This window comes from Sprattus sprattus, assembly GCF_963457725.1.
Source record: "Sprattus sprattus genome assembly, chromosome: 13".
Classification (NCBI taxonomy): domain Eukaryota; kingdom Metazoa; phylum Chordata; class Actinopteri; order Clupeiformes; family Clupeidae; genus Sprattus; species Sprattus sprattus.
Genome location: NC_137911.1, coordinates 22,555,233 through 22,627,321, shown reverse-complemented (window position 1 = coordinate 22,627,321; position 72,089 = coordinate 22,555,233). Strand labels below are relative to the sequence as shown.

General features: G+C 43.6%; 3 protein-coding genes across 3 annotated transcripts; 1 reads left to right on the top strand and 2 right to left on the bottom strand.

The window, feature by feature from the left end:
- Positions 1-27,463: 27,463 nt before the first annotated feature.
- rnf144aa (ring finger protein 144aa) lies at positions 27,464-58,817 on the bottom strand. Its single transcript, XM_080850347.1, has 10 exons — positions 58,747-58,817; positions 58,102-58,382; positions 40,730-40,884; positions 36,810-36,914; positions 35,535-35,595; positions 34,040-34,250; positions 32,102-32,249; positions 31,678-31,767; positions 29,344-29,911; positions 27,464-27,480 (listed from the first exon to the last, which is right to left on the bottom strand). Exons 3-9 carry the CDS (start codon positions 40,865-40,867, stop codon positions 29,780-29,782), a joined length of 885 nt encoding a protein of 294 aa, XP_080706473.1. The 5' UTR covers positions 40,868-40,884; positions 58,102-58,382; positions 58,747-58,817; the 3' UTR covers positions 27,464-27,480; positions 29,344-29,779.
- Positions 58,818-59,225: 408 nt separating this feature from the next.
- Positions 59,226-61,380, bottom strand: rsad2 (radical S-adenosyl methionine domain containing 2; the record flags this gene model as incomplete). The annotated part of the gene is made up of 6 exons (XM_080850527.1): positions 59,226-59,390; positions 59,514-59,546; positions 59,825-59,974; positions 60,224-60,453; positions 60,735-60,896; positions 61,038-61,380. 6 exons carry the CDS (start codon positions 61,378-61,380, stop codon positions 59,226-59,228), a joined length of 1,083 nt encoding a protein of 360 aa, XP_080706653.1.
- A 2,766-nt stretch (positions 61,381-64,146) lies between these two features.
- cmpk2 (cytidine monophosphate (UMP-CMP) kinase 2, mitochondrial) lies at positions 64,147-66,815 on the top strand (the record flags this gene model as incomplete). The annotated part of the gene is made up of 5 exons (XM_080849807.1): positions 64,147-64,734; positions 64,978-65,092; positions 65,293-65,494; positions 65,806-66,039; positions 66,695-66,815. The coding sequence occupies 5 exons, from the start codon at positions 64,147-64,149 to the stop codon at positions 66,813-66,815; spliced, it is 1,260 nt and encodes a 419-aa protein (XP_080705933.1).
- Positions 66,816-72,089: the final 5,274 nt, after the last annotated feature.

The window sequence follows — 72,089 nt, the reverse complement described above, 5'->3', positions numbered from 1 at the left end:
ACTCCAGGAAGCCCAGGAGATACTATCTACAACCTGTTTTGGACCTTGTTGCAAGACTCAGTGAGAGGCACATATTAATAAAATGAATATGCCTTTCTGTCTTCATTTATTCTTGCTATAAAACTGTGAACATACAAATTTGACACTGGAACTGACGTATCGTTGACAATTGGAGTCTTTGTACAGCTTAATCTGCTTGAGCTCTCACACTTACAAGACACTTTCACGTACACACAAACACAGACAAACAAATAACAAGGCAACTGCTGCCGTCTTGTTCTCAGCTAAGGTAGATTATCCATGAATTCTTTGCCGAGTATCTCCAGGGATAATTTGGACTACAGTAATAAAACTCATAGTGTGCCTTTGCCAAGCTGGGACATCTGGTCACCTTATCATAGATAAGTGGGGGTTAGTCCTGGCATCTGTTAGAATTAATCCATTTTGCAAACACAGTTATCCTAATCTACTAAATATGTCGTCGCACCCCTTTAATGTCAAAGTATTCTGCACTTTCAACTTTCACCACTCCAACAAAACAGTCATTCTCAATGCACCCAATAGGATGCACAGTTTGTTTGTTTTTAGTTTTTTTTGGTACCCTTTTTCACAAACCGAAATCCCAAAGACTGAAAAGCGGCGTGTCAAAACCTGACCGACTGTGTAGTGGATACTCAGTCGCACCTAACATCCGCCAGATGAATATTCATGAGAGAAATTTCTCTTTTGTTGCCTGCCTAGTCAGCAGTCACGAAACACATGGTGAGTGTTGGCAGCGCCGCGCCTAGGTAGAAGGGGCCGTGGACGGAGGCAATGGCAGGAAGCGGGACCTGTGAGGCTGACTGACATTTCCATCTGTAGTGAAGGCTGGTAATTATCGGGAAGAGGAGCGCCCGCAGCAGAGAGCCATCTGCTAGGGAAATGGCTCAATGAGGTATGAGCGGGACCGCGGCGCCACGGTGCCACTGCCTGGTTCTGACATGAGGGCTCGCATCTGCTGCCGACGAGCCGGGCCTCGGAACACAGCCTGGGCAAGAGGCGTGTGACAGGAGGGCTGAGAGGAGCCAGGCGCCCCCCGTGACCCACCCACACACACACACCACACACACACACACACACACACACAGAAACACACATGTGTACTTGTGCACACACAGACTGAAGTACTGCGACACCCAGTGTGAGGCTTGCCGAAGTTTCCATAAAGAGCTGCAGTAGAAGTTAGTTGGTTTGTGTGCCTCCTTAGTACCATCTGAACAAATGCAGAGGCATCACATGGGTGATGCCCGTGTTTGTCCATAAACATGACACTGGCACCGACCAATGGCGCATTTCAGGCCACTGTGGTAAAACAACTGTAATAAACCCCACTGGCGCAACTGAGAATTGAAATGCAACAGAAAACGAGGATGTGTATCTGTTTACAGGGGCAAGTGTTTGCATATATATGTGTGTGTGTGTTTGTGTGTGTGTGTGTGTGTGTGTGTGTGTGTGTGAGAGAGAGAGAGAGTGTGTAAGCTTGTCACAGATGTACCGTCAGGTCCATGTGTGCTGGTGATTCTGGGTTTTCTGACTCATCTGCGGCGTGCAGCTTTTGTGGGGCCAGTTGGTGGTGGGGAGTCCAGGCGCCATTATGAGCGAGCCAGCCACACCTGACAGGTGTGCAGCTCCTCTCCGGTCCCCTCTCCTCGCCTCTAATCCAAGCCTGAGAGTGCTCCCCATACCCCACACTGCCTGCAGACGGAGAGAGCGAAACATCCCATTAACAATGAACACGCAGCACAGCCTTCCAGGGGAGCTGCAAACTCATGATGAGGAGCCACAGTGCCCCACTGCTTTGAAGACAGCTGTGTGGTGTGTGAGGTGTGTGTCTGTGTGTCTTTTGAGGGTATTATTCCAGAGGCTAAAGCCACCAACAGTAAGAGGCAGGGAAGGACAGCTCATTGGGCATTCACACATGCACAGAATAATGGAACATGTGCTTCCTTTCTTCTGCAATGGAGCACCTGGAGTCATTGTTCTTGAGGTGCAAAGATTCTAGCTTTGCTTGTATGGAACCACTTGGGAGGCAAAGCAATTGCTACAAGGCAATATTGTAGTGCTATCAGTCAATTTTCTATCTGATAGTGTGGTCTAGCTTTTACATTATAAGCTGTACAAAAGTAGGCTAGACTATTTTATTTCAAGAAACTAACAGTGGATTTCTTTGTACGCCATCTTCACAAATCCCAACAGTTGTTTTTAGTAGTCATTCCTTAACATCCTTTGAATTTCCGATTAGTTGTTGTGGAAGTGTTTTTTAACCTTTGTGGATGTGTGTTTTCATTCACTACGGCTGTTAAATCACTTAGTCCCAACCGATGCTCCGTGAAAAAGCTAGCAAGAAAAACACCTCCCCATCACAGGATTTTGTCAGACTGTTTCGACAGATTGGTAGAATACAAAATGCAGTGGGGGGCTCTGATGTGGCGATAAAGCACTTGCCTTTGATCGTTCTTCACCATTTTTTCTCCCCCTGCACATGTGCACGTCAAATCCAATTACATCACCTCGAGAGATGTTCCGCAGCATCCAGGAAGCTAGTCTGCACCGCGACAGTTTATCTAAAAATGACTGCCTCTGCAGCTCAAGTCGTAATTCTTCTGAAAATTAAAAACCCAAAGTGCGCTGCGTGCTTTTATAAATGTCAGGAAATGAAAAGCAAGAATGCTTTTATTTAATCTCGAACAGCAAGGAAGACTTGCGTAGATGAGGCACCATAGAAACGTGACTTTTGCTGCTTCTTGGAGTGGCTTTCTACATGTTGTCAACACTTATAGAGAATTTCGTGACGGCGACCATGCTGACGGCTCCCCATTCAGAGGCATTAACTCCGTGCCATGTGTCGAACAAACGGAGGCCATTCTGCAGACCTTAATGACAAGGCTGCCGCGCTCCTCTTGTCTCCCTCTCGCTCTTTTCAAATTGCTCTCTAAATGAAGTACAGCTGTGTGGACCAGGTGCTGCCATCCTTTTTCAGACCCAACCAGGAAATTATGAAAATTCCTAAATTCTTCAAACGTGGCGAACATCGCCTCCTCTGGTCTAACTGAAAGAGAATTCAGACCCTGGTTGTTTTGTCAAGATATAGCCTACAGTAGGCTAAATATATTTGAACAAAGGCTTGTTAACTATTGATGTAATTGAATTAGGGTAGCCTACAGCAAGAATCTACAAATAATTGAAGCGTTAAAAAAATGCTTTAGATACATTTTTCAATTAATTAATTAATGAAAAGCAATTTTGAAAACTACACAATGTTCTTTGATATAAAATGCTGTAGCTAAGTTAAATCCCATATTTTTTTTTAAGGCCTACTATTTTTACCACCACAGTTATCATCAATGTGTCAATAACAACAATAGCATAACTCTTGTTTGTCTAAGTGACTTGTGATTTGCATTTGCACATTTTAAGAATTGACCCTCATATAGTGATGATCACATGCTGTTGCCTAAGGATTGCCCATAATGTTCAGTGAGCAGCTGGACGGGCTTGCATACGGTAATGATTGCAGCACAGCACCCTGGTGGCTATGGCATTAGCCTGCCTTATCCCATGACTCCACTTTCACCAGAGCTTCAAACTGCTTATCAGGTACAAAATGAAAAAAGTGCTTTGGTCTCCCTCGACTCATCCCCTTGTTTGTGTGCTCAGCTGTTTTGACAGAGGAAAGGAGCAAGGCCTTTCTAACATACGAGATGTGCAGCTGTCAACGTCTCCATTAACTTCGGTATCCGCAAAGCACAAAGCACTCCTCACCTCAGTTTCATCTGCAGTCCCAGCTGCACCATCACCACAGGCAAATCCCAGCCAGGACCAAGCTCCAACCAGATGCCGACAGGCCACGATGGCTTGTGGGTCTGCAGTCCTCACGTGTAAAAGGTGTGCACAACAGAATTTTATAATGAAGCTGAGTTATCATGAATATCATGAGGGAAAGCTTTTACATTTTCTTGAATTCAGCATGAATTTCATAATTTTATGCTGTCTCTCATTGTCCAAAATGAAGACATTATAATGTGTCATCATTAAAGACACAATGCTTTGCATTCACACAGAGACTCTTTTAAATCATTAATAAATAAATTGATGATCCCAAAGACTGTGTAATTTACCTATAGCAGTCTGGCTTAATGGCTGGACTAAAGGCTCATCAAAACTACATGCAAACATCATGTGCAAGTATTTTACATTGCCTATGAGAAAAGAAGTTTTGTTACTTCCTGACATCATGCAGTTGTATACTATCTGTGCACTGAAAACACATGAACCGAGAGGGTGCCGAAAATATGCAGGGTTATGCAGGGCTCTCTTGTGTTGCATGAACAAGTGTTTCACCAATTTCAAATTTTCTGGAAAAGATGAGCAATACCTACTTGGCAAAAGAAAAACGTCCCAAAAAAAAGCTTGGCAGCAAAGAACGAAGCATTTTTGCACCCTGTGGCACAACTTCTGTCATTTTGTGAACAACATTAGGTATCCGAAGTATAAAAAAAAAAGTTGTTGTGCCATTCCTCTCAAATAGCATGTCAAACAGACTGTTCTCACCAGGCCCCCTACGGCTTCCATCAAGAGGACAACATCTTGCTTCTGGTTTCTTTCTTATGAGTTCATGTGAAGCTTTGGCGTTTGGCTCTCCCTTTAAACATGCCATGCCAACTTCAGAGGACCCAGGTGCATGGGAGAGTTATCAACTCCACTAACAGCCATGCTTATTGGGATCACAGAGTACGTTGTTGGTAGCTTTAAAGTCCTGTGTGCAGCCGAGGCTGACCTGAATTGGAGGCAAGCAACCCCCTGCTGGTATCAACTAACCTCTGATGGGCAGTCTCACTCGTCTTCTTGGCCGTCGCTCTGCCTTCAACACATACAAAAAAAATCTCTTTGAAATGCAGAGTTCCATGAAGAATTGAGAAGCAGGACAAAAATCAAAGGATTCTGATATGAAATAAGGCGAGAGAAAAAAAACTTCAGTGCTCCTAACACGAATGAGAAAAAGAAATATATGTGAGATATCTGCCAGTGTGAGACAAGAAAAGCATCTTCTTTTCAACCCTCTCTCTCCAATAATGAAAATCACAACAGCTTCAGAGAAACACAGAAAGTCTTTGTTTACTGCCTATTGATTCCCCGCCCCACAACATAGTGTGTTGCTCTGTGAGCTACATACAAAGCTTTCATCTCATACATCCAGCGGTCAGCAGAATATGATTAGAATATACATTCATCCCTCAGCACACACACACACACACACACTAGGCCCATGACCAGATCAAAGTGATATGATGGACTGAGACCCAGACAGTCTCTTGCCCTGTATGCTTCTCTTCCATGTCAGAAACTGATACCCTCTCCTCCACGCCAGAGAGGGACGGACAATGGCAACAGTCCTTGCGAGATGAATAAGAGAGGGGGGAATATTTTAATGCGGGCCTGACAAAGCGTGGTGGTGGCAGCTGATGACTATTATGTCCAGGTGGCCAGGGTGATGGTGGGGCGCGATGAGAGCCACACAGCTGCTGGGATTCTTCGCATGTCAATTAGAGAGGGGGGTGTGGGGGTGGGGGGGAGAGAGTATGTGTATTTACAGCAGACAAGGACGTAAAGAGCACTGTGGTGGCGATGAGTAATGAGAACGAAAAGTAAAATGATTTCTAAAATATACGAATGCCACATCGCAGACATGCCACACATTTTGCAGACACAAGGAATGCACGCTCTTCCTTTTGAATACCTCATTGTGGATTCAATAGGAGCACAGACACATGGTTCTGTGTGAGGTATTGTGCCAGGTTGAGGGAAAGACACAAATGACTCTGACAACCATAGTCCTCCCATGCTGTTCTTCTCTACACCAAAGCGATTTCCATGGTTTAATAATATGTCTGAAATGAGGGCTGGGGATAATGGGGCTTTAGACGGAGAGCAAAGGAGGTGCAAACTAACCTGCTTGTAATTCATGACAGCGAATGTTAATTAGATAGCCATTCTCATCACTGACCATTATTGAAAAGGCTAACTTTTCCGCCGATGAATATTCAGCAGCAGAGGTCATAGTTGAAGTGTGTTGAGGGGCCAGCAGGTGCCTTGGTATGTTGACTATTTTTTATTTTATTATTTTTTATGAGCCATGCATTGGGGGTGAGGGGTCAAAGGAGACTACCTTGGTTTTCATGTACCATGTCTCACAACCCAAGCTGTGGATGTCCACACGTGAGCTGCTTTTTGCAGTCGGCCATGACAGGCCGGTATGTAATTGGCTCACCTAGGTGATTCGGTATTTCTGTGACTGGCATGTTCCTCTGTAAAGTTTGACACCAGAAGCAGAGGAGCTGGAGGGTAACCTTGTAACAGGACTGGATGAAGCGCAATAAACCTCACTGCTCCAGACCCAGTTTTCCTTGCAACAGCTGAGGCCATTTTTTTTTCATTTTTCCTTTCCTGTTTTCCTTCAACAGAATTATTTATGCCCTCCACCTGAATTGTTTGATGACCTTGTGCATTAATTATGCTCGCCCGCTGAAAGAACCGCCAGAATGCTCGGAGTCAGACCTGGTGAGTAGCTGAGCTTAGATGTATATGTCCTGAGCCAGGCCCCTGCTGAGGGCTTAAAGTTCCATATGGCAGAGTTGGACTTGTCTTCCTCCTGGCTTGAGTCTTTGAGAGGAACCACGTTGTGTTCCTCAGAACCATCCTCGTTCAGCACACAGATGGTTATAATGGAGCTGCACATAAATTGATTATGTTGGAAATTAACTGTTGCTGTCAAAGGCAGCCGCCAACCTGTCCCTGTGTGTCCCTCTGCCTGCTGATGCATAGGATCCAGCTGATGAGCCAGATGTTGCGCCGAGCATCTCGTTTTAAGGTCAGCACAACCGTGGGACGAGGCCCTCTCTGACTATCACTTTGTTTTTCCTCTGACCTTTGTGTTTTAGTATATCGCTCAAAGAGAATGTGTGCTACTTTGCAAACAGTAGTTAGAATGAGTTAGGAAACTGTAGCGTGGTATTCAAAATTGAGTATTAGAAAGATCTCTCTTTTTCAGTGTAGGACTGTGATTATACAGTTTTTTTGTTTCATTACCAGCTATACCACAGCCTTTAATTCTATCCTCAGATGCGGTATTTATTTTAGTCTTGCGGTAATTGAAATGTGTCTTTCTAATATGCATGGCAACAATCAACACTGGAAAACCTTGGTGCCAAAAGTCTTTGGGAACACGTCCCCGGGTGATTATCCATTCCAACAGCACATTTCAGGCGCACATTCAAGAGTGTGGATATTCCATGTTCCTCCACCGGGACCCATTTACCTACCTGCAGAGTCAGCAGAAACTAGTTTGTGTGGATGTTTGTACATTTCATATCCGAGAGCTGACCTTAATTACTGTCCCATTCCTGAGTGTTTCTTTATGCATGGCATGGCACTGAGTGATGCCAGTATGTTAGCCAAGCAGGGCAGACAGACCCCAGTGGTTCCTAGGCTAAATTCCCATTTGGAGTCTTGGCATCAGTGTTGAAGCCCTGAAATGTTTGGAAGACCATCAACAGAATTGGGAAATTTGACATTCCAATACTAAAAGTTTGTACATTCCATTACTACATGTATGCGGTGTACATGTATATTACCTTAGCTGTGATCCGTTCAGTTTAGTTTTTTTATGTGTTTTATATGCTTTGCATACTGATGCCAAATATTTTAAATTTTGAAGATAGGATGTTGTAGATGCATTGGTGCGTTACTTTATACATTATGACTGATAAGCAAAACTCATATTTGGCCTTAGGTCTGTAATTTTAATAATTACTGACAGAACAGTATTCGATTAGTATTAGTATTAGATTTGTACTTAGTCAAACCTCAAAAGAATCTGTCATGCAATGAAGTTCTGTCTCTGGTTCAGAAAAAGACCACAGTGCTGCACTGCACAGCCAGGACTGATGAACAAACACCCAGAGGAGGAAACTAGGAAAAGAGTTATGTGCCTGACCAAGACTAAAGATTGCTTTGTTCTTTGGGGGTACAATGTGTATGTACAATGAGTACACACTATTAGTTTTTTTATCAGACATTACTTATTGTCCCTCACAGAGGATGTAATGGCTTCGTTCTGGAACAGCGATCCGTGATGTCCTTCCCGTTCTCTCCTCAGCCTGCCTCAACAGCATGTGGCCCCCGTCTCCAAGTGGCGTGTTGGCCTGGAGCTGGTGGAGAGCGTCGCATTAATATGAATGATTTCAGGTGCTAAAGAGTGGGCCTCCGTGTGCCGACGATGCTGTCCATGACACATCCTCTGCTCATCTCCCAGGCCCTCTCACACCCCAGATGTATGCGCTGCTGGTGCGGCTGCCACTCAATCTGCACACTCCCGAGTGAGCGGCAGGCAGCCAGGCAAGCAGGCTCCTCCACAGACACCCGGGAGCACTAATGAAGCTGGAGTACGGGGACGTGTCAGGGGAGGAGGAGGAGGGGGGGTGTCCACTCACTGTGGTGTGTCCACTCACTGTGCACAGGTGGTCCATTCTAACTTACATTCAGTTATATTGGGTAAATTGCAGAATGGCTGGACAGCTTATCAGGCTAGTGTGTGTGTGTGTGTGTGTATGTGTGTGTGCTCTTGCTAATGTGAGTGTGTGTGTGTGTGTGTGTGTGAGTGTGTGTGTACTAGGGTTAGTGTGTGTGTGTGTGTGTGTGTGTGTGTGTGTGTGTGTGTGTGTGTGTGTGTGTGTTTGAATGGCTGGACAGCTTATCAGGCTACTAAGATAACACTGATTAGTGGCCATTGCTAGCAAACCAGCAGAAGTGCCATTTTGCAGTTGAGGCAATTAGGGGAAGTTTAGGGGAATGCACAAGTGCCATGAAAACATGAGCAATAGGCATGCAATGTTATCTACTGACAGGTTTCCATAGGTGGCGAGGGATTTGGTTTGATGTCAGCTACAGCTCAGAAAGGTGATATAGTGTGGGTGGGAATAACTCCTCCATAAAAAACATGATCAGAAAGAAGCGTTTGTTTTTCGCATTCTTTAACCCACATCCTTTCCCCATTGCTTCCGGAGAGGTGTTATATAAAGTAACATTATGGTGAACTATCGGTTTCCACTGTGTGGGGAAAGAGGTCACTTTGTATGATTAGCAAGTATATTTCCAATGTGAGAGTAGAGGAGGGCAAAACAATTCATTACATTTGGCTCCGAAGATTTGTTTCGGTTGCTTTAAATGTCAGAACTACAACAATAAATGAAGTGTCAGTTCACTTGTGTCCGACTTTCAAAAAGTTTCTAGGTATTCTAGGCTTAACTTTCTTTTTGCTGGTGTTTGAAATAGTCTACAAAGTTTTGTAAAATGTACGTAATTACAGTCATTTACACCATGTTACCTCTTAAGCCTCCCCTGACAACACAGGATTGTATTCTTACATTAAAGGGCTGCCTTCTTTCTAAAATAACTTATGCAAATGGCTGAAGCTTTCTCTGAGCATAAGTACAGGATACTTTTCCTACCCTGCGCTCACATGGGACTATTCAGCCTCATAAAATTGCTTTTGAAATTAAACATATTAGAGAAAAATGTGCTTATCTTTTTTTTACAATGCGCTCCTGTGGAATATCTCAGGCTATCCAGACGAATAAAAACACGAGGGGGAAAAATTATGTTGAGATTTTGGAGCAATGTGCTCCTATTGTTTCCCCAGTCAGATTAGAAGTGAGAGGGGGGGGCTTCTCATGATTTATACTCCCAAGTAAAAAGGCACAAGTCTCACTCCCAGTCTATCAGGACGGAACACCTTGGCTGATAGGAGCTCAGAGGTAGAAAAACAGCAAAATGAAATTTTCCGTGCTTAAATGGTTGAGGGGGATGGAAAAAAAGAGGGATATTCTCCAATCACCGCTCTGCTGGTTTTCTCTTTGTTCTGGGGGACTGTTCGCCATTCTGCACGATTAACAATATTATCTGTACCTGCCCGAGTGAGCCGGCAGGCTTTGGCCCATTGTGTTCCCTTCAGGGGTGACTGCTCAGGGCCCGGCGTGACACTGATGTTCGCCCGTCAGGTGCCACAGGGGTGGTTCATTCCAGGTGGGGCGCCGTGGCATTTTGGCCACCTTCTCAGCGGGGGGGGGGGGGGGGGGCGGGGTGAGGTGGAAGGGGGGGGACACCCGCGGCAGGCAGGAGCCAGAGACCGGGTCCTCCACCGGCATCTGCCCAAATGAAGGGTGTGGGGGGATGGGGAGTGGGTAGGGGGGAAGAGGGGGGGGTGGGCAGCCCTGAGGGAACACCTCGCGTGCCCCCGCGCACACGGCTCCATCTGGCTCCGACGAGCTGCCCCAGTGCAAGAGAAACTCGTTAGCTCCGCACAGGCGCCGCCATATTTCTGCCCTCCCCGCTCCTCCTCGGCCTGTTTCATTTTTTTCGTTCTCTTTTGTGTCTGCTTTGTGACAGCACGACATCATGACGTCGCCTTTTATTTGTTGTTTGCATGTGAGCTTTGTCTGGGACCTTTGAGGGGCTTTCCCCTTGAAATGTCAAAGTGGGGAGCGAGTAAGAGCTACGGCTACAGAACTCTTGCCTCCTCTCACTATTCTGTTGACCTGTGAGATCTCTGGACTCCTTGCGCTGTTTGATTTCATCGGGAAGGCATTGTCCAGGTGCTGGGGCCTCTTTCTCTCTCCTCTCCCCCACCCCACACTCCCTGGACCCCAAGCCCTCCCACTAGTTTGAATAATTGACTCAGCTGCAGTCTTTGTGATATAATAACCAGTTTACTCTGCCGAATGACATTTCACAAGCTCCACTCTGGCATAAAGCTAATTGTTCTAGAGAGAAAGAGAGAGAAAGAGAGTTGTGTGTGTGTGTGTGTGTGCATTTCAATGTGTGAGTGTGTGTGTGTGTGGCTAATGATAAGGGACGCAGGCTCACTGCAGGGCTGTGTATGCGCTGGAAAGTGACATTTATCTTCTCGCCACGGCGTGCTCGCTCCCACCTCTCTCTGCACAAAGGGAATGGGGCTCTCAGCCACACTGTATTTTTATTACTTTTCAATAACGACAGTGTTCCCTCTTGCTGCTTCCTCCGAGCACCGGCATCCACCCTGCAGAGCAAAGATAGGCGGTGTAATTTATGGCAAGGGCTTTCATTCGCCTCTGTTTTGAGTGTGTATGTGTGTATGTGTGTGTGTGTGTGTGTGTGTGTGTGGGGGGGGGTGTCTTTTTTTCTTTGCAAACTTTTCTTTTTTTCCTCATTTTGTTTTGTTTGTCTGTTTGTGTGTTTTCCTGGCACCAGCACAGTGGCTCTCTGTGTCTGGCAAATGTGGGCATCGTCACGTTTTTTTCAATCACTGTTGACTACTCAGCCTGAGCCAGAGGCAGAGCGCATATCAAAGAGCAGTACATACATGAGAGTTCCACATCAGGCCAGCGGAGTAAACAGAATTCGAAAAGGAGACGATGACAAACACACTATTGAATTGTGCCCACTGAATGTGCACACACACACACACACACAAAATGAAGAGCTAGATTGGAATTTGCTCACCCTCCTAAGCAACTGTCACACATATTTTGCAGGGCATTCTTTCACTAACTAAGCATATGAATAGCACCGATAGCCTTACAAGTAACCATTTGATTTTCAGAAGCCTACTGCCGTGCATAGCACAGATCATAACAAAGCATGACATTTGCATTGATATTACTGATTTATATTACCGTGCTGGGATAGATATCAACATAACATCAAAGTATAAACATTGGTAATTGCAATAGTAAAAGTAATCTTAGTATGTTTTATGAACATGAACAAGTATTTATTTATTTCTTTTAAGAAGCTAGTGGCGTACGTCTTCCGAGAAACCACTTAAGGGTTTAAAGAATTAAAGAATGACTGCTTTCACACACTGCTTGAGGGTGCTCCATACAATGAACATTATTCTTACTGCAAGTCATATGACACTGATGTATATGATGTATGTACCAAAACAACATTAATCAGACTGTTTGACACTGTAATTGCAGTGTACAGGCAGGCAGCCTGACAGGCAGAGGTATATTGAGAATATATCACGGTTACAGACACTGTTGGTAAAATATGAGTTGATGTTGCCTTAGGTGTTGTAGTAGGGTGCCTTTAGAGTTTGCCTTAATAACAAGTTTTCCAGCATTAAAAAAAATCGTGCACAAAAATAGTTCAATATTAAACAGCTGAGCAGATCCTTGAGACATTTGATCCATTTAAACCTTAAACTTTTAAACTAAACATAGACAACTAATGCAATGATAAAAATGGTATGCATTGTATTAAATAATGTACCATAGAAGAGTGGGTGACGACCATTTAACCACCATCTGATGCAATTCAATGGACCAGGTTAGAAATCAGAGAGTTAGATGCAGCCGAATATGGAAAGATCTAATCCACAAAGGAAGCAAATTAGCAACTGGCCCTTTGTTATGATGTGACCACACCCCGGAATGACTTATTAGTGCTTTAAAAAAAGGAAATTAGATACAACCTACTCAACAGACAATCAGAAACAGAAAGAGGCCACTATGCAAAGAGAACACAGAACCATCATGCTTAATTACGCCAATCAAATCCACACAAATGTCAAATGCAGCGCAAACAATGCATGATGGTCATTAGTTATCCTTCCTTTCCCTTGACTCATCTCTCTCTTTCCATCTCTCTCTCTCTCTATCTCTCTATTTCACTCTCAGTTTTTATCCATCCATCCATCTCGAAAGACCGAGCCAGGATTGTTTTGTTTTTTTTATCTGAAGGGGGGAGTGCAACACCTGCACATGTGCAGGCCGACAGCTGTGTGCGGGGAGGTGGCACCCCTGAGCTGGCTCACGGAACCGTCCGAGTGGGAGGTGTGAGCAGGAAGGCTCGCACACACACACACACACACAAACATACACACACACACGCACACACACACACACACACACACACACACACACAAGCCCGAGCCATAGCAGCACCACAAATAGACAGTGGTTGTCCAGTGACTCCCCCCCACTCCCTAAACACAAAGGCAGTGGCCACCTGTCATGATGCTTCTGCTGTTCATAACCAGCTGAATTATGATTTGTCTTTCATGGGCCACCGAGACCAGCTGGTTTGAACCTGGACCTGTACCAAGCTGCAGTTTTTGCTTCCCACAACTTTCACCATTCCACTATTCAAGTCGGAAAAACTCGTAACTACTGATTGTCATCGCAGGTGACCAGATAAGCAGAAGTTTTGTGAACTAGCACTAAGCATAAAGGATAGAAACCAGCCATAGTTTCTGGTACTGCCGATGTAGAAAAACAATATTCTATTCCTCCCAATTCTGCAATTGTATAGGGACAGAGTATCACAATTTAGGGGCTATACACTCAATAAATGTGCGTGCCCAAAGCTGTATACCTTACTTAGAGAAATTAACTAAAAACCTATTTTAGCATCCCAACAAACACAGATGTAATTTACAGCAAGGTCACTTTATCAACTGTGTTCAACTGAAGTGATATGTCCAGTTCTTCAGAGGGCTGTTGCACATCCACCGCATAACTGTCACTCAAATGCCCCCTTACAGCAAGGTCCAGGATGTTAACGACCAGATCATTACATCCAGAATCTATAGCTCCCTTATGAAGCCTCTCTGCTGGCTGTGCGATGCATGTCGTGTGACAGCCAGAGTTGAGGTCTGTCCTCCTCCATGCCTGGCTGCCAAAGCTTTCAGGGGCTGCGGAAATCTGCTCGGCAGATGGGTGCCTCGCTTTTACATCTCACTTGAGGGACGGGGAGGCAACGCAATCTGCGATCCACAATGCACCATCAGCGAGCGAGCGAGCGAGCGAGCGAGCGCGCGGGAGCGGAGCGGAGCAGAGCAGAGAATCGATGCAAGGGCACGGCCCAGATTCTTAACAATCCCGCCGTACTCCTGGTTCCCTCCCCACCCAGCCCTTCAAGAGCTTCAGCATGTTTTATTTATCCAGAGGGAGGGTGTGTGTGTGTGTGGTGTGGGGGGGATAGAATGGGGGGAGAACACAGGACCCCAACACACAGAGTAGTCCTTCTGTTTCCTGAAAAAAACAAAAAAAGTCTGCAGTTATCAAGAGCGAGGGGAGGGACAGTTGGGACTTTGCACATGTCGTTTGAAAAGAACTACAAATCCCAGCAGGCCGGGTGGTGGAAATGAACCAGCTGTCCGTGGTTTGTAGATCGTCTCCCATCGTCTTGATTACGAAATCACAGTATAATGAGGACCAAAGAGCAGGCGTGACGCTTTTCTCTTTCTCTTTATTCTTTCTTTCTTTCTTTTTTTAGATAGAGGTTCTTTTTCTCCCATTGCCTCTGAGCTGTGCTCCACGTCTGCCAATGTTTGGGCACTATACTGTCCCTGTTCTCTCAGACAGAAAATAAGGACTCGGCGTGCCCTGCCCTGTGAACGCCAGGCTCTAACTCCCGCCTTTTGTTTTATTTAATTTATCACATAGCCAGCTCGCCTCCCACACCAACTGTCTCTATCAAAAATGCAAAGATCAAGGCAATTACCGCATTGTATGGAAGCTTGTTCACTTCCTATAAGTTTGTCTTCAAAACTCTTTGACCCAACTTTCACAATAGCTAAAGCTCATGCTGCCAAACACAATTCTCTACTGTCAGAAATTTGAAGGGGGCCAACAACACTGACCAAAATTTCATAACAAAATGATCTGTGGTATTCTTATGAAATCATTATGATAGATTCTGTGTGCTTCCATTGTAATTGACATGAACACCAATCTGGAAAATTCATCATCTTGTCAAATTAGCCTTTGGTGCCTAGCCTTTGCCCACCTGAAACTACTTGAAAGATGAAATAATATCTCACTAAACTAAATTATATTTCTGACAATGATAAAATGAGGCTGGTTTGATTGTTGTTAATAAATATCTATGAATAACTCCAACCGATCAACTCACTTAGTTTTTCACACTTTAATTTACAATGAGTGCATTAAAGGGAAAAAAAAGCCATTTCACAAAGAAGGCGTTAAGTCTTAACAAAATGTGAGTACGATTGTGGACACAATAATAGAGTGAGTGGGCGGCGTGGTGTAATACTACACGCATGGGTACAGTTTGCCAACACAGCTCTTGGGTTTGGCTTCTTCTTCATAAAGAAGACTCCCATTCCAAATAATATTATCTGGCAGAGAACATCAAAAGCTCCAGAGTCACTGGAGGGTACAGGTGGGGATTTGACTCCTAGTCAAAGAGGAGAGAGATAGTGTGTTTTTCTGAGCCTAGATACAGTACGAGACACTGCTCAGTGAACAGTTGACATCTATTCATGACTGAAAATCTATATCTTGCACAAGGCAAAAACCTTTTGCTAGATTTACCTTGAATACGCCTTTGACAGAGATAAGACTTGACCACTGGTAGAACAATAGGGACATAGTCAAGGGCTACCTGGAGGTTTACAAGTCATTTTCCAGAAGATATTTCTCAAGAAAACAAAATGTAAAATTCCAATAACTGAGACTGCCAGTGCTTTTTCAGTGGCGTGAATTTGCTTGGGAAGTTCAACTTGACTTAATAAGGAATCTATTATTCATAATGTCATAGCTCCCCCTTCAGATAGCACATAGAGCTCCCCTTGTCTCGGAACAGAATCGCTAACTGAGTGAATGCTAGGCGCAAGACCATCAAAATGAGCTTAAAGCTCGAAACACATTGAGCACTCACTGCCTGGAACAGACAAGAAAGGTAAAGAGCTGACACTGTTAATGTGGGACCAGAAGAGAGGTTTGCATGTAACCTGGCATTCGCTCAAATCCTGCACCTGCACCTTCACAAAATGAGACCTCCAGTGTGCCTTTCCCCTGGCTTCCCTCTGACTTCTCTCTCTCTTTCTCTCACTCCCTCCCTTTCTCTCATTCTCTCCATTCTCTCACTCTCATCTATTCAGCCGAATCGTTTCTCCGCACTCTGGCCCTGGGCAACTTTTTCAAGGTGTGTGTGTGTGTGTGTGTGTGTGTGTGTGTGTGTGTTTTCTTTCCCTGAGATGAGCCGAGCATGTGTGTTAATTGTACCCACCCCTGGGGAAGGAGAACAATGTGGTGGACCTGTTAGGGAACGCCTTGCCAAGTTCAGCGGATGACACAGCAAGGAGCTGCAGACACCTGGCCTGCCTGAAGGGCAAGCGGAAGACGTCCTCCTCTGCTCTCTCCCTCTCTCTCTCGCGCTCGCTTGGAGAAAACAGCTGCTGCTCAAGCTTCGCACAGCCTTTCTACCATAACGGCTCAACCTAGGCCATCAATCACTCCGGAGAAAGAGGGAGGGAGAGAAAAAGTGAGAGAGAAAAGTGAGGAAAAAGAAAGACAAGGTGTTTTTTTTCATCGATAAAAAGTTAAAACGACTAGCCCTACGCTATCTGGAAAGTGTACAAAGTACCTACAAATGCAGAAAAAAATAGGTCCTGATGATAACACAGAGGTATACTGATAAATAACTGAATTCACAATTGTAACATGGCCAGAATGTTGTGAAGGGTAGATCTGAGAGCTGAACAGAGCTGGAAAGGAAACAGGTGTTGTGGTTGCTCTTTTATGGACTTTTAGCTGTGTATTGATCGAGCTTCGCTGGTTGTCATGCGCCCTGGTATTGGTTGTCATGACACCCCACACACCTGATCTGTAGCAGGTGTGATACTGGCAGTGAGTCACTGTGAGGAGCAGAACATTCGAGCTGAGGCCGCTTTTCCATCCAGCCAGTTGGTAAGCTCCTGACCCTTCATGGTACAATCATCAGCCCTATGTTGAAGCCCTGAAAATCATCTATAATAGCTCGATTTAGCAGGGACGATCCGAAGACAGAGATTGTTTTTCAGGAACATGATGTTTGAGTGCTACTGTATAAAAGAGGGTAGATGTACTGGTCTTCTGTTAGGACTACCATTCCACCATGCTATTACTAAAACACTATTGTGTGTCCTTGGGTTTCGAGAATAGCCTATACATTCAGGTTAGCAACTGAAAAAAAAAAACAGGTGAAAGTTCTCTCAAGCTGGAAAACTCTCAAGCTCGAGCCTGGAACGTGAACTCGGCCCCCGTGCAGAGTGTGTGAGAGAGGAAGGGCAGGTGGTAAAAGTTTGGGGGCTTTCATATTCATGTGTGGCACGTTGAATAATGGAGAGGAGCTTGTGGAGTGCTTGTGGGCAGAACCGGTGACATACGGGCACAGGCACGTACGTGTACACACACACACACACACACACACACACACACACACACACACACACACACACACACACACACACACACACACACACACGCACACACACACACACACACACAGAACTTGGTCAGCACAGATGAGTTGTGGGAAAACAAGCAGCTGCAGGAGGAAGAATGGACCATAAGGCCCGACCGCTTGCCAAATTTCATCATCTATTATGGATTGCACGAGAAGCGCACTCTGCAGCGACCGGGGGCATGTTTCTGAATCACATGCAATCACAAATCTGCGCACCGCCACTGCTGCTAAGACATTAGCACACAGCCCCTTTCGAAGGAAAGTGGATGAGAGCAAATTATATTTTTAGCCTGCACATCTAATGTTAAAATAAGCACAGAGGATGTTTACATATAGTTGATTAAAGCTGAGCCTGAACTTGGGTGGGTCTATCTATTCCCTCAATTAAATTGGAATGTTTGGAATAAATACATTATTATGAGGCAGGGTATGGCTTAATTAACTCCAGTTCTAATAAAATGTGTGTTAGCAATAAGCTTCCCAATAGTGGCAATGAATATGCAAATATAAAGCTTTAAATCCTTTATGTACTCATCATAGCCTCATTGAGTGCTGAATAAAACCAATAATTACAACTATTTACAATTTATAATATATATAGGGACTCCATGCTTGGATAATCTTGAACTGGAGGATGGGATTCATGGCGTTGGTACTAAAGTGTTGATCAGTCAGTGCACCATGATGCTCTGAATAGCTGGAGAGAAAAAAACTCCATATTTCTGCCTCACACACACTCACTCACGTTTTGGTACAAGAGGTTTTTCCAAGGTACATGTAAACATCCCAGTCTAGAGGTGTTGTTAGGCCCTCTTGGCTCGCTGCAGGTGAAGGGAGGAAGGTTCCTCCATCTTTTCCGAGGGAGCTATTTGGCTGGCACCATTACCACACAGCAGTCAATTGCCTTGTAAATTACAGGGCCGGCGTAATAAAAACTGATTTGTATATCACCAGGAGTGGAGAGTGTGTCTGTCTTGTAAATTTAATTAAACAGCAGGTGCAAAATCAGGTCATATGGCTTTGATGTGCCCCATGTGAGAATGACAACCAGACAAAGATTCTAATACAGGGAGCATTTACATATTTTTGCATTCAGGGCTTGTACGAAGGAACAGCTATCACCTTGTAGTGTATTAAATTCCCTCAAAATCAAACAGGATTCAAATGAGCTGTCACCTTCAATTTTAATAGATCTGTGCTAAAATAAACATTTAAGCTCTTCAAAGGGGAGAAAACTGTCTCTGCTAGTCTAATGTTGCATAAACACACCTTTTACTAAACAGCTCATACAGACTCAGAGCTAATTACAACCCCGCAACACGCCTTGTCTGTGGCTCAACACAGAAAAATCCATTCTTAGAGTGCATTCTCTCGCACAGTTGTAATTACACAGACCCTGTTAGGCTTAGTTCAGTAACAGCCATTTGCAATTTTTTTCTTCTCCGTCTCCTATTTGTACCGGCACTTAATGAAAAATTCCTCAGAGGCATGAAGCTCAGTCAAGCTAGAAATCATCCTCTTATGGGACAATATGACCTGTGACTTCTCCCACAGGCTGAGCGCCATAGGGCCGTCGATTTGATATGACTTGCGAATGTGTCAGCGGCTGACCTGATGGCAACACCCCTCCCTTGTTTTTTCTCTTTTTTTTCTCCTCCGTCTTCTCGAGGAGGTGGTTGATAATTACCACCTAGGATGTGCCATCTGTGCCGCCCTTTCACGGCCTGTTAACTTGCCTCTCAAAAAGTTTGCCTGTGACAGGGGCCACACATGTGAGGAAGAACACACCCGTTTTTTTATTTATTTATTAATTTTTTTAGAGAGCACCTCTAAAAATTATTACGGACGTCCGTCCTGCTTGTACCCTCCCTCTCTCTCCCTCTTAATCTCATTCACACACACACACACACACACACACACACACACACACACACACACACACACCGAACACACACACAATAGTAAGAAATTATGCACACATAATTCTATGAACGAACAACAAAGCCGCAGAAACAAATGATACCTGCCAAATAACGGTTGCAGGCTAAAGGTAGGTGAATGTTGACCCTGAACAAGTAAGATAAACAATTATTATGCCCTTCGCCAGGAGCGCTGAATGATTCAAAGAGAGCCAGGCACACTGCAGAAGGGGCTCTGCAACAGTGTCAGGCACAGATGGAGGGGATCAAGTCAGACCTGGCCTTCAGCACAGCGAGTGCCTGCAACGCATTGTCTGGGGCCTCCCAAGGCACCTGTGTTTTTCCCCCCTACCCACCAAAAGGCCTTATCAACAAGCTGCCGGATATCTCCTGGCCTGACAGTTTCATTGTGAAAGCTTCACTGTCAGAACTCGCGTGTCTTGCGGGTGTGTGTTTTTAATGAGAAATGCCAACCAAACCAGAGAGACCATGTACAGTTGGAGCCAGCTTTGTTGTACTTGTCTTGTTGCCAAAAATCAGCATAAGTGACACCTTTCATTTTCACGTATATGCAACATGCATCTTTCGTCTCTATATTTACTTCATTCATCAAAATGCAGTAAGTAACTTGAGGACCGTTGTAACAGTAGCTGAGGACAACCGTTACATGCCAGTTTGAAGAGGTAAAGTCAAATTTAAAGCCATGCATTATTGTTTTTTTCTGTAAACTAGTCTTTGTAGCATTTGTTTTCAAATGCCAGTGAGACAGTTTATAAACCCAAGGTATCACATTTTCTCTCAGTGGCTAGGCTATGTCCCTTGCTAACCACGCTTGCTGGTTGCAACCGATCAGAATGCATGTTACAATTGTCCCAAGCCGACCTCTCCTTATCAGAAATCACAACCACCTGTTACTTGTGTTTCAAATGGCTTTTGTTTGTAACTTTTGACAGAGATTGAGTTACAAGTGAATTTTAAAAGTAAAATGCTGATGCCACCACACATCAGCGAGTTTCATCGCATTACATTAGACACAAGCTGCAAAGTGAAAGAGGACCAGTTATGCTTTTCAGGTTTCCCCCTTTTCCTACGTTTTGGTGCATGTAAACAGTCTGTGAAGTTACAAAGTATAAGGTACACGACAAAAGGAGTAACTCTCTCCCACATAAACCACTTTTCAAAGCTGCCTGAAACATCTAACAGAACATTTCAGACAGAGGGTGAATAGGGATGTACATTATGAGAGAAATAATTGCTTTTGAATCATTGAAGCATGTTAATCTATTCTAGCACACCCCAAAAATAAAATGATGAACATTGAAAATGAGGATAATAGGTCCTCTTTAATCAAGTTAAAACTGTACCTGGTCTCCCCTACACAGGCAACAACAACACGGCTGAGAAGGAAGGTGGGGGGAACAGGTGCATAGCTGGGAGCAGTGGATGAGTGACTATCCGGGGGGAGAACATATCTGTGTTAAAGATCTCCTCTGATTGCTGCCACCTCCAATCACAGAAATAAAACAACACCAAATGGGAGAGAAAGAAGTGAAGAGATGAGTGACAGCAGTAGCACACCGGCTGTTGCGGTGGTGGAAGGCGATGTGGGAGTTATATAAAATAAATCCCATGTGCTTGTCTGAACCGCAAGAAAAAGGATTATCTCGAATGCATTTTCTGATACCTTACAGCTGTTCGGAAGCAGTTATCCGTTTGCAAATCCACATTGCTTGGTAACAGCATGAGGATATTAAGTTGGGATGTTCCACAGCGCTAAAAGACCATGTGTGTGGCAAAAGGTTCATCTCGATGCACGGCAAAGCAGATCATTTCCTGAACAATAATAGGAGCTTTAACACTAAGTGACACATGATAAAATGTGCATCTTGATGAGAGAATGCTGTTAAATGATGTTGTTATGCTTTAGAAACGTATATAGACTACTGATGTGTACTGTCGTATCCATACAATTCATTCCTCACTGTATTTTGTATGGAATGTATATTTTTTATAGATGTTGATGTGTTTAATGTACTGTCTCAATGATACCTCTGCTTCCACATCAACGACACTCAAATATGACATGGAATGTGGAGTAAAAGATGTTGCAATTTTTATGTATTTCTTAGAAATTCCATGTCAGAAGGCTGCACCACAAACAGGCTCTCTCCCTGCAGCCAAGACCAACCCAGCCCGGACCAGAACTCCACGTCCAGGTGAAAGACTTCAGGCAAGAGAGCTGGAGTGTGGTCCCAGTTGAGTTGACTGACAGCTCCTTTATGACCTGGCTTCGCAAGTGGTGTGCTTTATGTCAAGTGTCAGTCGGAGCACAAGCAGGCCTCCACTTAAACGAGACAGGTGCTGCACCAGGTTGCTCAGGTTCATTGACGAGCACATTGGTCTCGACACGCAATGTCTTGGCATGCAAACATTTCGTTTGTGTTGCGTCAGTCACACAGTGCATGTCTCCCATCACATCGCCACGGAGCGACAGAAGGTCTTCAAGGCGTCATGAAAGGCAAGCTGATAAATGAGGCCAGCATTGCTTGCAGGCCCATCTGCCCTGTTATCCTCTCTCTCTCTCTCTTTCTCTCTCTCTCTCTCACACACACACACACACACACACACACACACACACACACACACACACACACACACACACACACACACACACACACACACACACACACAACGCACACAGGGCCTTCTGTGCGGGACGGCGGAGGCGGAGTGGTCCGGTTGAGTTGCGCGGTCCAGCAGCGGGAGCACTGTCGAGTCATTTGACACCACCGGGCCCTGAAGGTGTATGGCTCTCAAAGGGCCTACAAGCAGAAGCCAACTCCCCCGGCCACCGGTCATTAACCTTCTACTCCCGCCGAGCGGGCCCTGATGAGGCCGTTGCGTTCTACTAGCATTACGTGGGGGATAATAAATAACATCAACCTTCAGTGCTGCATCACAGCCACAGTCATTCCTCAGCCAACCTCAATGCAGAGAATGTCTGTGTTTGAGCTTCAGATGAAAACTGGTGCAAGCTGGAATTGATTTAATATCCACAAGAGGACAGGCACCATAGTTTTTCAGCAAAGTCATAAACCATGACAGGCTCCCTAATTGTTTAAAAGTGTATGGACTCATAACTGGTGTATAATGACTTGCTCTTCGCATTTTTTCACAATACATTCGATTTTCAAAAGGGTCTGTTGTGTGCTTGCTGTGTAAAGCATTCTAGCACCCTCTCCTGGCAAACTGATGTAATAGGCTGTATGTGTGAGGACATCAGTCAGAATGGTTAGTGGGGGTAAGGAAAACAAAGGCATGGACCTAATGTCAGACTGGTCTGGATCCCATCAGTTCAGCCCCTTTAGGAAATGATCTGCAATGACCACCAATATCTGCGCTACTTAACTAAATGCATTTAATAATGTTCAAATACAAAAAAAATAATAATTATTAAATGTTCATTGTTGGATTCAAGTATGTTAATGTGTCTCCTACATGACAGTAGAGACACCTGTAATGCTGTACATAAACATGAAGCCCATGTCCATGCATAATTACCAACAGATTTAATGTATTTAACGATATTTCTACAAAAGAATGATGCAGGCCAAAACAAAAAGACAAAACCAATCTGATGAAAACAGGCATGGATAGATTTCTGTGGTACACAACACTGGAAAGATGGAGAGACGAAGAGGTGACACAAAATGGAGACATTAGCACAATAATCAGCTGAAGGTGATGATAATAATAATATTCCTCTTTCCTCGCGCATAAGTAATCTGCTCTTAATTACCAATGCTCGCTCTCCCTCACACACACTCCATTTTTCCCGTCAGCGGTGATGACAAAAATAGACCCTCATTACTGCTTAATCATGTTAACCCCACTCAGTACATATTAGGCTTGATTAAGACTGGCCTGTGAGCTCAAAAGTGTGCCTCAGAATATGGAATGGCAGAGCTTTATCCTGACGACCTACCCATCATGCATCATGTTGTTACAGTGTGGAAAAAGCCTGTATTTCAGCCTACTATAGTGGCTGTAATGTTTAATGGTTGATTAGGAAGCAATGTTTAAGCATTTCCAACCATTTTTACTGCTTGTTACAAGCAAGCATAATATACAGCTTTTGCCTATAAAATATGTGTTTTAGTCTCAGACTGCGATAAAGATTTACATTTATTACATTTTACGCTCGATGACTTGATTATATGCCACCAATGTTTTATTTGTGTGTTGCAAACTCTCAAAAACCCGTATTAATTGTGCGTTAAAAGCACAATGACACAATGTGACGTCACCTTTTCTAGTTATTACAGATTTTAGGGCTCTTTTAAACTCCATAAACCTCTGACAGAAAACTACTTATGTGGCTAACTGGTGGGTGCTGGGTGCACTTAGATCTCAAGGACTGGAAATACCTCTCTGAATCAATAGCTTGTTCATTTGCATTCCCTCTTGGGCAGCAGAGACGGAGGCTGGAGGCTTGAGGCTGGAGCACAGTCAGGCAGCACACCTTCTGTTTGGAGGCCTCTTCCTTCTTCAGAGGGAGACTTACAATGCATTCGGACATAAGATCGACTTAGACTTAAAATAACTAGGATCGACTTAAACTAAGGCTAGGCCTACCTGAGGGGGTGAGATGCCAACTTGAGTTTTAACCAGTCTGAGGGGTCCCCTTTTCAGTAGCTTTTTAGCAGCATCACTGATGACACCACAATGTTTTCCAAGTTACCCATGAAGGTGGTGTGGCATTACACAAGTGGGCCCTATACAGCTGATGGTCTGTAGGGATGAACAATGCTAACAGTAAAACAGCTTTCTCCACACATTGTTAAGGAGTTAAGTAGGGCTAACTAGCATTGGCCTGAATTAGCAAGGCTGTAGGCCTACCCAGGACACATAGCCTAAATTAACAGGCGCCATGGGTTTAAAAGACGTGATTGCGACTAGACCTACTTCATTACACTAAATAAGATAAGCTGTAACCACATTTAGTCATCAGATAATTTTGTCCAAGAAATGCAGTGGGCTAAACCAAGAGTCCAAACCAGGGGAGATGCAAGGTGTGGAAAACATCCCGGGCTTACATTTTTGCCAACTTTATGGACCATTTTCATGACGTTTGAGACAGAAACACAGAAGACAGCCCACAGCATGCAGGCCCTATCATCTGTCTGAAGATCGATTTTAAACTGGGAGACATTCTAGTTGAGACTAAACTGCTCTCATCCATTAATTCCTTTCTACCTTGCTCTTGCCCTAAAATTACACTAAGGCTAATGAGAAACGTGGAGTATGAAACAGGACGCCAAAGGATGCATTTTAAAGATTGTGTTCACTTTGTGCATCCTGTGTAGACTACAAACTGATTTGACTGCAAATTCTGCCTCAGGTCAAGAACACTATGCTCTAGGTTATTTTAAAGGCACACCATACCAGATCTTTTTCATCAAAAACAATTCACGACAATTGCATATTGTAGCCAGGACTTTAACATATTCCAATAGCTTGTGACCCACTGTGTACTGTTCTTTTATAATCAGCCTTAAATTAAACATAGCCTGGGGGTTAGCTGCCCTGACTGGGGCCACATACTGCAATTATTCAGTCCTAATGCGGTCCATTACAACGCTGGGTGTTGAGGAGTAGCAGAATGTTCCTGCTGAGCTGACTGAGTCATTATAATATTGCATATAATCGCATCCCGATCAAGGCCTCAAGATCAGTGAGGTTGCGGGCTTAATTGAGCCAATATTTTATTGCTAGGCAACCAACCATAGACTCTATGGTATCGCTGGTAATACTGGTCCTGGTGTATTTGATATGTTAGATGGGCGCTATTTATATACACATTGATGTGTTGCATATTCATACTTATTTTACTTGTGTTTAAGAGATTAAAAAAAACACATCCCTTCCCATCCCATCTTGTGAATGCAACACATTACATATAGGTTATATGGTACAGGTTTTACCATCTAGAGAGATTATTCCTGAATGTCTAATACAATGCTGCTTAAATGCCATTTCAAACAACACATCTGGGCAGACATTATGACTCATACAGATTCTGTGGTAGAGAAAGATGCCATGCTCAGCAACAACAGTGAGAATAGCACTGAAGAGCCAAGTGGGACACTATATCCTCCCATGGTGCACCCCAGAGGTAGGCTGGACCACACTTAAAGTGTATTAGACCACATGTGTGGCTCAGGTACAGTGTGTAGTTTCAAGTGGCATATTAGTAGTAATAGAATGTAGTTTTCATAATTATGTTTTCATAAGTGTATAATTACCCATAGTTATTTATACCTATGTTTAAGTTACTATGGATTGTTGATTTTGTTCTTAGAATGAGCCCTTCGTATCTACAGAGGGAGCAGGTCCTCTTCCATGGAGTCAGCCATGTTTGTACAGTAGCCCAGAACAAAGTTGTTATAATATTTGATGGCCAATGTAGGTACTCACTTGTAAAGAGAAGTCTATTCAACTGGTTGCAATTCAGCAACCTCACCACTAGATGCCACTTAAAAAAAAAATACACACTGTACCTTTAAGATTTTTTACTTAAGAATTAGAAAGATCAGAATGACTGAAACATATAATTAAAATGTGACGAGAAGATTGGTCATATTTATTAAGGAGAGGAAAGAGAAAGCCTGCTTCCTAGTGGAAGGTCTGGTTTGTGATTGGGTGGAACCCGACGAAAGGGGGAACAGCTGCCAGAGGATGATGGATCACTCGTTTGTTATTAGTCACTGTTGCACTGCGCATCTCAGACGCTGGAGTTCAGCACTGCAGCCTGACATCTGGCAGGAAATGAATGGAGGAAGATGGGAGCGGCTCTTTGGAAGAGGCTGTTTTGTGAAGGGGCTGATGCACAGGTGTTTGTTTTCCTTTGTGCATATGTTAGCAAAGTGTATGCATGCATGGTGCTCTCAGTGTGATGGGACAAAATTATCTAAATTACTGAAGAAAAGTGTAAGAATAATACAAATATATACATTTTGTCCAACTGCTCCTTAAATAATGCATGTGCATTGCATTGCTTTACTTCATCTATACACAAGTATAATGAATGAAAAAGGATTAAAAGAAGCGGCAAAGTTTTGATAGATTTTTTTAACATTTAAACTGCTTTAATTTCACAGTGTTAGTGGCACAGTAGATACATGTAAGTACTTTTTTTCTCCTCAGGGAAAAAAAAAACCCAAAACAATATTTTAGTCATTGAACAAGACCATCCACACATGCCAATGTACAAGGTTACAACTTATGAACAAGTCAGAATCTTTCCCATTTACAAGGAAAATACAAATAAAATGGGATATTTTTCTTGAATTCTTTTGTATAAAAAAAAGAATGAATCAAAAAACATAAAGGCAATCGAGAGAAGTATGAAAGGCAAAAAGGAGGACTGCGCTGCCAAAACTTTACATGGTAAAATGAGATATGTCTTTAAGCACTTGTCACAATGATGGCTTGAGAACCGTGAGGGCAATCACAACCCTCAAGACCGTGTGGAGAGGAAGGAGAAACAGAATATGGACCATAACACTTTTTTAACGGCATGACTCCAAAATACAAGAAAAGATAAGATAGCCCAAAAGACCAAACAAAGCTGTGGGCAAAGACGGAATAAAAATGAATAAAAAAAAGCTTTCAAGCATTACAAATCTTTTTTTCTTTGTGCAATTTCATTTGTTTTTATCCGTTACTGAAATGTTTTTGGCCTTTTTTGCTACATGTTGTTACATCTTGGAGCACATTAGTCAAGCAGAAGCATGCTTCTGGATAATTGTGCTGCGCTGTTAGAACACCACTTATCTTAGGGTGTAGCATACCTCAATAATACAGTCATATACCCAAACATCCCCACCCAACCCTGAAATAACCAAAGAAAGAACAAAAAAAACACATTTAAACTTTTCTTTCCATTAAGTGAATCTCAGAAATGTGACATCAGTACTAGTTTCTCAAATGAACAGTTCCTCCACAGATGAAGAGTTAAAGAAAGAATATATTTACATACTCAAAGGGAACAGACCCTTTTAAAAACAAAACCTCGTAATAAACCGAGGTGAGAGTCCATATCGTGTAAATTCTGTGATGCAGCCTTCTCAGTAAAGCCCTTCAGATTCTGCTCTTTTTCGTCATCACCGTCAGCTTGGAAACCCGCTTGGCACGATTGTCATACATTGATTGGGTTCAAAATATCCATCTTTAAATAAAAAAGATGACAAAAAAGGTGAGACTTGATGGGTCAAAATATAGCGTCTCCCAACAAACATAAAGAGCATCGTTTAAAGGCTACACTATGCTTAAAATGCTAAAACGTAAGGCTAATGCATTTGTGTATGTTGGTAAGTGTGTGAGAAGGTGTGTGAAGACTGGTAGAGTGGAGAGGAGAAAGATCCTCGCTACATGGAGAAAATGACCAGACGGATCCAGACAGATTTGAGGAAAAAGAAACAAGAAGAAAAAAAAACATACTATAAAAAAAAGACTTGGGGGGAAATGTTGAGTGCCATGATTATTCTGAAGTATAGTCCAACATCAGCAGAAAAACAGAAGGACAGGAAACCCAAGGATGGCACGTTCAAGAGCTACAAGTGTCTACACTCAATGTCACCTATTCTCCGTGGACAAACCAGAACTGTGAAAAAGCCGCACATAACCGTTTAGGCTGAGCTGCATCACGGTAGACGTGCAGAGGAAACCCAGGTGGCTACATGTGTTCTAGCTCCAACGCATGACTCCAGTGATAAAGGACAGTTTGGCTTAGGGCCTTGTCCAATCCGCTGCACTCAAGCCACTTTAACATCTCAAGCGGCATGAAACAATGGCACAAGGTTGGTCAGTATATTCGTAACTCGGAGATCACATCTATTGAACCGCACATTATTGAACCACACATTCACGATCATGTGTACTTATAGTTTTGAGAGGAACAAACTTGCATAGATAGGGTACAGGAGCAAAATAAGTGTGTTCTAAAAATTGAACACAGTCTCGTTTTTCAACATTTGGTATCCCTGCCAGATTTAGCAATGAGTGCCCTTTTGAAATACTCACCCTCCCTTCTCGTAAGCGTGTTTGGTTTTCTTTTCTTTTCTTGTCTTTTGAAACTACACTATGCAAGTTTGCAACCAGTGGTCAGTTTACAGGAGTAATATAGGATACAGGTATTTTGGATATAGATACAGCTGGGACAATCTCATGCCACAAACAGAACGATATGGTTATTCGTCTATACTGAAACAGAAGAGGGTGAAACTCAGAACTTGAACAGTGTCAAAAGGAGATGCTAAAGTGTTGTTGGGGAAAGCTCCGTCTCAGCCCGGGATGACCGTCGACAGCTCGTCAAAAGAATCCGGCAAATCAACAAACAAACTGAACATTCACAAATTTTCTTCACAACATAATTCAAAGCAGGTTTTTAGACCTTGTTGTTTGTTTGGAGAAGAAGAAAGTATTTTAAGCAAAGTCAGTAAAGCTTTCCTCGAGCCTTACCTTATTTCTAAAGTGAGCTCACACAATGAAAGGAACCTCCCTCACATGGGGAGGGGGACATATGAAAAAAAGCTTTTTGACATCACAATTTCAATTCACTGTCTACATAAAAAAAAAAGCCAAACCTTAACAGCTTATAACTGAACGAGAGGACAGATTTAAAGCCATCAAACAGAGCTGAGGGCACTCCGTGCTGTACAGGGGAGTGCTCCCGCAGTCCTCGGCTCACACTCGCTCCGCCCTTAAAGTGACCAAAGACCAAAGTTTCTGTGCAATAGAGAGTGAACACTGGAGTTCTTGTTTGTTTGTTTGTTTGTTTGTTCTGGCGATGCCCCAGCGCTGAGTGAAGAGCTACATTGGGGAGGTGTGAACAGATTCTTCCTCCCAGGGGAAATGAAAGACCGAGCAAACTCATGTGGAGTCCTCTGGAGCAGGCGCTCTCCATGCCAAAGCGTCAGTGTGAAGAACACACAGAAGTACACAGAAGAGAGAATGGTGTGTGTGTACGTGTGTGTGTGTGTGTGTGTGTGTGGTAAGGGGGAGGACTCCAGTGCATCCTCCCCTCACTCACATGACAAACCAACCCACCAGCCAGCCAACCAACCAACCACATCTTGGAGCTTGGACCAGGAAGTGGCTACAGCGGGGCCAATCCCAGCGGCTCCTGGGGCCGGCCAGCGGAGGAGGGGAGGGGGGGGGCTGTGCTGCGCTGCGCTGCATCCTAGCAGAGGCCCAGACTGCCCAACTGCAGCCCTCTTTTGGTCTGTGCAATCCTTCTCTCCCACTGCGAGACAAACGGGCTCTAAAAGGGCACCTCTCTCTCTTTCTCTCTGTATGTCTCTCGCTCTCTCTCTTTCTCTGCCCCTCCCTCCTTTACTTGCCCCGGCGATGAAAACGCTGGAAAGCTGGAGCGAAAGAGTAAACCATAAGGAGGAACAAACGAGGGGGGTGGTAGTTATATGTGGGATGGGGTCAGGGGTGATTCTGGAGGGGGCGGGGTCTGGGGGTTAGGTGGGCAGCGGGTCGTCGTCGCCTTTGCTGCACTTGCACTTGCAGCACAGCACAAAGGGCGTGGCCAGCAGCAGGAAGGGGGAGGCCACCAATAGGAGCAGCCCAAACCCAGCGAAGATGCCCACGACCTGACAGGAGAAGAAAGAGAGAAAGAGAGAGCAAGAGAGAGAGAGCAAGAGAGAAAGAGAGAGAGCGAGGGAGGGAAAGTGAGAGAGAGAGAGAGAGAGAGAGAGATGTAGATAGATGGTGGGAGGGAGAGAAAAACAGAGACAGTTTGTGAGTACTTTTCACCATTTCTAATCTTGTCAGGTTGTCACTCTATAGTTGCCTTTCTTCCAAGAGACACTAAAAACAATAACAACACAAACCAAAATACAGAATGTATGTATACACAGCAGCAATAAAAGAGAGACAAATAACTAGTTCATGACTGTGTACACTTAGACAGATTATGTGCAATACATCATTTAACCACAAGGTGGCATTTGGTCCTAATCATTCGTCCTGTTGGCACGAGTAAGAGAAATGTTTCCTGGTGCAGCTCGGGCCTTGCCAGGAAACACTCTGAATGTTTCATGGGCCTTGAGCCTCTATGTGTAATAGAAACACCACGTCTCCTTGAGCAGCGGCCTGTCAAGGACACCCAGGTCTGGGATAACCCTTAGGAGAAAAATAGGCCATGAAGGATGAGGCTGAGTGGATGCTGCAATGTACAAACAATCCCCTGGCACTCCCTCCACACAATAAGCTAGCGAGAGAGAAGGAGAGAGAGAGAAGTGGGGCAAGCTGACCTGACCTTCCTCCTCCTCCTCCTCCTCCCTTACGCCATCTCTCTTGTTCTATCTTTACTAGTCTCTTTCCCTGTTCTGGGGCATCAGACATCCTCCATATTTGCCACCTTTCTCTCCTACCCTACACCCTGAATTTCGGAGGCCTCCATGGATGGTATAAAGAAAGAGGTCCTCAGGCAAAGAGCCCGGGGGGTTTATGACGCTTATTGCTCCTGGGCCTCGGCTAATACACATCATTGGGCATTACTGAAGAGCCCTGTTCAGCCGGACTTCTTTAGGGTCCTAAGGAGGAGGAGAGGAGAGGAGCTACGCCCTCCGGGCTCAAGGAGAGGCCGGGGGAGAGAGAGAGAGCGAGAGAGAGAGAGAGAGATAGATAGATAGAGACAGAGAGACGCACAGAGTGAAGGAGTGTGAAAGAGAGAACGAGAGCGAACAGGAGCGAATAAGAGAGGCACTGTTGTGCTTTTGCGCCAGTGCTCCTGTGACTCACTCAGCCCCACTGAGCAACAGATGTCTGCATGTGTGTGTGTGTGTGTGTGTGTGTGTGTGTGGAGAGGGAGAAAAGGAAAGCGCTACTTCCGCTAAAAAGTCTCCTCCGCCAGAAAACTGCTCTGGGAAGCAGGAACAGATGCCAGCCCTTTCTCAGCCTGCTGAATTCATGCTGCAGCCATTTCTTTATTAGTTTATTATTATTTATTTTTTTAAAGGCAGTGTTAATACATTCTACAGATTTATTGAGAAAAAGAAAATCAATGTGTCAAGGAAGATCAACAATCTTTTGAGTGGATGGAGAGAGTAAGGCGTTGCTTAAACACACACCTGGCTTATCCTTGAACATGTGCAGGATGAAGAAGAAAGAAAAAAGAAACCAAATATAGATCTAAGTTGTTTTGGTCTTGTTCAATAGGGCAACATCTCCAGTGCACATGTCAGTGTTGCTGCATCTGCACGGCCGACACGTGTGTGTGTGTGTGTGTGTGTGTTAGTGGGTGTGTGTGTGTGTGTGTTCGCTGGTGTAGACACATGCTGGTGGTAATGGGAGCTCTAGCTGGCGGGGAGGAGGACAATGAGAGTGGAGAGAAAAGGGAAGCATGGGCACCCACCTGCGTTCTGTGCCAGATGACCGAGGCCCTGGAGTGGCCTAGTTTGTTTCGACACGGCCCTTTGTCGTAGTGGATCAGGAGGAAGTCGTCCTGGCGAAAACACAGCAGCGGCACGTGGCGTGGCATAAGTACACACACCACAGTAATGTCTCACATGCCCACAGTACTTACACACCAGACACACACACACACACACACACACACACACACACACACACACACACACACACACACACACACTTGGAAGCGCTAACCTAGAAATATGTTTTACTATATTATACACGGTATACATTCAATGCGTTCATGAAACAAATCTTGGCAATTTTTTGCCCAAGTAGACTACTTGTGCAAAAGTCACGACTTTGTGAGTTGAATTTTGCAGTGTATGATGGAGCATATCAAATAAATGCTGTTGTACACTTACATCGAGTGACTCCAGGCAGTACCAGCAGAAGGCATGCTTGCAGTTCTTGCACATCATCTGGGCGCAGCCCTCGTCTCGCTCGATGTAAACTTTACACTTAGGACAGCGCTTGATCGGGGCGTCATCCTCATCGCTCTTGTAGAAGGAGCTGTCAGGTAGAACGAGCAAAAGAGATAGAAAGAGAGAGAAAGAGTGATGGGGAAGACAGAGAGAAGAAAAAAAAAAGAGTGGTCAGGACCTCATCAGTTCTCCCTCGACCAGCTGGCTGAATGCCGTGTCCTTGAACACGCTGACTGAAAACCTTACACGTGGCATTTAATGAAACAGCGCAGCATGGTGTACTATTGCGCACGTAACTTCACCTTGCTCCTCTTGAGGCCAAGCTAAAGGGGGGGGGGAAAAGGTAATAAATGGGGGTGTCCATTAATGAATAGCAAGCGTAAACCCAATTAGCATCGTGTCATACATCAATGTGTCGTTCAGCATGGCTCACAAAAGCACCTTGCCGAAAAAACTCTCGAGAACAGTAATAGCCGCTGTGTGTGTGTGTGTGTGTGTGTGTGTGTGTGTGTGTGTGTGTGTGTGTGTGTGTGTGTGTGTGTGTGTGCCTGTGTGTTGAGAACCACGCAATCTGGGCACCTGCCAAACAGTGGTAGGGCTGGGGGTGTTTTTCATGTCCTTGTTCTTTGTCCCCGACAGAAGACATCAGTGTTCCTCCGGCCTTCTTTTTTTGTGTCGTGAATGGGCAGCTTTTTTCTGAGACGCGAGAGCAAGGACAGCTGATCATTCTCTCCTTGAATGAAGAATGAATAACTAGCCTGACGCCGAAGACGCCGCCGCAGTAGTGACGCCGCAGTAGTGACGCCGCAGTAGTGAAGGCTAGGGCTCGCACGCCTACATACGTGCGTCTGACTCAACCCTGCAGCAACACTTGAGTGATTGATGCTGAGCCGTGGAGGTAGAGAGCACTTGTGGCTTGATGTAAAAGGCACACGAAAGAGCTTCCGTGAGTCGCCGTGGCAATGGATGACGGGTTGCAGGAAGTACAGAGTTTTGGAAAGAGCTGCAACTGAAACTCATGTTGGTAGCGCCTTCTCTGTTACACGCAGCGCACTAACAAGAAGAAAACACTGTGTGTGTTACATGCAGAGCACTAACAAGAACACCTGTGTGTCACATGCAGCGCAATAATAAGAAAGCCTGTGCTGAATGGTGATTGGGTGCTGTGCCGTGCCTCTTTGCAGGCTACGCTCCGCCTTTGATGTCCCAGCATGACCCCCAGACACCCCTCGGTGGCTGTGCCAATCTGTTTGAACCCATGTGCTCGGCCCGCATCAAACACGCATGGGAAGAAGCCTGTCTTCGGGGGGAACGGGGGGGGGGGCCGTCTGCTAGGGGTCTGTGAGGATATATGCCGTGGGTTCGATAAACCGCGCAGAGGGGAGCGACCGAGTTCAGCTCCTTAAAAGCACACACACACACACACACACACACACACACACACACACACACACACACACACACACACACACACACACACACACACACACACACACACACACAGCATATCCTCAGCAGACAGAGTTCAGCAGAAAGAACTCTCCTCTTCCAGAATCAGGGCCCAGTCCACTCGAGAGTCCCCTCTAGCACTGCTGGAGCTCAGCTAGTGCACTAGTGAATTTAGACTTGACTGGGAGTGAATGTAAGGTCATTCCTGAAGTCGCTGAAGAGAACAGTGCGTTACAGATTCAACATTACTGTACACCTTCAGCTCAGCGCAGCTCCATGCTGTGGTCTGTTGGATATAATGTATTATAAGGGCCTTGAGCATAAACAGGGGTAATCCAAGTCCCTCTACACTGAGATCAGGACCAATGTGCTGGAAGCTGTCTCTGAGATCAATGAGGGCCACCCGGGCCAGGCGGGTATCAGGGTTACCTGGTCTCCCCGGGCAGGAAGGAGGTGATGGGAAGGTTCTCCTGGCAGGCCTGGTCTGGGTGCCAGCTGGCCTTGCAGGCCGAGCAGAACTCCAGCATGCAGACGGAGCACTGGACCAGCTGGGGCAGCGGCACGTCCGACTCCTTCAGCTGGCACACCGCCTGGCACGCCGAGGACGGGCACCAGGTTCGGCACGGGTCCAGCAGCACCTCTGCGGACAGACAAAACGAGGTAGGGGGGGGTTAAAGGAAGAGAACAAGAACACAAGCTCCAGGTCAGCACCGCACTAAAGCATTTGGCTTCTGCTAAGAGGAAGGTACCAGGTCATCACACGCAGGCCTGGCGAAGGCTTAATGACAGACAGGCAGATTAGTGCAGTGTGCCCTCAGACGACCTCCTCGGCCTTCCTACATATGATGGAGCCGACAGCAACACAGACTCACACTGACACTTCAGTATGGCTATGGAAAACAAACAAAGCCTTTTCCCCTTCCAACTGCTTCAATTCTGCCATTTTGTCTGTTGTCTCCACCCCCCCCCCCCTCCTAATCAAGATGGCACTGGTGACTTTCTGGTCTGGCTGACCATGTGGATGGAACAAGCCCAATACCCCAAAGCTCTGGCCTTCCCTTCAGTCTGATGTGACAGGCCAAGCAGAACTCCACATGCACTCTAGCCTCCATGTCTGAGAACATGGGCTGGACTCTGCCTGGCTGCCCAGAGACATACATGAGATGGATGGCTGCTTTTATCGAGCCTTTGCCTTTCTCAAGGATTTTACTCACTGATGTGAATGCATGCGATGCGGGTGAATGTGTGTGTGTGTGTGTGTGTGTGTCTGTGTGTGTGTGTGTGTGCGCACGCGCATGTAAGACAGTGGGACTGAAACACACGCAGGTGAAACAACTGCTTTGACTACAGGAAAACAAATGTTTGATATTTAAACCGCCACTAAAATCTCAATATCCATGTAAAAGTATTCCACAACATAAAAATCTTGATCACCATAGCCTCAGACAATGACTTCCTGGTTGCTATGGTGATGGGGGAGGCAGTCTTCATCATGACCACCCCCCCTGCAACATCAGCAGGACCGCTCACAGACACCATCCAATTAAAAAAAGTAATCTAATTAAAGCAGCGACGGGCTTTCAACTCACTCCTCCTCTTTGATGCTGCTTGGGTGGCTTTCTATTTTAGTCGCTTTGAGGGCGTGCTGGATCAGCCAGCACTCGCTGAGATTGCAGCCTGGTGCTCACTCAAGCATCATCAGATGAACCCTACCTTCCAAAGATATTGATCTAAAGTCTCTATGGTGATTGAGACACAGCAGAGTACTGATAAGGTATGCAAAATGCCTCTTAAAGTCTTAAAACAGATGCCTAGATGCCTTTTAGTTGGTGGCTCTAGGCTCTCCCAACCACTCCTACCTTAAGACAGAAATAGAATCCAAATATATATATAATCTATAACACAACTACTGCCTCATACTTACCCCTCTCAAACTGCAGCTTCCTGTACCTCTGCATGATCTCTGTAGCAACCATACACTCAATCTGAGAGAGAAGGAGAGACACAAAGAGGAGGTGAGGTGAGCAATGAAAGGCCTGAGGTATAACTTCATCCCTGACTCAGCAATTACCATTCAAGCAAATGGCATACATTCATGAATATGTATTACATTAACACACAAGACTCAAAAATAAACAAACAAACAAACAAACAAACAAATAAATAAATAAAAAAAGTCATAGGCCTTAGGTGATGAAAGAGGAGGTAGAATAGACTGTTCTCCAAAAGGATTGGTGGAGAACAAAGCGAATGGTGTGGACCAGGCTGCAATTTCTGATTGTGTTGTGTTGACAAGTGTGTGATAGACCACCCGTTCAGCTAACTATCACCAATCACCCACATCCCTGACTGGCACAGAACAGTGACAGCAAGCCGCTGTGCCAACCAGGGCCAAAGGATGTGAGTCACACTGACCTTACGCTAGCCTCTGCTGTCTGAGTGTGAGTGTGTGCACGTGTGTGTGCTGCGTAACATTTCCAGCAGCAAGTACATCCATGCAGTATAAATACAGCCACTTGCCTAGCTGGGGAGGAGAAGGCCAGATTGACATGTGGTGTGAAGGAGAGCGCCAGGCCGTCCCTTAATCACACTGCCGTAATGCCTCTTTCACAGGAAATCCCTCCTTAAATACACTTTATTAATCCTACCCTATCATCCCTTTGGCTTTCCTAAGTGGCATTGAAGCTCTCCAAACTGTTAAATGCATCTCAGAGGGACTTAATCTTGCTAATATTATTAAGATTGTTGAATAAGTAGTTAGTTATGTCAGACACTATTTCTACTCAATTTAGTCAGACATGTTGCATTGTATCAATAGTATAATATGTAAATCAGGCAATCAGCATTTGGATATTTGTTAGCATTACACAAAGTATTCCTTCAAATCTTAGAGACTACAAACCCTGTGTCTACATAAACATCTGATAAGTTGTGAAATACCTCAATCAATAACACTGACCACTAAAAACTGCCATTACAACCCTCCACAGCACTGGCCTTTGTTCTTTCCCCTCAAAAACATCTCTCCTAGACTCACACAACACATGGTGTGTGGGGGGGGGGGGGGGGGGGGGGTCAAAGTTCAGGGCAGGCCCAAGGCTGATACAGCTTTCATAGCTTCTAAACACACTGACCTATAGGAATGTGAGCATTCACATGATGGCCTAACTTAATGTACTACTTTAATGTGCAAACTTACCTCATTCTCCAGCAGATGTCCCCGTTTTTGACAGGCAGAATCTGGACAGCTAATTGCAGTTTCCAGGCCCTCTTTGATCAGGAGTTCCACATACTGCTTCAGGCACTAAGGGGAAGTTATGAGCAAAATAACAATCACCACAAATGTCCCCATATTCCCTTTCACAGAGACCACTTGAGTGTCTTGACCACAGTTCAGTCTTTGTGTTCTTCTCTTTATGCCATAACAAAAGTGGAACCTCAAAGCAGGCATTTGACATTTTATAATATTCTTTTGAAAATGGAAGAGAATAATATATATACAGCCGCGGAAAAAATTAAGAGACCACTTCAAAATTATCAGTTTCTCTGGTTTTACTATTTATTGGTATGTGTTAAAGTAAAATGTACATTTTAGATTTATTCTATAACCTACTGGCAACATTCCTACCAAATTTCAAATAAAAATATTGTCATTTAGATCATTTATTTGCAGAAAAATGACAATTGGTCAAAATAGCAAAAAAGATGCAGTGTCTTCAGATCTCGAATAATGCAAAGAAAACAAGCTCATATTCATTTCTAAGCTACACAATACTAATGCTTTAACTTAGGAAGAGTTCAGAAATCAATATTTGGTGGAATAACCTTGATTTAAAATCACAACTTTCATGTGTCTTGGCATGCTCTCCACCAGTCTTTCACATTGCCGTTGGGTGACTTTATGCTACTCCTGGTGCAAGAATTCAAGCAGCTCGGCTTCTTTTCATGGCTTGTGACCATCCATCTTCCTCTTGATCACATTTCAGAGTTTTTTTTATGGGATTCAGGTCTCGAAATTGGGCTGGCCATGACAGGGTCCTGATCTGGTGATACTCCATCCACACCTTTACTGGCCTGGCTGTGTGGCATGGAGCATTGCCCTGCTGGAAAAAACACTTCTCAGAGTTGGGGAACATTGTCAGAGCAAAAGGAAGCAAGTTTTTCTTCCGGGACAACGTTGTACTTTGCCTGGCTGAGGTTTGTAAAAGACCATAAGGATTGAACCAAAGCGGACTGGAGGGTCTCCTAGTTCGTCTTCTCTGATGAGTCCAATTTTCAGCTTTGCCCAACACATGGTCGTCTGATGGTTAGACGGAGACCTGGAGAGGCCTACAAGCCACAGAGTCTTGCACCTACTGTGAAATTGGACTCATCAGAGAAGACGAACTAGGAGACCCTCCAGTCGGCTTTGGTTCAATCCTTATGGTCTTTTACAAACCTCAGCCAGGCAAAGTACAACGTTGTCCCGGAAGAAAAACTTGCTTCCTTTTGCTCTGACAATGTTCCCCAACTCTGAGAAGTGTTTTTTCCAGCAGGGCAATGCTCCATGCCACACAGCCAGGCCAGTAAAGGTGTGGATGGAGTATCACCAGATCAGGACCCTGTCATGGCCAGCCCAATTTCGAGACCTGAATCCCATAAAAAAACTCTGAAATGTGATCAAGAGGAAGATGGATGGTCACAAGCCATGAAAAGAAGCCGAGCTGCTTGAATTCTTGCGCCAGGAGTAGCATAAAGTCACCCAACGGCAATGTGAAAGACTGGTGGAGAGCATGCCAAGACACATGAAAGTTGTGATTTTAAATCAAGGTTATTCCACCAAATATTGATTTCTGAACTCTTCCTAAGTTAAAGCATTAGTATTGTGTAGCTTAGAAATGAATATGAGCTTGTTTTCTTTGCATTATTCGAGATCTGAAGACACTGCATCTTTTTTGCTATTTTGACCAATTGTCATTTTTCTGCAAATAAATGATCTAAATGACAATATTTTTATTTGAAATTTGGTAGGAATGTTGCCAGTAGGTTATAGAATAAAGCAAAAATGTACATTTTACTTTAACACATACCAATAAATAGTAAAACCAGAGAAACTGATAATTTTGAAGTGGTCTCTTATTTTTTTCCGCGGCTGTATATATACTGTATATATATAAAAAAAACCTGAACTTCCGTGTGTAGTTTTAAGTGGCCTCTATAAGTAGACATAGAATGTAGTTTTCATAATTATGTTTTCAGAAGTGTATAGTTTACCTGTAACTATGAATCATTGTGTTTTTGTTACTTGTTATTTTGTTGGTTGTAGCCTAGAATTAGCCCTTCATATCTACATAGGGAGCAGGTCCTACTAAACTAACCAATAAGAGTCTCAGCTTTAGTCTGAATCCAAGTTGACAAATTACCATTTAACTAATGTCAATACACAGCAGTAGAAATATGTTTAACGAAGTGTCTACAGATAGTTTAGAATGATTTTAAAGTCAGACGCTCCACTGCATAGCCTATTGAAAGGAAATGCTCAGTTCTTCCAACAGATCACTATCAACAACTTCAGACAAACACTTCTGCTAGTCTTGCAAGACAGACTGCTGAGTGTCAGCATCATTTCTGGTTGTCATTCTTACTTTAGGGAACTCAACGCTAGACTTGACCATTGAGGTTAACTGTAGAGTAACAGAATGATTTGATCTGATCTGCAACTGTGAGACTAATTGCAAACAAACAACGTAACTTTAAAAACATAAAAAAATTACAGCAGACATTTCATTTCATCGGTTTGAGTTTGCTTGCATCAGACTAAGTGGATACCTTGTTATGTGACTGAGAGGAACCTTCTGTGAACCGAGGAGGCCAGCTGACTACCATACAGAATTATCTACCACAGACATTAGGTGTCACTCCAACTATTAGACCAGTTTTGTGTGACAGCCCTGGGACCAGCAGTTCTCCCAACCAGAGCTAGCTAACACAGTGTGATCTTGAGCTAATGATTGAGAGGCAGTCAAATGTGGATGCTTGTCGAAGGTCATAGTTGACTTTTCATAAGGTAACCGTGGAAACAGGCATCACAGGCATTACATTCAGAAATTAAATGAGATAAAGTGGTTATGTTCCAAGTGTATAAACCTGAAACTAAAGCTCTGGAAACAGCCTGCATTAGAAACAGCCAAACCTAATCTGCAAAGTAAATCAGCCAATCAAAATCAGGGATGCTCTAATTAGCATGCTAATGAAGACTAGATGAATCTTCAGACCAAGTGATTTAATTGGATTTAGGAAGTTCTACAGTTATTTAGAATCCAAACTAATTATGAGTAAAACTAACAGTCTTAATAAGGTAGATAGAACTATTTGTTTCAGCTATTCATCAGTCTAATGTGAACTAAATCAAGTAACATGTAACATGATACAAAAGACAAACACAGACAAAGCTAGGATTTAGTTTCTGACCAGCGCTTGAACATGTTGTTCACCAACATCACTAAATCAGTAGTGTGGTGGTATGGCCAGAAATGTCATGGTAATGGTAGAATGTGAATCTCTGCTGGTAAATGGCAAACAACCCAAGCAACAAACAAACAAACAAACAAACAAACAAACAAATAACACCACTACCTACAGAGCAGAAATAGTTCATTGCTTGCCTGAGCTGTTTCTTCACTAGGCAATACTTGTCTGTTGCTGGCCTACTCTAAGCAATGGTACAACACTGATTATTGCATGGAGATCACCATGATCATGTGGTCATCCTGGTTCACGTGAGGCTAAAACTCCGCAAAGAAATGCTGTGTGTGCTGATTATTGCTTTCTCTACAAGAAAAGGGAAGTGTGACCTGAGCGTGACTTCCCTTCTTTCAAACAATAAAACTAAACAAAAATTATTTTTTTTTTAAAAAAAGAAGTGAAACCCTAAAATGTTTGGCAAATTGCCTGAAAGGCATTAATGAGTAATGTGTGTTGCAGCTCTGCTCCTCAGGACCTCCGCAGAAGAGTGACCTCCAGGAGCTAGCTAACACAGTGTGATCTTGAGCTGCTGATTGAGAGGCAGTCAAATGTGGATGCTAGTCGAGGATCATAGTTGACTTTCCACAAGGTAACCGTGGACCCTGCAATACTCACCAGTGTACAGAACACACATTGGCACTGCGTGATGGTGGTCATCTGCTCCAGGGGGAACTCTCCTAGACAGAGCTTACAGGACACCAGCGGGTCCAGAGCCAAGTCCCAGGTGGTAGGCCGGTAGCGGGCTGTGGTCATCTTTGCCAGGTGCAGAGCTGGAGAAAATAAAAGAAGTGAAGAAGAAATAAGAAGTCTAGTTCTCCATGCTTCGAGCTTCCACATGGGTGCGTCAACAGTTTGAAATTCAATACTGGAAAGTCGACCGATTAAGATTAGATTGCCACGAACCATGAGCAACATCAAATGGCTGCAACCTGTTGGCTTCACTCGGCTAAAATTGGTTTTCAACAGTCCTTACAATGTCATGAAGAAAAACCTGAAGTACTATTTGTGCTCTGATACACAATATTAAGCCCTTTTCCCTTGCTCAATTTCACCTAAATCTTTTGTCTACATCGATGAGACTAGAAAACCAACCAACACAAACAAACACACAGAAACTAGGCCACTTTTCATTCCCGTGAAGTCGCTGGGCTGATGTCTAAAGGCACCAGCCCAGTGAAGGAGACGCATTCAGATTTTCAGATTTTTTTCCACTCACGGCCTCTCCCTCTCAGCAGGACACAGAGCAGCTTATGTCTGAAGTGTTTACAGGAAGTGCTCCTGTATAGACAAGTCAACAGTGTCCTAACTCTCAGCTAGCTGAAAGGCAGCAGCAGCGAGGGGAGAGAGGAGGTTGAACCAACAGATAGTGTTTATGGACAAAAGCCCAGAGAAGATCAAGGTATGGAGAGGACTTCAGCATGCTACGCAACCTCCCGTCTCTCACACTCCTGCGACATGTCAGAGCCCGTCCTCCTGCCAACCCCACTCGCACGCAAACACACACACACACACACACACACACACACACACACACACACACACACACACACACACACACACACACACACACACACACACACACACACACACACACACACACACACACACACACACACACACACACACACACACACACACACACACACACACACACACACACACACACACACACACACACACACACACACACACACACACACACACACCTGCCATCAGAACAGCTACACTTCCCACCTACAGTTTGCAGAAGAGCAAATTCAACAGACAAGAGCAGCGTAGCTCAGAGAGCGCTCCCTCTGAAAGACTTGAGGACTTAAGCCTGAAGAGAACCGTGAAGCCTCCCTCTCTGAGGAGTGAAGAGGCTCTGAGGAGGCTGCTAGTGGGACCCCAGCCAACGCACTCTTCAGCTCCATCACCCCGTTCAGTTTCCGAGTGACTAGCATGGAGTCTAGGCCAGGCAGTCACACTTGCTGACTCGAGTGGGCACCGTCACAAGGGCTTAAAAATAGAATTGGGACTATGACCCAGGATATTTCCCCTGATTTAAAGCTGTGGTTGTGGTGATGCTTTGTTGTCAAAACAATGTTCTCAGAACTGCAACTTTAGGGAAACTCTAAAGATAAACAGAAAGGAAAGGGTTCTATAAAGTTCTCATGGAATGCATGCATCTTAGTACAACTGTAGTACCATATGTTGCATCGGCACCTACAATTGCAGCACGGTGGCTCAGTGGTTAGCACTGTCGCTTCACAGCAAGACATCCCTGAGGTCCTTTCTGTGTGGAGTTTGCATGTTCTCCCCGTTAAGTCAGAACTGAGATATTGCCTGGCCAGTGGCTCATGTTGCTGTTGTGAAGGACTCTTGCTGTACACCTGACTTGGAGCTGCTTGCCGTGTCATTTAGACCAAAATATTTACCCCGTGAGTTTAGTCAGTTATCCCTACTGCTTGTTTACATCCCGCCCTCAGGCAATGCCACACGCGCATCTGAGAACATAGCTGCGTGTGTCCACAAAATTGAATGCGCATCCCCTGACTCACCTGTTCTTATCCTTGGGGATTTTAATGCCTGTAGACTTAATAAAATACTTCCCACCTACCAACAATATGTTAAATGCACTACCAGAGGCGACAAAACAATCGACCTCTGTTATGGTAATGCAAAGAACGCATACAAGGCATGTAAAAAACCTCCTCTCAGCACCGCGGATCATAACGTTGTCCATCTTATCCCCGCTTATCGCACGAAGCTGCAAAGGGAGGGTGTTCTAAAGAAGCAGGTGAAAAAGTGGGATGATGATGCTGTAATTGAGACTCTTCAGGCCTGCTACGAGTGCACTGACTGGGAGGTGCTAATGCAGGGCAACAGCCTAGAGGAGGCTGCAGATGTGGTAACTGACTACATACATTTCTGTGAGGCGATGATTGTCCCTACTAAGACTGTTAAGGTATTTTCTAACAACAAGCCTTGGATAACAAAAGCCCTGAAATCAACCCTGAATGAAAAGAAAATTGCATTCTTCTCTGGAAATAAAATTGAGTCCAAACTCATTCAAAATAAACTGAATAAACAATTAAAAGCAGCAAAGAGGGAATATAAGGAGAGAGTTGAGAAACTCTTCCTGGAGGGTAAGCCGAGAGTTGCATGGCAAGGCGTCAAAACCCTAGCTGGCCTCCCCAACAACAACTCAGCTCTACCCACCACTGGGGAAGAAGACTGCATTAACATGGCAGAGAACCTTAACCAGTTTTACTGCAGGTTTGAGAAAGTGGACCACTCGCAGAAGAGGGAGAAACTGACAGAGGAGCTCACTGCTAGGATGCCGGGCTACGTAAACAGGCAGCTGCAGCAGGTGGAGGTTGAGCTGGTGTTGAGAAGGACAAGGCCAAACAAAGCACCAGGGCCAGACCAGATCTGTGGCCGCCTCCTGAAGGCCTGCAGCAACCAGCTTGCTGGTGTCTACTGCCACCTCTTTAACCGCTCATTGGCTGAACACTCTATCCCCTCAGTCTGGAAATCTTCCATCATATGCCCTGTGCCTAAAAAGAGTAAACCCACCTGCGACAATGACTACCGACCTGTGGCCCTAACATCCCTGGTCATGAAAGGCTTTGAGAGGTTAATGATCACACAGCTACAGGCGGAGGTCAGTAAGCACGTTGACCCGCTTCAGTTTGCGTACAAACGTCACAGAGGGGTAGATGACGCCACACTGACGCTACTGCATGGAGCCTATGCCCACCTTGACAAGCCCAAGTCATTTGTACGCCTGGTGTTCATAGACTTCTCGAGTGCCTTTAACACTGTGCAACCCCATCTAATGGGACAACATCTTCTCCAGATGGAGGTCAATCCCCACCTCATACTCTGGGTGCTCTCATTCCTGACAGACAGACACCAGAGAGTGAGAGTTAATGGCCACCTCAGCTCATCCAGAAGGATCTCTACAGGTGCTCCACAGGGCTCTGTCATCTCACCAGTTCTTTACACTCTCTACACCAACGACTGCAGAAGCACAAACCCAGACATTACATACATAAAGTACTCTGACGACACTGTCATCATGGACTCCACCAACTCATCCGACCAGTTACAGTCTGAGCTGGCCACTTTTTCAGACTGGTGTGGCCGGAACTGCCTTGATCTCAATATCACCAAAACAAAAGAACTAATAATAGACTTCAGAAAGTCCCCCTCCACCTTTCCCACTCTGACTGTCAATAACCAGCCGATAGAAAGGGTTGACACATACAAATATCTTGGAACAATAATTGACCACAAACTCAACTTCAAAACAAATACCGATACCATCTACTCCAAGTGTCAGCAGCGTCTCTTTTTCCTTCGCAAACTCCGCAAACTCCAGGTCCACCAATCCGTTCTGACTGCATTCTACAGATGTTTCATTGAATCCATAATCACCTTCAACATCACTTCCTGGTTTGGAGCGCTGTCCAACATCCATAGGAACCCACTAAACAGAATCATCAAACTGAGCAGCAAAATAATTGGACAACAGCAGGAATCACTCATCAGCATATACAACAAAAGGACTAAGCAAAAAGCAAAACAAATCACCTTGGACATCACACACACTCTACACACTCAGTATTGCCTCCTACTCTCAGGCCACAGATACAGAGCACCTACACTAAGGACAAATAGAGCCCTGTCAAGCTTTGTCCCAGCATCTATTAGACTGTTAAATGGCTGAACCCCCTGCTTGAACGGTGTTCTCTCTCTTTTAAACACCTGGAATCTCTTTTAATCATTATTTATTGTCCCTCCACTGTGGAGGTATTAACTTATTTATTCACCAGGCTCAGCAAGGTTTATTATTATAATCTGCCATTATTATCTGCCTTATGTCTAGTGTGGGCTGATGGTGTGCGTGTGTGTGAGTGTGTGTGTGTGTGTGTGTGTGTGTGTGTGTGCTTGTGTGTATCTGTGTGTGCGTGTGTGTTTGTTTTATGTATTGTCGGGTATGGACACACCCTGCTGCTCCTCCACATTTGAAGTTCCTAACGGAAAAATAAAGTACTTTGAATTGAATTGAATGTCTTTATTTTTCCAGAGATTTGTTAATGATTAATTGTTGACCAATGATGGTCAGATTTTGCTTAAGAGAATTTGACCAATTTCCATCTGCAGTAGACATATAATTAACAAATCATGGGACTGGACCTCAACTTGACCCGTGAGGGCATCACATATCCTTCAACATCCTAGCACCATTACAGCGCTAAACAGCTTTAGGCCTCTGCATTCCTGTGCTCCATCCTTTTACCCCATTATTTCAATGCTATCTTTACTTTCCTTAACTCCAGACCGCACGTGAAACTTTATAGGCATATTTCTCTGACAGTGCTAATATTTGTTCATACCTGCAGACTCCCTATTTTGTATGAAAATGTATATGCAAGATATGTGTGAGCTAGAGCCGTCTCCTCGGCTGGAGGATATTATGGGATGGAACCATGCCACTCAGAAGACTTTGAGGGCAACTTAGTCACTTTGTACCTTTGAGGTCACTCTGCGCCTGAACTTATCATATTGATGTAATACTTCAGCACATACAGTTTAAAGGTGGATGCGTGTATACATTCATATGCAGATGTTAAATGTAAGTAGTACATAATTTTGATTATTACAATATTTTGTCATAAACAAAGAAAGTGAACATGACTTAGGCTACTCTTCAGGAGGTAGATTGATCATGTGGACTGTTGAGTAGGCATTTTCTTTTCTGAATGACCTACTGCTAATGCAAAGTAATTTAATTTCATTGCAAGGTCATTTTTACTGATAAACCATGTAGAACCTGATAATGTAATAATTTCCTGATAACGTAATAACCCTGATAATGTAATAAAAAAATCCCTCATAAGTCCCTAAAAGATGTTATAAAACCTGATAATGTAATAATATCCCAATAATGTAATAAAGTGCATTTCCCAATAATGTAACAATCGCCATACCAATAATGTAATAAAATGTTACATTAATTGGAAGTTATTACATTATCAGGTTAGCCTCAATTTTGCAGAACCTGATAATGTAATAAATTCCTGATATTGTAAAAACTTTGGTCAGTGCTGAAATGTTGGGACACCAGTTATTCAGACCAAGTAGTGATGCTGTGTAGACAACCACCCACTATTGTTTTGCTCATATTTTGATCCCAATGGTATAGGCCTTTAGCCTCGCAAGCCAAACCTGTACAGCAGGAAGCTGTACAAGGGTCTGGCACAACACGATTTTCAGTGTGGGCGGGATTAACGGTTGTCTGTTAAGTTGCCTCTGCACGCAATGCCACGCAATAGGAATGGCGCTACAACCAATCCGAGCGACTGACGAATGACAAGACGATTTGATTGGCCTGGTACAGTATGTGCCCATTAGCTGCCGGTCTATAACATACCAAAATGTTCTTATTTTTTCTCTATTAGTTGATTACCACTGAATATCCCTTTCACCATTGTAAAAATTGTGCATTCGCAATCATATAAAATATATACTAATAGTGAAGCAGCAGGTCTCTGGACAGCTTCACTGTTTGGACCTCTGAAACTGGAGATCTGATGCTACAGCACCAACCAAAGTTATTACAATATCAGGTAATTATTACATTATCAGGTTCTGCAAAATTATTGGGGAATGCACTTTATTACATTATCGGGGTATTATTACATTATCAGGTTTTATTACACGTTTTAGGGACTTATGAAGGAATTTGTATTACATTATCGGGAGTTATTACATTATCGGGAAATTATTACATTATCAGGTTCTACAAACCATATTGTGTAATGGCTTAAATGAGCTATATAATCCATAAAACAAAATACTTTGGCAAGATTGAGATTTCTTTTGATAACTTATTTCTTTCTCTGAGGTCAAAAAATGCATACTGAAGGCACCATGTCATTGACACAGTGCTCTTGCTTATGAGAAACAACTGACGTTCTCATCCATTTTGCTTCATCTGAATAACAAACCTCTCTTGAACCGGGAATGTAATTATCTGTTTAATACATTGTAACCCTTAACACTGAAAAACACCCCTTAATAACATTTTTTTAGTTTACCTCTAGTCTCAAAGAACTAAAATGTACCAACCTGTGCTACTGAATAGTCCACATTGCTGGTGACAGATAAAGCGTCAGGTCAAGGAAGCCATCAGCTTTCATGTGATCCTAGTCGCACAGCTTTCAGTGTAATTACATAATGCCCCATCAAAAAGAATTGCGTAACCTCCATTTAATAATCTACCTAGGCTGTTATATGCTCAACTGGAATGCACACCTACAAGCAACAAGGGCATAGATTAGCCTGCTGTGCCTTTCCCAAACATTCATCTATACATTTTCCCGACCGAGAGCGGGGCCTTTTAAAGCACACTAGGGGCTGTGTTTACTCATTCTATTTTTAACACCCGGGGGGTTCTTTAAAGGTTTAACATAAACAGCACATCATGTGTAAATGTACCCATCAATGCAGAACACAGCCACTTCTACTTTTAAAAACGTGTTCCCTTACAGGGGAGCCGCTGTGCATGTACGAGGAAAAGGTGTCATAAGGAGGTTGGGGCTGGGGTTTCATGCTGTGGAGATAAAGCGCAGTGCAGCATGGGACTCAGAGAGAGAAGGTGACGACGGCCTTGGCTCCTAAAGAAAAATTAATGAGCCAGATCTCCTTATTTCTAACCCAATGTTAGTGGTGGGAGTAACGGTAAATAAGGTTGCAATGAAGCATTGATCAGTAAGATTCAAAATTCATGGAAACCAGCAAGAGATTTAATGAGAGAGGTGCCATGCTCTACCCTGTAGGCTTCGACTGCATTTCTGAAAACAAATACAATTGTTTTCAAGACACAAAATCAGTGGCTATATGGTTAGCTTACCCAGTCACTGAATGTACGGTCACAAGACAAAAACTTTTTATTTTATTTTATGAATTATTAGATTAATTTCAAATTGTCAATAGGAGGTGGCTTTTTTACTGATGATCAGTTTGGGAGATGACCCATGATACATCCCCCTGGCCCATGTATAGCCTACCTTTTTCCAAATCTGGTTGGTCCACTTCATTGTACTTCATAACTCGCAATGTTATTAAAAGTGAGAAATTATTTATGGAGCTGCTCCATTAGAGGGTCATTTGTGGATACGCCCCATAATAATTCTTCCTTGGCCTATGCTACATCCTTCCTGCCTGTTTCATGGAAATCAGGCTGGCAGTTTCCCATAATCCCGCTGACAAACCGACAAACAAACAAACCGCACTGAAAACCTAATCTCCTTGGTGGAGGTAAGCAGTGTCAGGATAGAGTGATACAGGTCCATTAGGTCCCTTTTTTATATTGCATTATAATGAATAAGTGGGTCTGTGAATGTACAACTATTGAAAAAGAGATACATATTTTTTCTTTTTAAATGCTGATTAAAAAATATATGAATAAAGCCATACAAAAAAAGAGCTGCAATCTGTTTGCCACACAATCAGGACTCAATTGGCTCCTAACCCAGGGAGTTGCATTGTCATGTCAGCTCAAGATAAAAATAAAAACAAGATTTTCCTTCAAATGTTATCATGAACTAAAATGTCCTTCAACTTGTAGCCACTACACCAGCTATGCTGACAATTTTAGTATTGGACACAATGCTGATAAGCCCATCCATATACATTAGAACACATAATTAACTTTCATATCTAAAAAATGGGCTAGTGGCTACAACAAAAAATGAACTTGACTGTTCATTTGACCCTGGCCAGGGAAATAGTAGCCTAGACGATATTCACTTCTCCCAGGAGTGAAGAAAAATGACATGGGCAACCTGCTGCACAGCTTAGCCTATGTAGTAGTTCATAAACGATGATGCTAGCTGAAAAATGCACTTGTTCACTATACAGTGCGCACGCACGCACGCACGCACGCAACTGACCAGAAAGAAATTGGTCACAAAACTAAAAATGAGGTGCATTTGCGACCTCTTCAGTTGCCATCTGAAGCCCTATATATGTTCCTTCCAACTGGACATTCATGAATAGCATCCTGACCACATTCCCCCAACTTCTCACTAAAGCAAAGACAATGAATGGTTTTAAAGATTGCACCTCCTAGCAAGTCCCTGTGATGCTACAAAAGAACAAGATCCCCCCATGACCTGCAAAACAGACTTTGTTATTTCATGTGGTGTGCTGACAAGTGACCTTTTCAAATGTGATACAGCTCAGCACTTACATTGTATGAGCGCTCACGGCACACATAAGGTAGCTGGGGACCTGTTCTAATCCGGGGTGCAAGGTTTCCCAGTCCTATGTGTTAAGAGCTCTGATGAACACAGCGAGGTCCCTCTCACACAATGCCCCATCCTGCCCACCCTGCCCCCCCCCCCCCCCCCCCCCCATGTGTGCCTGGCCTGCCCTCTCTTTCGCAGGTGTCAGTTCTGCTCTTTATCTGACTCGCTCTTTCCAAAAGGTCACTCCTGGCCTCCCGCCAGAAGGATACAGACTCATCACAACTGGCTGCTGCGACGGAAACTCGGCAGTGCAAAATGACCTAGTGCAGCCATCCAGGTTCTGAGCAGTCCACTCTTGTCGAAAAAAGCCCTCTGGTAGTGTTAAAGAAAATGAAAAAAGATCCTGAATCCACCCCTTGATCTGGATCTGCTCCAAAATGTAATGGGTTTTTCCTTGGCCCATGCTACAGGCCTCCTCCTTCATAAAAAAAACCTGGTAGTTTTTGCGTAATCCTGCTGACAGACCAACAAAAGGTAATGGAACCATAACCTTATTGGCACAGGGCACAAGAAGCACAGTGATAAGGTGGACGGACGTGTTGGCTTCACTACAGAGAAAGGCATCACCTGGAATTGGTGAAAAAGACCATCATCACTTCGGCATTTTAGAGTGGTGCATGAAAGCCATTTTCTTTTATGAGACACATTTTTTATCTTGGCAATAGTCCTTTGAATGAGAATGGTTTCTAGAGAGCCATACCTAGATGCTCTGATTGTTCTTCAAAGACCTCTTTCAACTTCCATAAGCCTTATGGCACAGTCAACAAGACCCAGGTGTTTTGTGAACAATCCTGGCTGCCCTGGAAACTACAAACAACCGCTTCTAGCAATAACAATGATTTCACAGATGACACATAATTTGATGGGCTTGTGCAAAGCATATTCTTTCATTAAACTGCCATGCAGTTGCTGAGCAACCCTTCCACAGCACGGCATGACTGTATGACAGGGAGTGCCACAGAGGATGTTTCTTTAATAACGCCTCCATGGGGTACTTGGTGAACAGTGGCATGTCAGTTTCTTTTTGCTTGAACGTGGACTATGCGGTGGATTTAAATAAAAAAAATTTTTAAAAAAAAGAGCCTTTCCATCATCTTACTAGCACTCCCCTCCAAGCTCTCAGGATCCTAGACTTGCTGGCCGGTTGTCAGTCAGCCTGCCACAATCACCTTTTGTCCTCGAGCACAGTGGGCATTTTGCCTGGGAATGCATGACGCCGTCACGTTTCCCTGCATTCTTGACTCACACAGCTTTCTGAAATGCCGTGCCGGTCTGTGTGTGTGTGCCTATGAGTGAGGGGCCGTGGAGTGTTCATGGGCGAAACAGTAACGACAACAGGTACTGGTGAGACGGGGAGACCCTAGGAGCAGCCCTACCTGCCTATCCTTTTCCTGTCTGCCTTGTTGGGAGAGGATCTGGTATGGCGCCAACCCTACTGGCCCTGAGCCTGTCTGCATCCCACTGCAGCGAAGTGCTCGCTGACTCCTCTGGATTATGCGTGTGTAGGAGGAAAAGGTAGGGAGGGGCTGGCAGGGGGACTCCTGCCTCTGGCTCTATTTGTGTTTCTCAACACCACATGATCCACTGAAATGCCATCAGCTAAATTAGCATTGGTTTAGGCTGTAGTAAACTCCTTTTTGGGAGTCAAATTTCAGTTTCTGTTCGCAGAGTAAACTTTGTGCGAACACAGAAAACGAAACCGTTTTACAACATCAGACTAAAAATTGCATAATCCATATTTAGAAGTAAACCTGTGGTCATTTCCTGCAGAGCAAAGAAACACACAGCACAGACTGTGCTCAGTGCTATTGTTCACCACAAAACAAAAGTCACTGTTCATCCACATTTCAGTTTCTGTTCGCAGTGTGAACTTAGTGCTAACACAGAAAACGAAACCGTTCAACAACACCAGACACCAAATTGCATAGTGCTCAGTGCTATTGTCAACCCCAAAACAAGTCTCTGTTCATCCTCATTTCAGATCACTTTGGGCTTTGAAGTCATAAACGAAATTAAAAGTCTTTCCATTAAGCATGGTTCATTTATGGGAGGGGAGTGTCTCTTTAAATTTCATTAGTTTTTTGTGATGGCAAGCATGATTTTTTACTTCCATTTACTATTGATGTTCTGGTAAGGAGATGATTGCTAATGAACCATGCTTAATGGAAAGACTTTTAATTTCGTTTATGACTTCAAAGCCCAAAGTGATCTGAAATGAGGATGAACAGAGACTTGTTTTGGGGGTCATGCTCTTAACCGAGTGTTATGTGGGGTATTGTGCAGTGTCTCGCTAGTAAATTGCCCTTTCAGTCGGTGAGGAAAGTGGGCAAGTCTTCATGGAAGGTTGCAAACAGGGTCTTATGTCCCGTACTAAATGCTTAAGACATGTTTACTTGAAGCTGTTAAACATGTCTTAAGCATTTAGTACGGGACATAAGACCCTGTTTGCAACCTTCCATGAAGACTTGCCCACTTTCCTCACCGACTGAAAGGGCAATTTACTAGCGAGACACTGCACAATACCCCACATAACACTCGGTTAAGAGCATGAACCCCAAAACAAGTCTCTGTTCATCCTCATTTCAGATCACTTTGGGCTTTGAAGTCATAAACGAAATTAAAAGTCTTTCCATTAAGCATGGTTCATTAGCAATCATCTCCTTACCAGAACATCAATAGTAAATGGAAGTAAAAAATCATGCTTGCCATCACAAAAAACTAATGAAATTTAAAGAGACACTCCCCTCCCATAAAGCCTTGTGGCACACCACTTGTGTCTAAAGAAATTAAGAGGACATGACAGGCAAGCTCCAAGTGGTTATTCCTATTGACATGTGTGGGAAGCAGCATCTTGCGGTTGGCTGTGCATACAATCTGTTGTCACTCATGATTCTGCATCTCATCATGATTTTACCTCTCCCCGACAGGGAATTATTAAGCAAGACCTATAAAATAAATACTCTCATTACTAATTGCTGAGAACTTTTTGGCACAAAGGATAAGCTAATGACCAGAGTTTGAGATATTTATTTTTTCTTCAAACACAGATAGGATCCAAAGATTGCAAATTTCAGTTTGTATGCCTTTGTGGTCAGTACAAATTGACCTCTTAAATGTGAGCAACTGGCTAGTTCAAAAAGACATAGCAGTAACTTCGTTTAAAAAAAAAAAAAAAAAAAAAACTTTACAACAACTTTACAGCAAATTGCTAAGATATCATCTACAGAAGACTGAATCTTTGTATGAGAAAAAAATGTGTGTGTGCAATACCCTTACTTCAGATTCTCATCTGCAGCTTCAAGTAAACATGTCTTAAGCATTTAGTATGGGACATAAGACCCTGTTTGCAACCTTCCATGAAGACTTCCCCACTTTCCTCACCGACTGAAAGGGCAATTTACTAGCGAGACACTGCACAATACCCCACATAACACTCGGTTAAGAGCACGACCTGGAGCAGCCTTAAACCAGCGAACCATCAGTTCAACCAGAGGACTGACATCAATTCAAGAGAGCCATAAGCAAATCTGCTTGATCTGTTGCAACAATAGCCTCTGATGCTCCCACATTAATCTTACCTGAGAGACTGAAACTAATTTGAAATCCCAGCCTTACCTCTTAATCCAGATCGAGCAACCTGAATGCCAGATCAGCACATCCGCAGGTGATTTTGCTCAGCTTACTGCCCATGATAACTGTAGCTCCCAAATAATAACACTGAAAGAATTTGCAATCACTCCATGGTTTGTCTGTAAAGCTAAAAGAGGCTTCCAAACGTCCCCTGGCTCAGCCTGCCTCAGACTACATATTACATCATCATCTCCGTTCAACAGGTTCAGCATCCAAGAGTGTGGCGAGCTCCTGAGCCTTCAGAGAGACCAAGCTCACCCAGGCTTGTCAGAGAGACTCTGCATCATTAGCGCTCCATCTCTCTCGTTCTATCGCTCTGAATTTGCTGTTATAACCCTATACAGGCCACTTTTAACACCCTCTTCAACCATAACCTCCCTTTACTTCTCCATCCCTGTTTTATTCTCAATCTGTGGATCTTTCGCTCACAGTTCTCTCTACATCCAATCGATTTGACCTCAATTACACTCGCAATTTTTCATTCAACACTACCACTCTCTTAACTCCTCTCTCTGGAGTCTACAGTGCTTCAGTCATGGGAACATTACACAATTGTTCTTTCACAGTCAGGAACAAAAACACAGGCCTGATTTTCTCAGTATTTTCAGTGGCTCTGTATTTCCTCAACGGAATGGCGTTTGCAGGTAAAATAGATTTCTTTTCATGTCTTTTCAAATAAAATATGTTCACAGGAATACTGTCCATTGACAATGTTTGAAAATTCATGATGGACTTAATCCTTTGATATCTGCAGCACGCAATCTTCTTGGGGATCGCTGATTAGGACTCAAATTCCCCCTACCACATTATTGGGGATACATGCTGTAATTTCCTGACTAGTAACCACAGTTTTCATATTGATTTTGTAAAATGTCTGTAGCTCTGCGGTAAAAACTTGTGTGCGGCCCTTCACCTGATCGTAGGTAACACGCACAGTAAATCTGCCAGGTAAAGCATAAACGTTGTATAAACTGCAGTTAATACACAGATGCAGGTCAATAGATGGGTTTGTTTTATATAATGACATTAAATAATACGTTATGCATGACATAACATCACAACACGAGTGACTGGTCAGAGGCACCAGCAGGCTGTTGACAAAATAATGGCAACCCTGAGAAAAGGTCTTTATGCAGTGTTCAAAAGCAACTAAAATTGCAAGCATAAATAAGCAAAAGCATTAACTGTCTCATAGATCGCTACTCTATTTTCCGAGGACAAAATCAATCTTAACTGTTGTCTAGGTAGTTGTCTTAGATGTACAGCCAAGCTTGAACTGGTTTACAAGCCAGCAAAACAATAACTGTGACCTGTTGTGGAACCAAGCAACACAAGCCCCACCGCTAAAAAGGAAGGTTTTGACCTTTGACATGTGTGCTTATCTACTTGCTGACCGTGCAGGAACTAATAGGTCTGTTGAGGGGAGCTAAAGTTGGGCCTCAACTGCCACAAAGTTCTCATTTGGAAGACCAACAACTGGCTAGGAGGAAAATAGCTCTGAAGCACTCCGAGGTATCGGTCACCACCATCTCCATCAACATGAACAATCTTCACAGCCATCCACTGGTCACTCATTTGCGTGTCAAGAAAGAGATGAGCACTGGTGTACTCGGACTTACACATGGTGTAAGCACATATCAAGAGAACATCTAACGACTGAAGGGGAACTGGAGCTTTCTGTTCTAGGGAAGGAGTGATTTTTTTAAAGCCTCAGCAAGTAGCTTGAACAATGCTTGAACAAGAGTGCAACCATATTTCATGTAGAGAGAACATATGGCTTACTGTGCTTCTGGTCATAACTGGTCACACAATACTATGGAGACATACGCACAGTAAGTGACAAGACAAGTGAGACTTGTCATAATATCATCCATCATCGGTAAATCACCACAATTTGTGTTTTGAAGGGCCAAGTTTGAATTCCATAACCAAGTAGCATTTCAAAAATTCAATTCAATTCAATTCCAAACACTAAAAACAGACATGATTCAATTGTCACTGATCATTTCTCATTTACAGTCTCACTTACTTTCCCTGCAAATGTCATCCATAGGCAAGCACATGGCACATCTACTCCATGCCTTTTCTGCTTCCCCCCACCAGACTCTAGGCTGCAGATGCTGACTAACAGAAAGAGTCAGTCTCCCAGGGCTGGGCATAAAAAGTGAATGCTACCTAAGAAGAAAAAAACCTTCACATCCTGTTCCCCCCTGTGAACGCCTGTGTTTGATATGCTTAAACAGTTGCTTGTTAAAGCTCGCTTCGCTAAGAGCCAGGATGAGTATTAAAATGCATTAAAAGAGAAGGTGGAGATGCCATGATGAACCCTCCATAGTGCTGCAAGTGCAACCTTTCAGATGAGCATGAGTAATGAGCTTATCTAGGCCTAACCCACTCTGTTTTCCTTTCATTCCTGGCCCAAATGACATAAGTACACATCTTCACTGTGTTTATCTCTGCTCATTTGTTGTTATTTCCTGATAAGCTCCTTCCTGTTGTTCATAATACTTTTTTATGAAACAGAATGAGCAGTTTAAATGAAGGTCATTAGGGTGCCACCAGGTTAGCGCACTATCATCACAGATATTGGAACCTTGCCTAATTCTTCTGCAAAACACATCTTTCAGTTCAAACTCAATACAAATATATATTTGTTTAATCAATCCCCTCGATCATGCTAAAGGAGTACAAATTGTGGAATAAGTCTAAATAAAACGGCCAATTACTACTAATGTAAAACGTCGCTTATCCATAACACATAGAATTTAACATGTACCTATAGCCTGTTGTATTGCTTCAATTGCATTAGCTCCCAGCAGAGTACTATTGTGTCGCGGTATTCTCATGTTACCATCAATTTAAGCAGATATTGTCTAATTGTTTACCTCAATGCAGTCCATTAAACAAAGTGGTCTACTGAGCAATAAACATTACAGGAATCATTAAACATTTAAGTATTACCCACACTTCCGTTCTTCACCCTTTCTTTTAACACTGTGCCAATTCACAGAAACCCTGCAGTTACTTTGCGATTAAAAGCCTGATAGAAACCTCATGAGAGAGTGCTCCAGGCTGTAGGACAGAAGCTTGAGACACAAAGCACATCTAACATGAAATGTTGGACTCGGTTCAACCCCACTTGAAGTGAAATTGCGGTGGCTGAGGACTGATGAAAAGCGCTAATAAGGCTGTCTGGAGCAGAACTATCTGCAGGGTACGGGTGGGTTCATGAGCGAAGATGGCAACCCCCAGCCAGTGACTAATGGAACAGTGACAATTAACTTTCTTAGAGAGGACAAGAGTGGCACAACCAACTTGTTAAATTGGGGGATAATCCCTGTGGGGTCATAGTGCTCTACAGCACAGCAGCAACTAGGCTGGCTAAATTGTGACATGATTTAAAAGGCCCATTTTATTTCATCGTTATTGTGTTCATTATTATAATTGTAATCATTATTACTAGTAGTAGTAGCAGTGGCAGCAGCAGGGGCCTAGTGGTAGTAGCAATAAAGGTGTTGGAAAAGGGTTGGCTGATTGCCTGCAGAGTGGGCCAGCACACAATAGACAAAAATATAAATTCCACTGACTATTTTATATTAGCGCCATGTCTGTACTTCACAAGCCTATTTTAAACAACATCTTGTTTTCTGTTGTGTACATGTATGTGCTGCCCATACACATTACTGTAGGGATGTTGCTGAGTAAGTTCTCACACTTAAAAAGAGAAACATTATTTTGTATATCCAAACACCACAGTGACCTGTTTGGAGAGACCCATCTAGCACTTTTCAAAACAGTATTATGTTTATACGATCATACCCCCGGTTAAAACACCGTGGCTCTAGACCCAAAATGTCCCTTGAAAGTACATTGTGGTCACCACTGCAGAAACCGTGATCTCAAAATGTTTTCCTTTTTTCTTCTAATAAAATGTGATGGAAGGAAGACATAGAAAAACACCTCTTGTGTTTCTACCCATTGGAAGAAGGCCTCCGGTGCTGTTTAAGCCTGAAAGATCACAGAGTTTACTTGCCTTTAAAGAACCTCACTTTACTTAAGAAGTGATGGTATGAAGCACACTGTTACCATGAAATCTATGAATTAATACATTTTTATGAATTCTGCAATTCAACACCACATAGCAATGTTTGTTTGCAACCTGAACATAACAAGCCTGGGAGTATTTAAAAAAATGGCATCATACCAACCTTAGTCCCATGTTAGTTGTTAACATAGCCAAAGTGATCTGACCATGGTCCAATCATAAAAAAAGCATGGATGGAAGCGAAAGCTAAATGAGACCGATTCTTCATTTTGCATTCAGCCACCGCAATTTGACTTCCAGTTAACTATTACCTGCCAGTTAACGTCAGTAAGTAAACTATACAATTCCCATCTTTATTCAAAGTGCTCTGTTTTGACAGGTGTAAGGATCAAGTCAGAATCGTAACCTATACCATGTACTTCGGAAAAGCAGGTAGGCCCCGCTCAGACCTTTACATGCTCCCACTGAAGATGCATTCAGAAGCAGAAGATTTGGGACAAATTAATGAGGTAGATGCTGTCATCATAACCGATGTCGACTTAAAGGAGAAGAGCATGTTAGATGAAGGATGAAGGTTACCGGTAACTTTCCGCAAAGCTGCGGGAACGTCACCCTATCTGAAGGAGAACGGTGAAGTGAGGCAACGCACAGTGTAACAGAATTCTTCACTCTGCAAGCGCGCTGGCTAACGTTACCTACATAGCATACGGTGTTTCAGAACTTGAGTGGGCGTGGACGCACGCCAGATCATGGCCAAATCTGTGCCATTTGTTAGCTTCGACAACACACCTTGCACATCGTTTCATTATGAGCTGATCATTAAATGCAATGGCCACATTAAATTGGTTAGATGTTATGGTTAAAAGTGACCTATTCTCCCCAGCTCAAATAACATCTCACAAAACATAGGCTACGCGCCAAACTGAAACTAGAACCAGCTATCTCTGGTGTGGTCACGGAACATGAACTCGGGCAACTACTTACAAGGGTAAAATACAATAACAGCTTACCTTGCTTCGAGTGAACTTGACGTCCCCGAGGACTTTAAAAAAATTAACTTTCTTATTCGCTGGCTAGCTATGTCTTCTTCCTGAATTCCTGGAGATCAGGTTTGAGGTAAACAGCTTCTTTGCCAGCCAGCAGTCGCTAGCTAGCCAAGTAAGCTAGCTAACGTTGCCTATTCAAGTGGCATTATGGCAGGTTATATATGAGCTGATGTGCAAACGGTGGCTACTTCCTGACACCATGGACGACTTCAGTTCTGAGATAAAATAGGACATTTGAGTCTCACCTAAAGAGAGAAGAAACATTTGTTAGCGGTTAACGAGTAAAGACAGCCTGGGCTTAAGTAACGTTAAGTGTCCAGTAGAAAATCCAGAGCCGTGAGTATGCTGGCTAACTTACAGCTAACGCGAGCTAGTTGGCTACCTAACGTCACCTTTCCGTCTACCTTTTACTTTACAGAGATGCGTTTGTTATTAACCACTAGCCTGCTAACTGCCTATCTTCCCACACAGAAGGCTAACAAACAACAAACACAGGCACTGCTTTAAAAAGCAATTTTCCAAAGCTAGGTTTTAGCCGGTTAGAAAGGCGTCCCTTGCCAAAAGAACTGTTACTGTCGTGACTGAAATCAGAAAATATTGTGCATTTACCTAACCATTGAAATCCTGCACACGGGAGAATCAGCTGTTCAGTACGACGCACTGGAAAGACGCCATTTGTGTAAGATTGCTGTAGCAGGAGACTGACTGCATTTTTCAGAGGGTAGGAAATCTCTGATAAAATTACCGACTGCGCCACTTGGTGGCCAATAGATGTAATTTATTTGTTTTTTTATTTAGGCTGTCAAAAAGGTTCACATCAGCTTTACATTTGTCCTTAAACAAACACTAAATTATACATTTACAATATATTAACACGTTTATATGCATGGGAACATGAAAACAGTCTTTATAATTACCTATCTGATAAATTAATTGAATTGGAAAAATAAATGACATATGTATTTACAGAAGTACACATTTATAAAAAAAATATATAATTTAAAAGATTTTGTTTTATTGCAAACCATAGTAACATAACACAAACAAAACACACGGAACAAAAGACTATAGTTTCTTGGTAACATGAGTCACCACTCGAGATGCATATCAGCTTTAGTCCACACATATTTCCCGCCCCTCTTCAAGAACATCTTCTCATCAAATCCACTGAACTGGATAGCATCTTGAACTCCCACATCCAGGATAGACTTAGAAGGGTCTTTCCGTCCTTCTCGGCAATCTAGGAAACGCATCTGTAAAATACATAGTAAAACAAAGTATTAGAAATACCTACATGGTGATGTACATATAGCAGTTAAAGGAAAAATTACTCTGCCCCAAAAAATGCAGCTGTGTGGGAATGTGAATTCACTTACATATTCATCCAGAATCAGGTAGGAATCTCGCATCTAAAAAAAAGAAAAAGGGCTTTAGAAAAAGGGCTTTTGCACATATTTTGACTTTCTAAACAAAGCGGGCGCATATAATAGTACGCTTTGGCCCCACTGGCAACATATTCGTTATGCAGAATGTACTATAGCTTGCAGTTCCTTGTCTGTGACATAGTATATGATATCTATACATTTCCTAATCACCTAAATAGAATTACGTGTACCTTGAAATGTGTGGGTGATATCACCCCATCATGTTTCTATGTGTTGCTGTGTGTATTTACTGATGTATGTACCTTTTCATTGGATTCTGGAACCAGGCAGCTGATGCTATTGTGGCGCTCTAGGAAGTCCTGGAATTGTTGGTCACTGATAACAAATCGCTCTGCTTCTCGAAGGCTGTTCTCTCCTGCATTTTCCCCGTCAATCAGCAAGCACTGAAACACCTTAGTGAGACATAAAGCAAAAGTCACTTGCTGTAAATAGGTGATATGTTGAACATATACATATTTTTTCAGGTACATACTGTATGTTGATTATATTCATTGTACATTAAAAGTGGTTCCTATATAAAAACAAATCTCAAATTAAATTGTCTTCAAGGTGACTGATTAGACTACTAGTAGGTCTAGATCTTAAGAGAGGATTTTGTATATTCATATATTTGATTTAAGGGGGAATACAAATATATTTACCTTCCAGCGGACAGGGTTGAGCTGGGTGATGTTTTCAGTCATATCCTCATCAATGTTAAAAGTGTTGATCACCGAATTGAGTTTGAAAGCCACCTTGTAGTCTTGGCACCACCCCCGTATTTTGTACAGGTTGTCAATGTGGCTTTTCTTGCCCTGGGCACGACCAATGGCTTGGTTGGTAGCTTCATCAAAGCTGTCACAGGAGATGGCAAGAATGTCCAGGTACTCTCCTTTAAAGAGACAGTATTACATTGATCATACTCCTGGCCCAACTTGATAAAACAGAGGGGCTTGCGTGGATGCAACCACCACATAATTAAAACAGAATTGCAAGACCTGCAATAATGGCCCACAGCCCTTAGCAAAACTATGTACATTTGATTGTCTGTCGAGCTCAAATATCAACAACTTGTCATGTTAAAAGGTTGTCAGAACTCGGTGACACTGCTATATATTTTAAGTATGTGCTGCCCCCTGCAGGTACATACAAAGAATACAGAGAGCATCTTACCATATTTCTTGAACCATCTTTCCTTGATCATGCTACCGTTGCTCACAATGCTGACACTGGGAAGTTGAAGCTCCTCTTTACAGTACCGCACCATCTCACCCAAAAAGTCCCCTCTTTCAGGCAAGAAAGGCTCTCCGCCAGAAAAGTTAATTTTTTCCAGTCCTGTGAGAAAATGCAACAGACTACCTTAACGCATCATACTTTATTCGTTGCACCTCATGGACACATTCACACAACATTTTTTTATCGAATAGTCTGGGCAATGTTTTACTGAATAAAAATACGAGTAAAAAAAACCCTCACCTGCGTCCTTTAGAAGTTGCAGTCCCCTCTTTGCCTCCTCAATTGGCATGACAAAGGATGTCTTCGCCGTATGAAAGCAAAAGCCGCACTTGTAATTACATTGTCTGGTAAAGTGATAATTGACACTTGTTGGCGTTGTGACATCTTCTTCAGGTGTCTTTTCTGCATGATTTTTCTCATTTGCACTCTCAATAAGACCTACACCTTTTCTGCATGACACTTGTTCGCGCTTGTCCACCCAAAAACACACTTTCTTCAAAATACTGGCGAGAATGTCATGGATACTGCTGATGCAAAGCATCATTCCCATCTTAACGAACGCAAACTGATTTGTTAGCAACATGGTGGATAGCTTTAAATTCCTGTAAAGTAATGTGCGCATCCAGATCTTGTAGCTGCTGAAGTATGTGGCGCTTGTCCCTTTATACACCGCTACCGAGTTTCTGTTTACAAACCTTAGAATCGAAACTACACTGGTCGAGCAGCTGATTTATAGGTAAATGCCGTGTCATCATAGACTATCTCTAGATAGGGGCCAAGGTAAGACAGTAGGCTGGACAAAGTAATATGTCAGTGAGATAGGAATTAAAACATAACCGCGTCAAGCGACTAGGTGCGTTGCTCGGAAGTTTCTGTTTCGGAGTGGCGCTGTTAAAGGCACCCAGTGCAACATTAGGGCATCAAAATGGAAATATTCTGGATAAGACAATCTTTATGATATTGACATTTACTTCACCATATTAGCACATTTGCATCATTATTTGATACTTTGGGCGTTAAAAAGAGCGCTAAAACTAGCCGCAAGAGCGTAGCCTTTTATTTATTGGTGCCACCAATAAATATAGCTCAGCATCGCCTGCGAGCTGATGACCACTACAACAGGGACATGGCAATAGCGTTTCCTGCACAACTGCTTTCATTCAAGCTGCCGTGCCCCTTTTTAACATGTTGTAATAATTTCGGAGTCAGCTCGCCGCAGTGGCGTGTTCAGGGAGTGGCCTAGGGTGGCACGGGCCACCCCTGAAATCTGATTGGCCACCCCAAGTGCCACCCAAATATTAGTACGTAAATTATGCCATATGCGCGCACGAGTACAATAGCAGGCGGAGAAGGGGAAGATAAATAGTTTCATTGCGGTTTTCTGCGATTACCCATTGCTACAGGTATCAATAATGTATTTTTGTCCAATGGTATATATACACCTGAAAGGGCAAAATTGTCTCTATCATGGTGGGTATTTTTTGTGGGAGAAACAATAGCAATCTACAACAAAATGATATGCTTATCTTACACTATAGACACTATTAAAAAACGATTCAATGACATGAAAACGTTGTTATTTTCTTCGGTATTTTCATCATATTCAGATTTTCAATGAGGATTTCTGGGTAATTGTTGTGTTGTTGTCCAATGTCAAATCTCTATTTGATCATGTGACGAGACGATACGATGTGTATCCTAATGTTTAGAAGGGGCAACTGCTATCGTGAATTATACAATAAATAAGTTGTGAAATAAAAGGAAAACACATCACAGTTAAAGTTGTATGAGACCTAACAAGAGGTTTCGAAAAATGATTGCAACGTATTGAAAAATCCCGTGCTTGCGTTGTATATGTGGACTACAAGTTTACAAGAAAAAAAAAATCTCTTCAATGGTAAGACCCTTTTGTTGTGCTTCTTCTGGTGTAGCATACAATGTGACTTTTATTTGGGCATAGCAGATGCCTATCATGTGTAATGTGTAGGCTATTTCATTCCGTACTTGCAATGTGAATAATTTAATTTCAATATGCTTATCTCCCTCTCGTGCGCGGTTGTACTTTTAACGGGACTTGTGTGAGCGAGTACATGTAGTAGGCTGTCTGTTGATGCCAGAGTTTAAAAAAGCCCAAAATCGTGCTGTACGGAGAAGTCAAATCCGACCTTAACACGGATGAGGCAAAGTTCGTGGCTGCCTCTGTCAAATCTCTTCCGTCAGTCTAATTTTGTTTTAGGTGTTATTAAATATAAATTACTCTAGCCTGCATTTAATTTGGAAAACCACCGACTGGTGACAGTGATAAGGTAAGATGTGGCGTTGACTTGCCAAATGTGAGCTTGCTATTCACAGATGAGGTAACGATCCCTACAGCTAGCCTAGCTAACGGTATGTCTTAAATTGAGACCGTTATGATCTGGTAAAATAAGCAAGCTGGTGCTCTTGTCAACCACGAGATTATCATTTTTTTTATTGTTCGAATGGGATTTTCAACACCTGACAATACACTGTAGAGCATATTGTAATGCAACGTTGAATGGATGAATAGCTTACATAAGGGTACCCAGCACTTTTCAAACCATATTCAAGCTTGGTTATTGTCCCCACCACTGACACCCTTGCATATCGCACATTGCAACGTGTTAGTATTGCAGTTTTAACCATGGTAACCACGGTTCCACTTATGCATGTGAGAAAAATGTCTGCGCAGGCGCTCCTGCTCACACTTCATGCCACCCCTGCATACGTCAGTGCCCCACTGGTGCCACCCCTATCAAAAATTTCTGGACACGCCACTGGCTCGCCGACGAGCGTTGTTGCATTGTATCAGACCGCTTCAGCACAACTAATTCGACCGTCAAATCCAACACATTGTTGGTTTTATAATGACCAACAGGTGTGTGTGTGTGTGTGCTGCATGCCTCAAAACTAACTGTGCACCTGTCATAATAGTTTGCACTGGGGCCTGTCGTAGGCTAATACCTTGCGTCACTGATGAGCCCACACTTATACAAGTAGCACAAAAACATTGTATTAAACCACCCTTCCCTATAAAGACATATTATTATTATCATTATTATTATTATTGTTGTTGTTGTAGGGCTATAAACTATTATAATCAGAGGTGTCTCACTCACATGGGTGTGCCATGAGCTGTTTGTAGTCACACGGTCATTTGTTTACTGAGAAATGCTGAACAGCAGAGTTTCGTTTTCCCGTGTTCATTTAAGTTTCGTTTTCGAGTCCAGTCCAATTTTATGGTTGCTTTCCAATTGTTGATGCAAGTTTCGCTTGTAGTTCGGCTTCATTAGAAACAGTGTACAAGAGACGAGAGATACGTTCCAACAAAATGGCAAGACGCATGATACTTAACTTAGGACAGTGGTGTTCACGAATTTTTGGAGTCGAGTGTGACAAAAAGACGGGTCCTGTCTATTTTGCCTTGCACATGGATAAACAGACAGACCAGAGAGGAAAGGAATTAAGACAACTATTCGGAGATGGAAAAGTCTATTCATTTCACGTCCACTGCAAAGACAGAATTCAGAGATCGAAATTCGACGAGCTTCTCCAAAACAAATTATCATCCATTCGCTCAGACGACTGCACTATTACGGAAATGTCATCATTCTTGCCCAGTGTACAACAATCGTTCATTAAAGGATTTCTTTTAAAACTCAATTCTGATAACACCTTCACAGAGAAGTTGGTTGAAGAACTTCTGCATGTGGACGCAGTGTCCGTCTGTTCTTATATTCAAGATAGAGACGAAGTCTGGTGGCAGCAACACCTGTCTCTGTCTCAGGAGGGGTCAGTGATGTCTACAAGATACTGTGTAATTTCAACTGGAGCACCGGAACTTCACCCTTCAATTCTAAACATCATTAACAACGACGTTTTCTACAGCTTTGAAGAAGCGTATAACGTATTGATGGAGGTGAGACAATTTGATTCCATATATAATTCTATGATCGCAAATTAACTGAGCTGTCGTTTTTAGGTGGTGTGTTGTAAACAGAGAAATGTCTCACCCTAGTGGACGGAACAGAAGTAACACGAGTGACAGTTAACCTCCCCCCGCCCCATTATTAACCGGAAAACGTCAGCCTAATGGTCACTCTTCTCATAAATCTATGGAGTTGTTCTGACTGTGTAACAATATGACTTCATCTGTGTACAGTGCAGTGACATCATTCCTGAGTCAAAGGCTGTTCTGGATCTAGCGGATCAGCGAATAGATCTGAGTGAGACTGGCAAGTTCCCAGTAATTGTCATTGAAGGTCTCGATGCCACAGGTACATGACCATTACTGCTAAATATGCACTCAAAAGTCTAGCCATAGACTAGCCAGTCTATTTCCATTGCTGATGCATTCAAGAGATTGCCCTGTTAGCTTATAAGGAATAATGTTGGCTAGAGGTGAATCATCACATGATTTGTTTTCTTTTAACTCTAGATGTTTCTTAAATTTTTGTTTTGTCGTTTTTTTCTTCAGGTAAAACAACACTGACAGAGTCTTTGAAGGAGGCCATGCATGCTGTGCTGCTCAGGTCCCCTCCCCAGTGTCTGGCTCCACTGAGACCACGCTTTGACTGTGAGCCACCCCTCATCCGCAGAGCCTTCTATGCCCTGGGGAACTACATCACCGCTGGGCAGATAGCCAGGGAGTCATCAAAGGCTCCTGTCATTGTAGACAGGTAAGATGTGTATATTTATGAGCAGTGTAATGCAGTTATAAGGACTGGCAGGAACAAGGAATAGCGCTGTTGCATTGAATCAGCAATCAGATTTGAATGACATTGTCAGTGAGGCAGTCAAGGTTACAGGTGAACAAACATTCATAGTTCCTTTTATCAGCGCACGGATGCTTCTTTAAATAAGAAGAGCTTGCTTGATTATTAGATAACAGGGCTATTAAGTGGTGCCGTGCGTGCGCCAGGCACACAGTGATGCAACCTGGTATTGATTCATCTCAGTTCCTCTCGCCCGCCATGTTGTCTTCTCTCAGGTACTGGCACAGCACAGCAGCATACGCCATCGCTACAGCTGTGAGCGGAGGCGTGGGAAACCTGCCAGCCAGCAGGTCAGAAGTGTACCGCTGGCCGAAGGACCTGCTGCGGCCCAGCCTGGTCCTGCTGCTGACCATCGACCCCGAGGAGAGGCAGAGGAGGCTGCGGGGCCGGGGCCTGGAGCAGACCCGAGAGGAGGCCGAGCTGGAGGCCAACCACCTGTTCCGCCAGAAGTAGGTGGAACCTGCCAGCACACAGCCATACAGGCAGCCTACACTCTGTCGATATACACATGTACACATGTACACATGTACACATATACACGCATAAGAACAGACACATAGACACACAAGAACGTGCTCCAGCCACTCATAAGGGAGTCCCTCTAGCACATGTAATTAGCAAATATTTTCTCAGGAGTCGGCTGGGAATGGGGCAAGAAGACATGATTAGTTGCCTCGTCTATGTGGTCCCATTAAATTGGTCAGAGTTAAGTGCTGCTAGCGCGCTAGGTCACTTTAGAGCTTAATTTAGGTCTCCGCCATTGGACAGTGGTGAAGAGACACTCTAGCAGTGATCTGGAAGCACACGCTGGCCTGCTTAACACCTGGCTCTGGGCCAGTGCAGATGTTTTTAAAACCCAAATTATGACCCAATATCATAGTCTGGGAAATATGCAAGGCAAACACATCCATGCTGTATGTAAATGTTTTTCTGAAAATATCTGGAAATGATTTCAGAAAGATTTATCGTACAGCGCCGTCAACATCTAACTTTTTTACTAGCCCCGTTCCCAGCCCGGGAAAATGAACTAAATATGTCGCGTTTATAATTATATGACATTATATAACACAGTTGTTGGTAACACATGCCACTCCTTGCCCACAGAGTGGAGGAATCTTACAGAAGGATTGAGGACCCGGCCTGCGTCACTGTGGATGCCAGTCCTTCTCCAGACAAAGTGCTCCAACAAGTGCTGCTTTTAATTAAGAACAAATGCCACTTGTAAACAAGCTGGCTCCCTCTCCCCCGCTCTCTCACTTCTCACCCAGGGAGGAGCCAGTTCCTCTCAGCTCCACTAGGTGGCAGTGTAGTGTTGTGGAAGCGCCTCTTGAGTCCAGCAGAAGCTCCAGTTCTGAGAGAAGGTGCTCACAGCAGGGGTGCAGACATGGCAGAGGGCCAGCGACGGAGCGCGCCCATCAGGACCCAGTGTCTGGACATGTCACAACACGTTCGGCTCTTCCACAGCAGCCCTGGTGAGAAGGAGGAGAGGGGGAGGGGAATTATTATGGACGCCGGTATTTTCTGCCAGCAGCGGCCCTCTGACTGTTCGCTGGGAAAGCAGCGTTTCGGCGGCGCCTTATTCCTAAACCACAGGAAGCTAAAGGGCTTAGTCTGTGCGTTCATCAATCACTTATATTACATTTAAGCAGAGGAGCCCACAGAGGTTAGCACTGTACTTTTTCTTCCAGGCACTGAGGACCAGAACACAGCCTAAGAGCTATGGTAGCCATTTGGCAATTTCGAGCCAGGGCTGGGTATGTAATTATTTAGGGCAAAGCAGTTGGTCTGCCCAGTGTTTTGATGATGGATACATTTATAGGGTTATGTGTGAAACACATTACTGCTTTTCCAGAAGTTCCAACACTTATTTAATAATAGATGGTGTTGATTTTTTAACCATTGCTTATAAAAATAAATATGGTCGATGGTAAGACCTTTTATCATTTCTCCACCTCCACCATCATTGCATAATGGCATATAACACAGTTATGCACTTTCAAAAATACAGCCGGAGTCCGGTTAATTCATATATTTATCCTCCTTTTTCCCAGCCAAACACACACACACACACATACACACTCACACAGTCTCACAACAGACCCCATGATTGTGTAACGCATAACTCATTTAATGGTGGCTACTGTGGTAGCGCTGGTGACGGCAAGATTAATTAGACGTTTTACTAATTATGAGCTTGGCAAGGATGTGGGCCGGAGAAGACGGAGTGACCCATCTCCTTACACTGATGCATCAGCAGAGGGGAGAGCAGAGAGAGGACCTTATTCATATGGCAATTAATGGAGAACTGTAGATCACTGTCAACCCGCTTTCCCCATCACTGCACTCTCAGATGGACTCCTCAGGCAATTAGCACAATTCTTTTTATTTCTCAACTGAATGCCACGGTACGTTAAAAATGGCTTCCACGTGGTTCATATGCGCAGATTATGTATGGAGCTGCAGTTCAGGCAAATTCATTCAAGTTCGTTTCACATACCCCACATGCTTGTGTCTGAAATGTCGGATTGAGTTACACGGGCCCGGTCCAAATTCTCAGAACGTCCTGATCAATATACTGTAAAACCCTAAGGTAGGGCATGCATGCAGATCAAATACCATCAGATTACTGTAAGATAGCAAAAAAAAAAAACTTTCTCGATTTCTAGGTCTCTGCTCACCAGTGACTGTATTGTCTAGATTTGTACCACTTGTTTCTCACAGACATTACATAAAGTCCCACAGTGAGTCACTCAGTAGCGTATTCAGTAGTTTATGTGCCTGGGAAGGAGAGGAACATGCCAGTGTCAGCTTTTATACCGTTTAAGGCTATGTAATACAAGCCCAAGGCAGGTCTCAGAGTTGGAAGAACTATGATGTCAAACACACAGTTAGTTCTCAGTAGGATAGTCCTGTATGTTTTGGCATGAAACCACCATGAAAATATAATGTGAACTGATGTAATCCAGCATGCCTGTAGGTATCACAGGGCTTCTGTATTATAAATCATGATTCCACTATAGATTGAGAAACCATATTTAATGCACACAAAGTTCACACGTCACTGCCATATTCCATCCAAGCTCATTTTGAGTTGGTGTTCCGTAACAAGCTTGTAATTGCATATTAAAACATTGTACTTACATCATTAAAATGTCCTATTACATATAAGCTTTGAAGAAAATAAGCATGTGTGATGCAGTGAGGATGATGCAATGAGCCCTCTTTGAACTTAATTATCTGTGCAGGAGTTGGAGTGCTTCAACTGAGCCAATCACACAGGCATCGCCTCAGACAAAAAAACATTTTGACATTGATTAAATGGATTGTTGATCACTGACTAATTGTACTTGACTGAAGTACATTCGCTCATGTTCAGCTGTTGTGCGAGAGTGTGTGAGGTGTTGTGTGTGCGCGTGCCTGTAAGAACGTATGTGTATTTCTCTGTGTATGTTTGATGTGACGAATAAAGCTAATCAATGAAATCCGCTTACAGTAGGTCAACCACAAGAGCGGTTAACCATCACCCTTACAATGTATCCCAGCTCTAAACTCTAAAGTATCATCTTCCAGTAAAGAATCAATATTTACTATGGGTATAGGAGTGGGTAACCTAGTGTAAGGGTATACATTCATACAGCACGGATTCTTTGATATGTAGTGGATGAGAAAAAAGAAAGATGGTGGCATACATGTTGGGCAAAAGAATGCAGGCCAGTGGTGGGGTTCACGTGGAGAAGTTACTGTATCCTCCTCCACGGTAGCCTTGGTGCTTAGGGGCCTGCACTGGCCACTTCAATATTTCATTAACACAACAAAGAACATGATCTTGAAATAATTAAAGATCCAGCAGGGATGCTAGCACACCGCGGCTAAGGTCCCCTCCTAAGTAATAGATCAAATGAAAGCTGTTCCCCGGAACATGAATTATAAGTGAAGTATGGAGAGATGGATTGGGGGTAGACACATGGGCGTGTGGGAGTGAGTGTGTGTGTGTGTGTTTGTGGGTGTGAGTGTCTGTGCCTTTGTGTGTGTGTGTGTGTGCGCACACACTAGAGGGGGTCATGCTGTAGCCCTGGCACACACCCATCCATGGGGCTTGTGTGAGCTGCCAGCCTAAGGCATTTCAATGAGGGAGGCACCAAGAGTTTTGTATGGTGGTCATGGTGCTGGGTTGTCTGAGAGGGAGGGATAGAAGGAGGGAGGGAAGTGTGTGTGTGTGTGTGTGTGTGTGTGTTTGTCTCTGTGTATTTACTAGGCTCTGTGGTACCCTCTCTGCTCCGCCTAGCAGCCTACGCCAGCTGGTGGGCAGGCCTGGCCGTGGCACAGCCTCTGCCGCACAGTGGGGAAGTTGGCAGCTGCTGGAGATCCTATCATCTTTGTGGGGGAATGTCTCTCCCCCAGAAAAAATAAAAATAAAACACATACAGGCAAAAAAGGGCATGCTTGTGCCTGTAGATGTGTGTTTGTGTGTGTGTGGGGGGGGGGGGGGGGGAGAGAGAAGAAAATCATATTTTCTTTAATTCAATTGTCTTTGCGGTATACACCTGTTAGATACATGCAGTCCTACGGCACAGTTTTGCCTGAGCAGATGTGTGAGTTTAAATCCAATAACTGAAATGGCTGCGGTGGATCCATGCTTAGCACTCACTTTTAGTGCTTTTTAGTGTATATTTTTTACTCCTTTAATAGACGGCCACCAGATACTCCATCTCCTGGTAACGCGCAGGCCACAGTGTTTAAAAAGAAATGCGAAAACCACACTGGTTGTCCCTGGCGGCAGTTGGAGATTTTACACCAGGAATTGTTAAATATTTAAACATGGTGAGCGATCTCATTAAAAACTCCACTACATCAACCAAGCCTTCCCAGGACCAGTGGCTTCCCCCCGCACCCTTTCTGTCTGGTTCTCTCTCTCCCGCTTTCCCTCTAGTCATAACTCAGCCAAGTGTGACACAACACTTATTGTTTAAAGCCTCCTTGTCACACCATAAGCTCAATATATCATCATTTTTCGTGAAATGAGGCAGACTTCAAGTTTGAAATTTGTCAGATATGGGAGTGACTGATCTTCGGCACGCAGAATAACAGCAACATGAGAGCATGAAATATGACAGCTCAACCAGACTAATAATTCCAAAGTGTAAAACAAGTGCCGCAAAAACAAACAAACAAACAAATAATCAAGTCGGAGAACAGACTTTGGCTCTCTCTTGAGTGCTTTCTCACTCCAAAATCCCGCCAATTAATTCAGTGTAATGCTAGGGCTCCTCTATTTTTAGTCGGGCTGCCCTCTCAAAATAAATTGATTTCCTGTGGTGAGCCTGGAATGTTCCTTGTGCACTGAATCTTTTTTACCCCCCCCCCCGACACACACACACACACACACCGTCCTCCTTCCCCAAAGGAATAAATCAAAGGCCAGGCTGCAGAACACTCTACAGTGGTGTGTATCTTTTTAGACTTGAAGATGGTTTATTTTTGTTTTAGTTCCATTAATGCTTGGGCATGTTGTAAACTTAATCAGTGTCAAGCACAACCAGACAGGAGAGAGAGCCTGCAGTGTCTTTTCGTGACTTTTTGTTACTTTTTTTTCCTGGCCCCTCACTGTACAAAACTCGTACATGGATTTGTGTGAGTGTGTGTGTATGTGTCACAATTTGTTTTGGTTACCATGGTTTCTGTCACCGAATTGATGGCAAGGTCGAAACAATCAAAGGTCCTCGGATAGGGGAAAATATTGCAGACGTCTTCTGCTGCACAAATAAAATTAAAGTAGAGCAACTTGATCCTGTATTCTTGTAGCGATTGTCCCGTGAGAAATGTTACTTTGATGCATGCTACCAAACAGAGCCACAAAGTGGTTTGGAGGTGTGTTTGTGTGTGTATGTGTATGTGTATGTGTGTGTGTGTGTGTGTGTGTGTGTGTGTGTGTGTGTGTGTGTGTGTTTGTGTGTGTGTGTGGGGATGGGAGGGGGTGGAGTTGGAGAGAATACAAATTCCAATCAGACTCAGAAAGAGCTTACAAAAACAAGGCAGAATATAAATCTTTAAGTCAAATAAAAGTTTGTTCGCCTTCTGTAAGGCCCACTTTGAAAAAGGGGCAAAAGAAAGAGGTGGACACATTCATCAATGCTCTTTTCTTAATCATCTCACAGACACCCCAGAGACCCACCAAACATATCACCACCACTACCACCAACACTCATGCTTATCAAGACCACATCCCTTAACAATCCCTTTACTACAACGCATGTAAATATTTCATGACCACATTCTCCCTCCAAGTGACTGCAGAGTTTGTGAAGACCGCATCTCCATTCATGTCTCGTTGCTGCTTCATTGCTACTGGCTACTGGAGAGCCGTAGGGGCAAAAAGCCCAGGGGTTAAAGACAAAAACAAGCGGCTCGATTCCCGTGCCTTATCTGGCCTAAGCCGCGTGAATCCCCCCACACCCATTTAGCGTGTGCGCCATGAGGTGCTCTCACATAAGGCCCCGGC

Coding starts and splice junctions, on each gene's coding strand:
- rnf144aa (XM_080850347.1), bottom strand. CDS start 40,867: ATGACCACAGCCCGCTACCGGCCTACCACCTGGGACTTGGCTCTGGAC. Junction 35,596..36,809: donor GACATCTGCTGGAGAATGAG/GTAAGTTTGCAC, acceptor CTTCTCTCTCAG/ATTGAGTGTATGGTTGCTAC. Junction 34,251..35,534: donor GAAGCTGCAGTTTGAGAGGG/GTAAGTATGAGG, acceptor GTCTGTCCGCAG/AGGTGCTGCTGGACCCGTGC.